Consider the following 72,089-nt stretch of genomic DNA (forward strand, 5'->3'; position numbering starts at 1 on the left):
CACATGTAATAACTAATCACTCATTCTCGGATAGCTTAATGAATCTGTAATATTAATAATGGGTTGATAATCAAGAATTGAGTAAATCATTAATTAATGATAATTTGGATCTCGTTTGTTTTCACAGCTCATCTCATCATATTTAATCATTATAATTTTTTCAAATCCTCACACATGATAATAAACAATTCAATTTTTTTAAATCTTAAAATAAAAAATAATATTAAAAAAATATATTTTAATAATATTTTATTCAACTTTTAATTTTAATCTCAACTCATCTAATCTCATCTGTAAAAATAAATTAGGCCATCTTTTTTCTTAAAAAAATTCAATTATATTCGGAGAAAAAGGATGGGTGGGAGTGAGTGAGGGGAAAATAGCATATATCCAAGCCCCACTTATCCATTATATTGGCTTGAAAATTGACACCACTTTGAGGAGTTGGCCATACCATATCATCATATTTAAAAAGAAAGAACAGGAAATTAAGTGCGGGACAAAAGAAAGAAAAAAGAAAAACAATGAATGATCAACACCAATGAAAACTCTCAAGACAACTACAGGATCACACATGATAAGACTTTTTCGTGATAATACATATGAAGATGTACTTGATTTTGTCTGTTAAGATAAAGATAAATGATTATATATATATATATATTTTATTAATTTAAAATTTTAAAATTAAGTGATAGTTTCACATTATCATTTATTAATCCCTACATTACATTGCTTATGCGAAAAGATGTAGTGAAAAGGCAGCCTGCCTTGCTCCACGATCTCTTACTAGACAGCAAGCAATTATCAAATTAATGATCTTTCAGTATCTGAAACAAAACATTATACAAACGAATAACATTTGCTTGGCTATTAATTATCAGCTCATCATCATTATTATAATATTCCAATTTATATATATATATATATATATATATGGAATGTATTAAGATAATCATAACATTTATGGGGCATTCCAAAGTATCTTCATTTATTTATAAAGTAATTAGTTTCTTCTCACGTCCTGACAGTGACAGAGTTTCCTCTCCTACTTTCGCTAAGGTAGAGTCTCTTCTACCACTTTTTTTAACCGTTAAAAGAAAAGTTAAGGGAGCTTATATGGAAATGATTTTATCTTATATTTTTATTATAATTATTTAAAATTTTTATATAAAATATAATAAATAATTTAATTTTTTTAAATTTTAAAATAATAATATTAAAAAATAATATATTTTTTTTAAATTTTAATTTTTATCTCATCTCATCTCACCTCAATATCTAAACCAGTCTTAATTTAATTTAATTTATTACACAGTAGTAGAAGGAGGGCGCTGGTAAAAAAAAAGAGTGGTGCTATTCTACCGTCCGAGTAGCACCGTTAGGTGTACCGCTAGTTGTAAAATTAGTTTTTTTTTTCATTTTTCTATTTATATTTTTTTAATATATTTAAATATTTTTAAAAAATAAAAAAATACGTCAATATATTTAAAATCACTTTCTTTATCATTCGGTAAAAAAAAAAAAATACCAAACAGTCAAATCGAACGGTATACTTTAGGCAGCATAGCAGAGTTTTTCAAAAAACAAACTCCAGTCCTATAAAACTCTGAAAAATGAGTATTCGCGTTACGCATTTTTTTTTAAGTTAATAGATATGAAATTTATATAAAAAATTAAATTTTTAATGATTAACCTTTCCTTTTTAAAAGAAATGGGTCTCACTTGCAAAGCCAATATTTTACTTAGCATTATTCAAAACTCTCTTTTCCAAAACTCTCAACAGCAATAGAGAGTAGATAAAAAAATTTATATTCATTATTCTTATATCACATATATTTTTTATTTTATTAAATATAAAATATATAGATGATAAGTAAAATAATTCTTTTTAGTGTAATAAGAATAAAATAAAATAAAAATCTGTTGTGTAGAATAAGGATGAGTAGAAGTACTCGGTAGATTATAATGCATGTCGAGAGAGAGCGAGAGAGAGAGAGAGAGTGCATGTCTGTGAGTGACCTGGCGAAGAAGAAGCGCCATGCGCTTGTCTGCTTCACTTTTAGCTTTTGTGTGTGACAACCCGCTCACATCATGAACTAACATGCGCTTTCCTCTCTCTCTCTCTCTCTCTCTCTCTGTGGGTCGCATAGACTAAATGCTTTATTATATTAGCGAAGACGAAGAACTGGAGCACTCAAACAAAAACCAAAAGATTATAAGAGAGAGAGAGAGAGACTCATGAGCGTACTCAATTTTTTTCTTTTCTTCTAAGTATCTGATCTGCTTGTCTCTATCCCTCTCGCGCGCACTTTCCTTTGCTCATCTTTTTTGTTTACGTCCAGACTATGTAGATTGTTTTATATAATCTTTTGAAACTATCTTGGTTTCAGTTGGAATATTAGTTTAACACAAGTCGGTTCTTGTCCATCTGTGACGTTTTCTTGGATGACGCTTCAACCTCGAAACGTTGTCGTTTTTTTCTCCTTCCTCTGAGAGCTAGCTTTTGTTTGTTTTCTTTCGCTCTGTTCGAGATTTAAAAGAAACCCAAAAATATGCACCTGCCATTTCTGTTTCTTGGTTTCACTGCCTCAAAGTTTCCCGCTCTCTCTAAAATGTATGAAATTATCTCTCCCTCTCTGTTGGGATTCTATATTATTGCTTCTTAAATATTTTATTATTATTTTTTTTAGATTTTATGATAATTAGTCGTTACCTATTTATCTTTTTTCAGGGTGTATTAATTGTGCTGCACTGTTCTTTCGTTTTCTGGAAAAAAAAGTAAAAGAAGATGAATACCAGAGTGCGGACCGCTCTTCAGGCAATGAAAGCTCCTTTGAACCTTGATAAAGTAAGTGACTTTCTCTTTTGGTTTTTGTTGATACCTTTTTTTTCCTCAAAGTGAAAGGTCTTATCAGTTACAATTTCGAGATGGGTCCGTCACTTTCTCAAGAAAATGCCTTCCGCCTGGAGTTCGGAGCTTGATAGTTGAAAGCTAGCGGAAATCCTGAAATAGTGATTATATCTAATGTGTTATTTGGAATGCCTTCATTTCAAACCTACTTCAGTCTCAGTCTCAGTCACAGTTTACTTAATTTTTTAAATTCCCCGTTAGATAGACCTTCTAGTGATATACTCTCCTTCTGAAGTGAAAAAAGTAAACGCTTTTGATCCAACAAATCTGAATTGGGTTATGCACTTCTCCCAAGAAACGAATAGTTTCTTCCTTTACTCTTCTCTCTCTCTCTCTCTCAAGAGCTTGGTTTGATTAATGCCATTTGATGCTGAATTACAAAGGAGAAGATGGAGACTCAAGGGCGCAAAGTAAGGGGTGCTGAGAAACCTGTGACTAATCGACGGAGATCAAATAGAGAGAGAAAAATGGCATTGCTTCAAGATGTATTTTTCTCTGCAAAACTATTCCATTTTGATCCTTACTCCAATGTTGTCCTAACTTGTTTTTTTTTTTCCTCTTTCTTTGCTTGATCTGATTAATGAATTTTAAAGCATGCAGGTTGATAAGCTAAAGAAGAAGCTCAGGCATGAAGAGAATGTTCACAGAGCATTGGAGAGGGCTTTTACGAGACCTTTAGGAGCTCTACCTCGTCTTCCTCCTTATCTTCCCCCATATGTTAGTATAATTCCTCTCTCTCTCTCTCTCTCTCTCTCTCTCTCTCTCTCTCTCTCTCTCTCTCTGTGAACATCTATGAAAATTCAACATTCTTCGAGTGGAGAAGGGTTGACAACGCGATAAAAGTGCTGTGGGAAGAAATAAATGGAGCCCATGTGAATACGACATTCCGATCACCTTATATGATCCCTAATACTGGAAATTTCGTTTGTTATATATTTTCTTATAAATTTTAATGGATTCGGGATAATGTGGGGTGCGATTTTTGTTTGTAGACATTAGAGCTTCTCGCCGAAGTAGCTGTTCTAGAAGAGGAGGTTGTTCGTCTAGAAGAGCAAGTTGTGAATTTTAGACAAGGTCTCTATCAGGAAGCTGTATACATATCCTCCAAGAAGAATGTCGAGAATTCGAGTGATGCAATCGACCGTAACTCAGTTAAAAGCTCCAGCACCAAACATCAGCGATCGAAGTCTTTGCCCCAAAATGAGCTCAATTCAGCAACATCTACGGCCCGGCCTCAACCTTGTCTTGCCAGAAGCACAAGTAGAAAGCTATCATCCCCAGATACCTTCCCTGATCGAGCTGCTAATTGTTCCAGTGTGCCAGTGATGGAGAAACAAACTCTTAAGAAAAGCAACTCCCCTCCATCTTATCCAGAAGATCGACAAGGAAAAGAGAATTTGTTGTGTTCTAATTCTGTGAAGGACAAGCAATCTCCAGAAAAGAAATACACAAAAGTTGTAGCCTCTGTGAAGAGAGCTCCAATCAAGCATGAATCAATGGAGAAGTGTGCGGATCCTTTTCGGTCAAAGGTATACAAATTAGCACAATCCCATAAGACTGATCTGTACCTAGTTATAGTCATATTAATTGTGTACGTTCATTGTCCAGCTAGAGAGCAGATTGGTAGAGGAGAGAGCAGAGGAGAGTTCCTCGGGTTCTTCAGGGGATAGAGTATTGGAAGCTGATAGCACTCCGAACAAACTATCTGAGGATATAGTAAAGTGCTTGTCTGGCATTTTCGCAAGGATGAGCACTTTGAAAGACAAAGTAGCAGAATTAGGGGCTTTTCAATCAGTTGCTTCTCATGCAAGCAACAGAGAAACAGAGTTTAGAGATCCTTATGATATCTGTCCAGAATACAGAAACAGAGATATTGGTCCTTATAAGCATCTCTGTTCAATTGAAGCAAGTTCAATTGATCTCAATCGGACAACAAATGCTTTGTTTCTGATCCATAGACTAAAGTAAGTTCTTAGCTTTTTTGTACTGAAGTTTTAATGCTGCTGGAATTTGAACTTAGTATTTCCTCTAATGGAATCTATTCAGGTTGCTATTTGGAAAGCTTGCCACTGTGAACTTGGAGGGTCTTACTCAACAGCAGAAGCTTGCATTCTGGATTAATAGTTACAACTCCTGTATGATGAATGTAAGATATCTCCTCTTACCTATGGGCCCAGGATTATTCAAAATGCAAAATGATGGATAAATATTTTCTTAGAACACTGAATGGCTCAGGAAAAAGTGCTTTACCAACACTAGATACTTAAAAAGTCAACGTCAATTTTGTAGGCATTTTTAGAGCAGGGGATACCCAATACCCCAGAAATGGTAGTAGCACTGATGCAGAAGGTAAAGTTTATCCATCGTTCTTGTAATTCACTGCCCAATAATACTCTAGTCTTCCTTTTTTCCTTTTCCGCCTATTAATCTAGTTCTCAAATGGACAGATATCAGTTGTTCGAATTGTCTCGTGGCTTTAGTGACTTAGTCGAGACGATAAATTGTCTTCATTTTTAGAGATTCCTCATTAAGCTTGTTTACCTTACAATACATTAAGAACAAGGGTTTTCCGAGAGTAATTGACTAAACTCAGCAGTGCTTGCCTCAGGCGACAATAGTTGTGGGGGGACACTTGCTGAATGCAATAACAATTGAACACTTCATCTTGAGACTGCCTTATCACTTGAAATTTGTGAGTCATTGTCTCAACTTTCTTAAATTCCTGCCCCCACCAATCCACAATAAAGTAACTTTTAATGTGTGATTGAAATTCCTTCTTTTCCATTGTTCAACAGACATGTGCAAAAACTGCAAAAAACGATGAGATGAAAGCACGAAGCGTATTTGGATTAAAATGGTCTGAACCCTTGGTTACATTTGCACTCTCCTGTGGAAGCTGGTCCTCCCCTGCTGTAAGTTTGTATCCAATTGTGGTGATATTCTTAGGCCTTGTTTGTTTTCGCAAATGAGATGAAATGAATTGAGATAAAAGTTGATAGTTGAATAAAATATTGTTATAATATATTTTTTTAATATTATTTTTGTTTTGGGATTTGAAATAGTTGAATTATTTATTTTATTTTGTGTGAAAATTTGAAAAAGTTGTAATGATTAGATGAGATGAAAAGTTTTGTGAAAGTGAACGAGGACTTAGTTTTCTAGGGAAGTCCCCAAATGTTTTAGGAAAATAGTTTTCTAGGGAAGTCCCCAAATGTTTTAGGAAAAATTGAAGTATGACAATATGATTTCATGGGTTTTAACTATTCACAAGGTTGACTTCAATGGGAGAAGTTCCCCACAAGGATACAAGTAAAATATCTTAGTTCTCTGTTCTTAATTAATTCAATGCTTGACATTCAGAACTGATTGTTACAAGCATTATGTTGTTCGTGGTAGCTTCCATACAGTGCCATGGTATTAGGAATATGGACCATTTTTTTTTCATGAGTATGCTGCTACTGAAACGTATTGTTTTTTTTTTTTTCCTCAATGAAGGTGAGGGTGTACACAGCATCTCAAGTTGAAGAAGAGTTGGAGGTAGCAAAGAGGGACTACTTGCAGGCAGCAGTTGGCTTTACCAAGACAAGCAAATTGATTATCCCCAAGCTACTAGATTGGTATCAACTTGACTTTGCTAAGGACTTGGAATCATTGCTAGATTGGGTCTGTTTGCAATTACCTGATGAACTTCGCAGTGAAGCAGTTAAATGCCTTGAAAGAAGGGGAAGAGAACCCGTCTCACAATTAGTGCAAGTAAAGCCATATGATTTCAGTTTCAGGTTACTTCTACACCGATAAGTTTTTTTTTTTTTTTTTTTTTTTTTTTTTTTTTTTTTTTTTTGAGAATGCTTGGTTTACAAAGACATCTCACAAAAATAAAGTTCACAAACTGATGTGACAACATGTTACCACATTAGGTTGTGAGCTTTACTCTTATGAGATCTCTTTGTAAAACTTTCCTGGAGTCTGTTTGGTTTCACTAATTTTGGACGTGGTGGGGTTGTGTATTGATAGACAAGTGAAAGTACATATATATGGCCTAGCATTTGTAAGTGTGGGCAAAATACCATTACCATGAACAAATGGGTTTAGGGTGAGGTGATTGATTCATTATTTTGGGGAAGAGTACATGAATATGGTGAATTCTTTACTTCATTATATGCTTTTTGTTTCGCATTTTTCTTTTTAAAGATTTTCATCCTGATCAACTTTCAAAATTCTTGACATAATTTTGACCACTTCGCGGTGGGATTGGTCACCTTATATGATTTGATGGATTTGAAGTAAAAAGGATTTGAAGTTTAATCTATTGAGAAAGGATGGCTCTACAGCCACCGCTCCCAACTTCTGCTAGGAGCCACCGCTAGTCTTAGGATTGTTTTTTTATTTTTTTTTTATTTTTCATATATATATATTTTGACATTTTTAAATATTTTTTTAAAAAATAAAAACTACAATATTATTAAAAAATACATCCTTAATCATTAAGTAAAAAATAAAAAATAAATAAAAAATTAGGAGCGGGAGCTACCGCAGCGGGACATCTATCATTTCCCATTGAGAAATGTTCAGCTCCAAGTAGCATGGGGTATAAAAATATGGAGTACTTTTGATCACTGTGTTTCTAAAGGTAATTAGATCAAAGTTTTGAATACCGTTTTAGTTAAGTCATTGGAACGAAATATTTTGGTACTAGTATCGTTTCGAGATAGTTTATATATAAATAAATTAATTATATATGTATAAATTATATTTCAAAATAACATCAAAGTCTTAAAAAGTTAAAATATATATTTATAAAATTCAATAATACTTCTAAGTTTTCAATTCAACTATTAAAAAAAATAATCACTCATCTTCATCATGAAAATGGGAGTAGGGATTTGATTTTCAGTCCTCGAGAAAATGAGATTAAAAAAAATTAAGAAAATAGTTTTCAGACGTGAGAATTGGAGTGAAAATTACGAAAATATATTGAAAATACAAAAATTCATTAATTTTGGTCGGTACATCGAAAATTAGCCAGTATTAATTGAAATGTACCGGTACGATATTTGAGCCGGTACAAAAAACATATATTCCCTGTACCGGTCACTACCCGGCACAATAAATATCGGCCGTACCATCATGGTATTTAAAACTCTGAATTAGATTGATAACTGAAATGACCTAAAAACTATGTTTTACACTAAATTGTATATATTATAAATATGAAATGGAAAGAATCATTGTCGTATGATGTGGCTAGCAAAGTAGTCCATAACAGTCAAGTAGTCAACTCATGGATTGCAAATCGACATGTTTACGCTCAAATCCATGAATGCTTTGGAAGAACAATAAAGGATAGAAAAGAAGGCAAAAGAAACAAGATAATTGTGTCAACATCGTTTGAATAACACAACCATACAAACACAAGAAGAGTGCTTAAATCGATATTAGTTAATACTGTTGGAGAATCGATATTAGTTAATGCTTTGTAAAGAACAGTAAAGTAACCAGCATACATCCATTTCAAATAACACAGAAAATCCAAAATTCATGTTGCCTCCCTCAAGACAATAAATAGCATATCAACGACCCATCTTACCAAGCACGCTTTTGAAACAGAAAGGTGAATGTCAAGAACGATAGGGATCCAGATCAGCACACCCTCGAATAGAGACCCCTTGATCCAAGACTGAAGATTGTATGTTTTTGTCCTTACTAGATTGCTTTATTTTCTATTTTTTACCAGGTGAAACATTTTAGAATCAAAAGTCTGTCAGTTAACAAGAAAACGAACAAATTTACAGTATTTAAACAAGTTGGAGCCATATGGCCTTCACAAATAAAATAAAACCTCCCATCAAAATAAAATAAAACCTCTATGATCTACTGGGTAAAACGTACAACTAAAAAAAGCCTTTGATACCGGTCGAAACAGACAGCCCATCTACAAATAGCTTTTTTCTATTTATTTACTCTGCATTTGCCCCCACATTATTTACTTTACCTGTTTTTATGGTAACAGTGTTTTTTTAATATAAAAATCAAAATTATTATCATTTTTTCTAAAAAAATAAATAAAATAAATAAAAATACAGTAGGTCCATCTAAATGCAATTATTGTTTCATCAGGGAATACGTGCTGTTTTGCAAACTTTCATATATAATGGGAAAGATAGAATGAGTGAAAGTCTTGCAAGACGACACCAATAACTCACTTTGATGCCTATGCAAGGTTTATCACAAAACAGGGTGTATAGTGTGATATCTCTACAAAACTGGAAACCAGCAATGTCAATGATTTGCCATGACGACCTCATATAGAGGGATAATACAACAATAAACAATGTGTATGAAGGCAACTAAAAAAAAAAAAGAATAGACAAAGCTCAAATGCAGACATGTCAATGATACATTATGTACGTACTGTACCTACTCTCTTTCAATAAGCAACCTGGAAACTCGCTGAAGGGGGGGGGGGGGGGGGGGGGGCACCCAGTAGCAGGATCCTTGAGCTGGAACGTTATGGTCTTAAATCCCAAAGTTGTCCATAGTTTAGAGCAGCAAATTACGGGTGTGAGGACCTCAGCCAAATGGTGAAGGAACAGGCCCTGCAAGTGCATCTGATCTCTTAATGCTTCCCATACCACAGATAATGCATCCAGGTGCTGAGAGAGCTGAAAATTTTGCTCCACAGAGATCACAAACATCATATCCAATAGTTGAAAGCCGGCTGAGTGTGGCAGCACAGAACTGGGAGGGATCCTCCAATGGATCAATGGACTTATTGGACAAACCCCTTAGGATACACATGTCAATCAGGCTCCTCAATTCATCCTGCTTACTTGGAGGTGCCTTAGACAAAAGAAGTTCTAGCATCTGCTTCGCATAAGCATAATTCTGCACCTCAATGTTTCGTTTAATGGCAGTTCGGATACAATTTATGCGGTGTTTTGCCAGAAGAGGCAATGAACCTAAATGACGTGACAGTCTCGCCATCTCATCCTTAGCACTGATTGCACTTGGGCCTTGGACCCTCGATAACCGCCCAATTTCCTGCAGCAGAAGGCAAATGAAATGCAATCATGAAGCAGGACATATGTCCACATTAAAATAAACGACCTGAAAGCAAAAAGTCAGGTAAAATTTTAGAAAGCACAACGTCTATTCCAATTACATCTCTAATAAAATGGCAACAGTACAGAACGGTTTTCTGGAGTCGAAGCAAAACTCCTTTAAAATTTATTTACAGAAATGGCATTACAAGGTCGCAATAACAGAACTACATTAACCATCACAATTTTTGAGCTGGTTCAGGTAGTTTGAGTGGACTTAAGTTTGAATTTGTTAGTTTTTCCAGGCTAGGGAAGAAATGGAAACAGATGCTGTATATTCTGTACAATGCCTCTTTTGTAATACTTACATCAAAACATGAAATAATAAGATGTAGCATAAGCACCAACTATCAACACCAGCCCAAATATGCTAATTTAACTAGGAAACCAGGGAGCTAAATAACAATGCAACCAATAATGGTTAATAATAATAATCTTCATCTATGAACCCCTAGTGGTTGGCTCAAGTGATAAGAACCTTGGTCTTGTTGGTACACTCTCTCCAGGTCTAAGGTTCGAACTCTTAAGTGCAAATAATTCGGGGGAATTTTCCTTTAAATTACCCGAGGTACACTTGCGGGAAATTCCTTACTGAGGACTTGTGCACCCCCGAGATTACGGGACTTTTTTTGGATACCCAATGCCAATAAAAAGAAGACTTCGTCTATCTTCTCAACAATGTTGTACTTAACAAATAGAAATGTTTAATTTCTTTATGATTGTAATCAACTGAGTAACAAACTAAGAACATTAGCCAAGACACATCAATCCCTCTTTGCTATTCAGCACTACCAAAGGCCTGAGGTACATATTTCCAAACCTTCTCCATAATTTGTAACCAAAAAACTCAAGTAAACATGTAGTTGCAACAAATCAACAAAGCCTCTCAAAGTGTTGGCTATATTGGCATTTAATAAAAGGTCAATTCAGATAGATGCCTTGTGTTTTCTTATTTAGACATTAAAAACCAAATTTTAAATTTGATGATGTTGTAATATGTGTACATTTAAATCCAAGATCTACGCCAACAATTATGGACATCTTCAGTCATGCTTTTTTGTATTCTTCATTTTACACTTAGAAGACATGCTAGCTCAAGCAGGGTCTACATCAACAATTTTTGTCAGTAATTTGATGGGAAGTCAAATGGAATAGGTTCAGTTTTGTATACTTGGCTTTGCCTTGTTACTTGTCTCAATAAAATTTTTATTCATAAAAAAAATAAAAAGTCAAATGGAAGTCTCACATTGAAATTGACTCAATTCAGTTTTTGATATTATCAAACTAAAAGCTGAGGTTTTAATGTCAAAATGAGAAAAAGCACAGCCAGCTTCTACAAGAATTTCCGCCTATAATATTAATGAATAATTGTTAAATAAAAATTTTTCCACCAAGTTGGCTTCTGTCACTTGAGCATGACAAGTAGCCACAAAAAAGGAAAAAAAAAAAAAAGATCATGTCCACATCGACCCAACAAGAAAATTCTAAAACCTCACCCCTATATATATATATATATTTTTTTTGTTTTTTTTATTGGCACCAGGTGTCCAGGAACAACATCCCAACTAATCTCGGGGGTGCACAAGCCCTTGGTAAGGAGTTTCCCGCAAGTGCACCTCAGGTAATTCAAGGGAAAAATCTCCCAGTCTGATGGCCCTAGAGATTGTTTACACCCAAGGGGATTTGAATATTAAACTTGGAGGGAGCGTACCCCCAAGCCCAAGGCCTTTACCACTTGAGCCGATCCCTATATTTCAAACCACAAACTTTGAATGCAGGTGCAGGTTTGGGGCACAAGACAAAACACAAAATTCTCATCTCATCTCATCTCATCATTACACCTTTTTCAAATTCCCATACAAAATATAATAAACAATTCAACTTTTTCAAATCCCAAAACACCTTTTTCAAATCCCAAAACAATAATAATATTAAAACATAATATTTTAAACTTCAAAACAAAACATAAAATTCTCATCTCACCAAACCTGCCTAAATGGCCACAACTCTGAATGAGGAATGTTTTACCCCTTATTAATACTTCCCTTCTACTTAATAAAGATAGGCCACCGAGATGGTATCTATAACAGGAGCCAAAGAAACCCAATGGTTCATGTTCTTGCCAGTTCAATCATCTGACCATGTCCAAATTTGGATTTAAAGGTTACTGCACCCAATCTTTTTCTGATGATGAGAGAGAGAGAGAGAGAGAGAGAGAGAGAGAGAGAGAGAGCCTAAGACCCAAATATGCACGGTGCAATAGTCCTCTATATCAAGATAGGATGACAAATTGGCATCAGTAAGGCATTATAAAACAATACGGAAGATGAAAACTGTTTCAAACAACAGAAAAAGCCAATCCTATGGTTCTACAGTCCTTTGGCCTCAAGAAACACAAGCTTATTGTATTTGATCTATGAAAACTGAATACACATTATAATACCTGGAGAAGAGTAACTGCTATCTTGTACTGAGCACATATGGTTGCTTGAGCTTTAATATCAGCTCCACGAGATTGATCCTTAGCCAGTGCAAGAAAAGCTTCATCGAAACAAGATAATGCATCTGAAAGTTGATTCTGCTCAAGATGTGCAAGTCCAGTCTTGAAACAAACAGAAGCAGCTGCCCCACGAGGAACCTGTAATGAGAAAGTCACGAAACTAGAAAGAATAAGGCAAACTAGATAAAAACACGTCCACCAGGCATACATGATATGCCAAGGGCAACCAATGGGCTATAAAAAAAAATTCCACTCTTTACATGTACAACTCATGTTTGAAGAAAAAAAAATGAAAATTGAAAAGAATTTAGAAAGAGGATGTACCAAGAAAAAAAAAACAAGAACTTAGATGATGATTGACTGAGGGATGTAGTTTACATTTTACAGGTTACTGCATGACTTAGGCCCCGTTTGGACAGTGAAAGAGTTTCATCTCATCTCATCTCATATACAACTTTTTCAATTTTCCACACAAAATATAATAAACAATTCAACCTTTTCAATTCCCAAAACAATAATAATATTAAAAAATAATATTCTAACAATATTTTATACAACTTTCAACTTTCATCTCAACTCACTATCCAAACGGCACCTTAATTAGCATAGGAAACTTATAATTGGCAAGTGTTTTACCCTAACTGTTTATAAAGAATCATAACGAGGCAAAGTGGCGAGTAGGAATCCTCCCTCTTAAACTTCATTTTCTATAAAGACAATGCATGCATGGATTGTGTCTATATTTACCTGTCCAGGACGTACAGAATATGGGGGCGAGGCAGAAGGGACAGGAGGTTTTTCTGAATCTGCAGAGCTTGGAACTCCAAGGACACTAAGATCAAGAGGTTGTGTAGAAAGTGGGACCTGAGTGGCCACAGCTGCTTGACCCAAGGGTTGTGGGGGTACACCACCATCAGGAAGTCCAATGGACTCAAATGGAACGATAGGTTGTTGGGTGGATTGAGGAGGAACACCACCATCAGGAAAACTAATATCAGCTTCAGATGCATTAATCCGGTTAGGTGTTACCTTGTTTTCGATACCTTGAGAAGCTTGATCCAATTTAGAAAGATAAGTTCCAGGAGGAGGCAGTGAGGCTGCAACCTGGAAGGAAGGTATTGTATTCTGGAAAAAGTCCTCTGGAATAGGTCCAGCTGTAACCCCCATACCCACAGCTAAAGAAGCTGGCTGAGATACTGTTGCAGACTGCGTCAATGAGTCGGTGCCAAAAGGGTCACCAGGGGCAGATGAAGCAGTTGCAGTCGAATTTCCACCAGTAGGAGGAGGTTGGAATAAAAGCTGGCCAAGGTCTTGAGATCCACCACTTAATGACTTGGTCCTACTTATGGGCGGACCCAACCCTTCGGCAAGTTTTAACTGTTTTGTGGCTTCTTTAATTTTATTCACATCCACGGTAGTAGCGGCAATTGGCTTGTCACGTATTCTGATATGTATCTTTTTAGTTTTTGATGCCCCCTCCTCATCACTGCTGCTGCCATCAGCAGCAGCACCATACATTGACTTTTTAAATTCTTCTGCTGCTTTAGCCTGTTCGTCTGCAATAGTAGGACTTGCAAATTGTTTGCCGAGGGATCCCAGACCTAGCAAGGAATCAGCCTTGGAGTTACCATCAGGCACTCCATTGGACTTACGAGAATTAACTGAAGGCATTTGAAGACCATTTGGCTTGTCACTACCTACAGGTGTAAAAGCTTTGACCAAGCTGTCGTCCCTTACTTCTACTATGTTGCCTCTTCCTTTAATTGAACCGACATAAACACCAATATGATCTGTAATAACAGATGGGATAGGACCATCGTCAGTCTTCATGTATGGCATCACTTTCTCAGCCAACTCCCACTGAGGTATACTCTTCAAGTTAGTAGGGGTTTTGATTTCCCAATTCCCACCACCCCATTCAGGGCCTTTGGGAACCATACTTTCAGCTGCAAAGTTGGCAAAAATGCCTTGTGTCCATCCAGTAGAGCGGACTCTCAGAATCCTTTCACAGTATCTCCTCAATTCTGAATCAGTGCCATCCTCTTCCAACTTTTGAGCAAGACGCCGCATAGCACTAGGGTTAAGGTGGCATATAAACAAATCAAGCATGCTTTCGCAGTCTGCTATAACCTCAAAAGTTTCTTTTGCACTGTCAAACTGACCAAATCTGCATCTCCCCGTAATTAAGAAATCAAAATCCGCTCCAAATTTATAAATAAGGAAAAAGGGATCACTTCAAGAGCTCAATATTTGAGTCTTTGGTTGCTGGATGTAAAAGAAGCAAGCATATTTTATACCTAGAATATCAAACGCACTCATACAATGTGCTATTATTGATATTTACATTACAGTACACAGGGCCACAATTTTTTTTTTTTTTTTTTTTTTTAACAAGTGAAATAAAGTTTTATTGAATCAAGCAAATAGGCATACTCCGAGTTACAGGCACAAATTACTTACACAGTACAAAGAAATATTAACAATATAAGAATATGATATTGAGAATGAACAAAGCAAATGTCCAACTATGGAAGGTTTACTAACATTAGTTAGAGTCAGAGTACGTTGCTTGTTTAGCAGTTGTACAAGAGGCTGCTTGGTTGACGGGATTTTTTCAATGCCTAGAGGTTACAACTCTTGCAAATAAAGCCGTTAAGAAATAGAGTAATGATATACACCACACTCTCATCCTACTTTAATCCCACTATGTAAGATGTGACACATTTATCACCATTGGATGATCCTTTATTATGGTAGTGTGGTGTATAAAATTTTCCTAAGAAATATAATGATAGTATGGAAGCTTTGGCATATGCCAAGGATCCCAAATACCATGGCAGAACCAAACACAAATATTCAATTTCACTACATTCGAGATATTGTTGCGTGAGGTGAGGTGATCCAACAACATATCTCTACTAGCAAGATGGTAGCCAATCTTCTTATGAAGGCTACTAGTAGAAATGTTCTTCAAACCCATGTTAGAAGTTTTTCAAACTCCACTTGAGCTCTTGATCTTGAAGTGTGGAATTATGCTCCCTTTATATTTATTTATTTTAATCACTAGCACTACTTGCCCATGGTGAGTGGGTGATACTTCTCCCTAATTACACAAAAACATAGAAAGTATTACCGACGAAAGAAGGAACAAACAAGTATGACAACAACCAATAATTTTCATCAAACATATCCCATATTCTAGACTTCCCCCCCTAAGGACAGTCTAGCATGCCCATTAAAGAACAGATCCCCTAAATTTGATTTCTCCAAAATTTCAGATATTCTGAACTTACTAGCTAGAGCGCACATAATTCTCCATGGTTATCATAACACCCACCATTTAGTTTTTAATAAAATGATAGTCAACTTACACATGGTCATCTCATCAAGAAAACAGATGTTTTGCAGAACAAGCAATGAGAAAATCAAGCACCTACCCCAGCATATAAGCCAAACATTCTTAAGTCCCACTTAAGGAAAAGCCAAGAATTTATATACCAGCTCAAGATTGATTATGAAAAAATTATATATATATACATATATAATACAATAATTGCTACAGACATGCAACAGAACTACATCCGGAAAAAGGAATTTGGCAGGGACAATCAGAATAGAAAATATTCACATGAAATTCCAGAGTATATTAGAATTACATGAAAGAATTTTGGCACCTCTTATTCCATATACCTGCTTATAATGAGATTCAAAAGGAATAAAAAATTAAAATAATTACTAGTAGAGACGTCATGAGACACCGCTCAGGAAAAATAATGACAGCAACTAATAGCAGAATAATATATATCTAGGAAAGATAACAAAAGGATTATAACACAAATTATTACTAGTAGGCAAGTCACGAGACGCTACATACTTGATACAAGCATAGCCCAACTGCCTGAACCGGTGGAACAAATGAGAGGTTGGAGGACATCTTGGATAATCTCTAGAACGTAAGAACTCATCTTTCAAAACAGATAAAGCAGTAGAAAAGCGGAGAGCTTTGATAGCATAGACACCACGCAACACCTAAGTTCAATTGGCAACATTTTCAGAAATTAAAATAGAAAATATGCAAAAACATTTTTTTTGATAAATAATAAACTTAATTATAAAGCACAATCCAAGTATAGGAGTGCAAAACAACATATTAGCAATAGCTCACCTGAGTGAACTGTGGGCCAGCTTGGGACAGTGACACAGCAAGATCTCCACAAACAGGAGAACCTCTAGCAAGAATATCAAGAGACCTTGGTGTAATACGCAAGCTATCAAACCTTCATCACATAAAAATTGACAACTCAGGATGTTAGAAGTCATGAGCCTCGGGCAGGTAAACCAAAGATAGATGAACATTTAACAACCATAACTATATACAGCATTTAGCTGTAAAAACTCAATAGACGCTGGAGTTACATCCCAGAAAGACAGCATGTGTATAGGCAGAGGAAAAAAATACCTTGATGTTATTTGGTACAATATTTCTGACAGGTCAAGCTTCTGCTCAAAACTTTCTTGCATGGTGGAAAATCCAACGAGAAGAGGTTCAAGAAGCCCAACAAGGCAGCTCTTAATCTCAATACCCTTCTTCTGTCTGGGATTTATTTCTGTTGGGTTAGCCAGCAACAATCGATCATTCAAAGCACCAACTAGAACTGCAAACAAGAAGTTTGTATTGATAGGTCAGAAGGATAATACTTAGCTGTAGAAATGCAATTGGAAACATTTATGCCACATAAATAAAAAATTGACACTAGCAATAGAAGCATAAAAAATGCATACCGGCATAAGGCATACTGATGGAGAGAATGGTTCTCGCTTTTCCATCCCAGCCAAGCACACTAATTGCAGTGGCAGTAGAAAAAAGAAGTGCAGGCCCAACCCATAAAAGGGATCTAAAGTGCACATAGGTTAAGTATTCAAACAAGCATTTTGAAACTTCAATCATACAATTAAATTTACATAAAAAAAAGGTATAACTTCACTCCATTTTAAGCTGAGGATATTGAAGGAAGTCCTTTGTCGAATTTTGATGAAGTGCTTGCAAGTATCTCAAGATCTGCCGAAACTATAAGCACCCTTTTTGTAGTTAAAACTCCAGCAACATAGCCTCTAAGAGTTTCTTGCCAGTGGACCTATCAGAGTTGGGAAAAAATATTTTCACTAAGTACTTCTCAAATTTTTGTACACATTATTGAATAAGATTACAATAGTTGTCATCGTGAAGAATTAGGTTTGAGAAGATAAACTTGCATGCAATTCAAAGGCTACATGCTAGATGCATCAGCATCAAACAACAGCGTAAATACAAGATGTAATAATACTAACAAAAACAATATAGATAAAATCATTATAGCAAGAGGCATGACAAGCAAAATCTTGAGATTGTACGTTTTATTTTAGATAGAAAAATAAACTTTCCACTCTCCAACTAATATGCATTTTACATTTTTCACCCCAAACTACCAACGCTAATGTATTGCACCCTCATCCTACAAGAAAGTTGCAATAGTCACCCTCATCCAATTAGCCAATAAGATAAATGAAAATTTGTGAAAGTATGTGATGTACACAATCTTGACAAGGATGTCATTTGTCAATTTTTGCAGTTAGAGGGTGCAGTGTGTCAATGTTGGTATTTTGGGGGTGAAGAGTGTAAACCAATTATTAACTGGAGGGTGGGAAGTGTATTTTTCTCTTATTTTACTTACCCACGATTTTTTTAAGTGAAGCATCATAGGATTACTTGATCATTAATAGCAGCATTATATTTCAAAGATTATATGCATTAAGGTAAAGGTTGTAGTGTCTGAAAACCTAGGCCAATAAAATATGTTGGATTGACTAATTGGGCACAATTGTACAATTGTAGAGCTTGGCATAGAAAATCCCAAAAAGAAGTTTTGAGTGAATGTTGAGAACATTTTGCTCATGTAAATATTGTCATTCATTGAAGATCTGATTGAAACAGTAATGAGGATTCAATCAGGGATTTTTTATTTATTTATTTATTTATTTTTTTAAGAATAAGAAATATTTATTGAAACAAGTAACAAGGCTTGAATCAAGGATTTAAATTAAGAGTGCACAAAAAGACCAAAGAAAGTGGACCAGACCACCAGAACCGAATGGATCCAGTCGGTTCTTGACTGATTCAATTCAGTCCTTGGTAGGCGTGAAACCACAAAATTTAGCTTGGGGGAGAACTATATAAAAAAATGGGGGAGGATGTAATTAATTTTTACAAAATCTACCTTGTCCAAACCTTAAAATTAAATTTCTAGGATGAATAATTCTACATACAACCACGAAGTGCGTAAACGCCACATAATCACTTTGAAAAAGAGTGTGGTCTACTATTAAACAATTAATTTTTTTCATGTGGATCCTATGTTTTATTCACTTTTTTCAAAGCGATTACACGGCGGTTGCACAATTCACGGTTGCAAATATCTTTTCTCTTCTAGGATTCTTAAAAAGTTTGGGGTCCCCCTCCTAGGCTGGGAGTGGTACTGCCCCAAGCCCATGGCATTCTTTTCTTCAGTTCTCGATTTTGAAGGTTTCTAGTTGACCAACAAGTATACCCTTTTTTCTTTTTCTTTTTTATGACGGGACCCCTCCCATGGCAAAGCCCTTAGGACTCACCCATGGAACCTAAACCCCCAAAGAGACTAGCAGAACAACCCACTGCCATGGCCTCCCACTAAATCACAGCTGATCCCAGGGGGAATCGAACCTGTGACATTGGGCTCAAGAGCACAAGTTCGCCCTTACAAGTCCTAGAATTTTGAAAATTTACCTGAAGTACAATCTCATTTACTTTCAACTTGATTGACTTTTTCCCTTCAGTTTTTGTAGATATATAATGACCATCAGTAGTTGAAAGGCGGTATCCTTGAACCAACTTTGCCAAGCCAATCTGATTCCCATGCGAAGCAAACATCAAAGTAGACTCTACAGTTACAGAAGAATGTGATCAGCATATAGATTATATATGACATTATATTAAACATGACATATTCATTCCCAAGCACCTAATGGAGTAGAAAAGATGTGATCAACTGCATCATCAAACATAAACTGCATTGGGCCCCGAATAGAACCACTACTAGTATCAGCAGGTTTGCTCTCTTCAATTGCAACATTCTTTTCATTAGCTTCTTGTGAAACCGATCCCGGTAGAATATACAAAGCCAGCCCAGTCTTGTCATCATCAAGAATTGCAAACTGATTGTCATTGGGGCCAATAAATGCAGCATCTCGACCTTGAAAATGCAGGGATATGTATTGTGAATTTATTATATTGCATAGATGAAAATTAAGATGGTTTTGTGATACAGTAGAGGATAAAATAAGTTCCAAACACGAACAAACCTTTGACTGTGCTAGATTTGCTGTTTGCTGCTGGGGAATCGGTATTCTCCCAATATAGCACAACTTCATTTGTTGCACCACTGAATTCATAAACAACAAGAAATAGATGCTGCTTTTTACTGTAAAGCATACGCTTTGGATGGTACTCCACATTTCCAGGAACCTGGGAATAAAGAGAGTAAATTCAGTGGCAATGCAGACATGTAACACAACCAGATAGAAAAACCTTTGCACAAAAGTTAAATTAAAGATACAAATCATAATATTACACACAACTCTCTAAATTACCGTATAAAGTTTCTTGTAGATACTATCTGTTTCAGAAGATAGATTATATGCCATAAGCTGTATGCCATCCACATAAAATGCCCTGACAGGATAATGGAGAACTCGGTTCTCTTTATTGAAGAAATTTAGCTCCAAATGAAATGGCTGCCAGTGATGGTTTCACACACAAGTTAAACAAAGTCCACGTAAATATTACACGAAAAATCAATGAAAATTACCAATGAATTTACCTGGCAAACTGGAATGTCTTTCAGATGATGATTGGCGTCCAAAACAGTGATGAGTGGCAGCCGAGATATGGGAGCATTTTTTGCATGACCTTCCATGAAATGCTATAAGAATCATGTACAAACGAGTTATCAACAGTAACATTGAAGCTTTGTGAAAATAAGGACTTCAGTTTAGATAAGTAAGAGCACTAGCATTGGATTCGTCATCTCATTAGGCTAATTTTGCCTAATATCACACTTTTTACCTTTTACCTATCCCACTCAAAACTTAATCCCACATTGGATTATCCCACATGTTATAATTTATAACATGCATTTTCCGATGGTTTTATAATTAATAACATAACAGTAATATCGTTCATTCTAATTAAATTATTATTTTTTGCATATATTTCCAAAACAAACTAAAAGTCTGAGCATGTATTTTACCCCTATTTGGATTGGAGGAGAGATGGAGAAAAATGGAAGATAGTGTAGATGTCTGAATCAAATTTGCACAAGGAATGAGAAAAATAATATGACTGTTCAGGAAGAGAGAAAATAAGCTTGAAAAGTGGATGACTAAGTTACTGTTCATCTACATATACGTTGAGCTACTGTAGTACAAAGCTTGGATTGCTATTGGATACCTAATCCAATGCAGATCACTTTTGGGCTTAATTAGCCAAAATTTAACCTTTTAGAGCAAATGGCTACACCAAAGTCAATGCTCAAAGGAGGGAGGTGTCCAAGGCATTTATGTAACAACCCAGAAAACCATTAGCTATATGTGTGTTATAACCAGTCAATTTGGAATTTCCCAAGAATCACTTATAAATTATGCAATGATCCAAGAAAAGAATTAGCCATATATGTGATATAACCCAAAAATACTTGTCAATTTGAAGCTTCCTTAGAATCACTTGTAAAGTCCAATATCACCTTCAACAGCTTGGGATTCCGGTTGTTTCTAAATGCCATTGCTGTATGGATAATAAGATTTGAGACAGTAGATCATGTGCTTTGTGATGGGGAGGGACCGAGGAAGGTCTAAGATTTTTTTGCTGTTGTTTTTGGCATCCGAATACGTCAGACTCGAGTATGGACAGAAGTTTTGAACATATGGTAGTGTCGGGCTTCTCTAGTCTCGCAAGTTCGTTAGTTTCGTGGTACTATTCCTATATTGATTTCTTGGGCTCTTTGGAAAGCCCGATGTATGGCACGGATGTAAAATACGAAATTCGAATCAAAAGTCATTATTCGGATGGTAAAAGGGCTGCTTGCAGATATTTCGGGGTCCATGAAAACGTTTAAAGTGGTGAGGGAGCATGACTTGGGAGTGTTGAGGGAACTCAACTGTCCCGTGGTGCCGCCTATAGTTAAAAATCTGAAGTTGATTGCTTGGGCCCTGCCGACAGGGTCTTCTCTAAGCTCAATGTAGATGGTGGCTCCCTTGGGAATCCTGGGATGGCCGGTGGGGGAGGTGTTGTTCGGGATGTGAATGGGCGGGTTCTTGGGGGTTTTGCTCGTTCGTATGGTCAGGCTACTAATAATATTGCTGAGTGTACTTGTAAATATTGGTATTTGTGGGATTTTTGAGATGAAGCGACTTCTCTTTTGTCTTCTATGGATGTCCAATTTAAGCTCATGTTTAGAGAAGCTAACATGGTAGCGGATTTCTTAGCTAAATATGGGGCAAGTGGCGGAAATTGGGATTTTTTTGGGGAGGACCTTGTTTTGGGTAGACTAAAGGGGCTTTTTCGTACAGACAAGATGGGTATACCTTATCTTAGATACTAGTGGTTGGTTTGTTTATGGTTTTTTGTTAACACGGTATTCCTCCGCCACAAGTGAGGGCTCTTTTATAATATTTGGGAGGGGGTCACTCTTGGACAGGTGACCTTCGACTCTTTTAAAAAAAAAATAAAAAGTCCAATATCAACAATTTATCATATTATATATGGTAAATTATAAAGTCCAATATCATCTTCATCAATAAAATTCTTATTTACTGATTAAAAAAAAGTACAATATCACCAAGTAGCCAATTTGGGACTTGGCACTCATGGCTACATTTATAGTTTATCCACTCTATGTGAGCTATTCATTTTCTTAATGTAACACCAGTGTGCTACAGTTAAAAAAAAAGATCGGGCAAAGTTGGACCTAGTAATTCGATGACCCAAGTTACTCCAAGCCATAACAATTTTTCCTGACCCAAATTTTCTTAGATAGATACTTAATTGATAAGTTAGATATACTGATTATAGCAAGTATATTGACCAAAATTTGTTACGTGGATAAATATTAATTAAAAAGCAAGCAGCATACACTGTAGAGAAAAGCCTTCCGAGCGATGTCTGTCATTGTAAGCTGACTATGGCTGCCATAAGGGAGACAATTGTCAATGATTAGTAGATGATCATTGCAAAACTTAAATTTATAACCTGACAGAAAATTCTCAGAAAAGAAAGATGTTATTCACCGTCAATAGTTTTAAAGAAATTGTTACTTCATCAATCTTCATGCTCTAGATATTGCTAAATTTATAGGAAATGAGGTCCGCTAGAATGACACCTTTTACCACAAAAATGAGGTAGAAGGTGTCGTCACTGGTTCAATACCCACAATGTGGGATTGAAACTTCCAAATAAAAAGGAAAAAAAAGATATTCACAACTTTCATCCTGGCTTAGCCTGAAATAAAAAATTTTGAGAGTACAACTCTAAGACTAGAATTGAGGAAATTAAGTAAGAAGCTTATTGGCAAGAAAAGGTCTCAACTGCGACAAACCAATATGAGTAGGTTATTACTAAAATGAAAACCAATCACCCGGTGTGTATAATGTCAAAGCAGGGTCTTGCCTGAGCAGTTCTAGATACACTTCTGACTTTCAGCCTCGTTTATGAAGTACTACTTTCAAGATTTGAGCTCACACATGCACTTGACAGCCCAAGACTTAATCAAACTAAACAGTAGCAAATTATCCAAAAAACAATGGTAACAAAAATCAATTACACATCTAATCATTATCTATTACACATACAATCATTTGAACAGATAATTATCAGGATATGTTAAATATCTCATTAATATATATCTTCAACATCCTTGCCAAGGGCTTGTGCACCCCCGGGATTAGTTGGGACGTTGTTCCTGAACATCCGGTGCCAATAAAAAAAAACATATATCTTCAACAAAATTCCCACTTGTCATAAGGATTGAGCAACTTTTTAAACAACAAAGGTTATGTCCCGACTTCAACCAGACCAAAAAGATATATCTTATGGTTAGTTAGAAGTTTCAAAAATAGAGTTTGTTTTCAGGTGCCAGAACTTGTGCACCAGGTTGGAAATTTTTTTTTATTATGTCCCTGCAAGAATATTCCTTTGATTTTTTATAGTGAAAGGTTCTTCAACAAGCTCCATCTTGCACGAATATCACCATGGCATAACTTTTTTTGATAAGTAATCACCATGGCATGACTAAAACCATGCATGTCGCATACCAGTCTAGACTATGTGAGTTGCATGTCCAACAACTTAACTCCATGTCATTAAGTGGCATTAGTACCTGATGTTAAATTCAGCCAGCATGTGGGTGTAATCACGTATAAAATTTTCCAAGAAGTTTAAAATTTTTCTTGGCAGTATCCTATTAGCATCCAAGATCAAGAGCACCCCAAAATAAAATACCTAAACCTATTAAAATGCTATTATTACATTATTGGATGCGAAATCCAACCTATACTTCCCCTAATCATGATCTAAACATATTTATCCTGGTTTACAATAATTCTGAGCTCACCCTTTGAGATAATGTTCTTGCAGTTGTGCTTGAAGTTGATGATCAGCTAATATTCCAGATGCACCCAAAGATGAAAGCTTTTCCTTCAAAACAGAAGCTGCATAGTACCCCAAACATTAGCATATCCAGTCAAATAGCAAGATAGTGACGTAAAGGATGTTTTTAAAGATTATATACAGAATATTTAGAGCCTAACAGAACATGCCGATCACTCCCATATTTTAAATCAATCATGGCCCTCCACAAAGATTCGCAATCCTGATGATACCTCCATAACCACTTCCCAAGTAATGCTTTATTAAAGATACTCAGCACCATCAACCGCAATACACTCAATAGCATTGTTTCTCCAATGAGAGTTTGCCACCCTATGGAAAAACTTTGTACATTTATCCCCTTCTTTTAACCAAAGAGCCCTTTATTTTTGTCTCCACGAAATCTCCTCCATCAAGATCACTTACTGAAGTTCAGCCCCAACAACTCTTTTTCTCAAAACCTCACCCTCCGAAAGAATACTACCCTCAGCCTGACTCTCCAACCCCTGCAATTCCTCAATAAGAGACTCCTTACGTCTATCAACATTCCCAAAAACTTGCTCATTCCATTCCTTCAAATCCTTTTTTGAAGCCTTTAACTTTCCAGCCATTATGAAACTAAGGGTACCAAACAATTGATAGGAAGACCACCATTGTTTTACCATATCTTTGAAACTGTCAGCCTTATGCCACATGTTTTCAAATTTTAAATATCGATGGCTCCCATGAATATCACCACAATCCAAGAGAATAGGAAAATGATCCGAGCCAATACAAGACAAGTGCTTCTAGTACACCTCTAGAAAGTGAGATTCCAAAGAAAGAGAAACCAAAAACCTATCCAAATGGGACCAGGTCCTATTATTGGACCATGTAAAAGCACCACCTAAAAGAGGTAATTCGACAAGCTCAGCCTAAAAAATGAACTCAGAGAACTCCCTCATTGCCGGGGTAAAGCTAGAATCCGTCGACTTCTCACTCGGAAACTGAACGACATTAAAATCCCCACCAACACACCAAGGCACGTCCCACCAACTAATTAAAACAGCAAGCTGTACCCACAACAAACTTCTACTGCTGTCCACAAACTTCCACCTCCACCTCCACCTCCTTGTTTACATTTTCGAAAACTTCCCCTTGCTCAAGGTTTTCTTCCGACAATACCACTACCCCAGCTCCCGACCTCCGTCCTTGCTCTCAAATAGCAATAAACCATCATTGTCAACCCTTGGTTGTAGTTGCTTTACTATAGTAGCACCAATAGGTGATCGATCACCACTGATGGACCCAGAAACTACCGGCGAGAGAGTTTGTGGAGGCGCTGTCACCTGAACAGGGACAAACGACTCCACATAAGCCATAGACAGCAGCGGCTCCAACATCCCTGCACAACTAGTCTTCCTAGCGTTAATCACCATCGCCGGCAATGAGTTCTATGGCAGATCCGCCGCAAGGGGAGGAGCAGAAGATACCAATGATGAGTTATGTGGCAGATCTGTTGCGGGGGGAGGAGCAAACAATGATTTCTGGAGAATCTTCGAAGATGAAGCTCCATGGCCCATCAAACCCATTACGGGCTTAGCCCGCCATTGCAAAGCTCGTTGGGCCGATTTCATAACAGACCCAACTTTATCCTTACCTTTATACAAAAGCCTAATCACCTTGTCATTAGAACCAACCAACCGAGAAGGCCCAGGGGCCTCAGAAGCACAGCCCTTCATTAATGCTTGACCGACATCCTTAAAATGAGATTGGGCTTTCTCCTTAAAACCCACCACCTCACAGCCCACCTCCTTCTCCAAGCCCAAGTTTTTATCAAGCTTCAACAATACACCATTAATCCTCTCCCTTATCTCCACCAGTTCCATCCTCAAAAACTCCAATGACCCTTCGTCTTCTCTACCAAACGTGCCACCAAGTGTGCCACCCCCAGTAACAAGCTCTCCACTAGTAGTCTCGTTAGACTAGCTATTAACAACGAACACATCGGCCCTCCCCTCAACATCCACCCCCAACAACTTTCATCCCAGCCACCCCTTGATAGTCGACGAAGGATTGAGTAGCTGGAAAACAAGCCGGACGCACCAAAACATCCTTGAAAGATTTTGAACCCCTCACCGTAGCATCACTCCAAAAAAACCTCTTCGAAGACTCTCTCTCTATCGACCCAGGGAGTTGCCGTTCAGCCCTTCCTCTGTTTTCCAACCTTATAACAGAGGTACTTGACAAATTGACTTCACGCAGAGAACCAGAAAAATCCCCTCCATCCATTACCATGCATACCCTCTGGAATGATAATAAAACCCATTCTATCACCACCCCCGTATTCCACCACTACCACAAAACGGCCATAGTATTTCGAACATCTTTGTACCAAAAACAGCTCATGAACTATCTCGGATTGTTTTATAGAACTCTTTACTTTTCCAAACCTATATACAAGACTCGATCGAAGCAACCACCCACTCCACCACGACCTCACCCAAAGAAATAAACTAACTTTCCTACTACTCTCTGAGATTTTGATGGAACTATCCTTCATCTATAGAGAACATAAAAACTTATTGACCAACAATCTCTTCGCAAAAACCACTTTTCACTCCCACCTCAAGTCCACATTCCCTCCTTTGAAGACAATCTCTTTGTTACTAGTTTTTTTTCCTCCCCTTCTCATTCTAGTTGAATGTAATGTATTAACAACTCATTGAAAGCATCAATGTCCCAATCTTGAGCTGCTCTGATGAAGTTGACACTCCGTTGAATAGCATTACTCAACATCTCCAGATTATCCACCACTAAAGCATCCTTAAGACGAGTAACACTATACACAATTGGGAAAACTTCCTTGAGAACCTTATCTCCACACTATAACTCATGCCACAATCATATCCAGGATCCATCCCCCACTTAAAATCTAATATGATTTGAAAAACTCCCCCAACCTTCTGTAATATTCTCCCATAGGCCTACCCCATGAAGCCCATGAACCTCATTTGTAATCCATCCACCCCCACATGTCCCCATATTTAGGCTCTATCACGTTTCTCCACAGAGCGTCTCTCATTTTGATAACACCAAAGCCTCATTCCCAATAATGCATGGATGAATTAAAGCAAGTTACAAACACTCAACCCCCCAGAAGCTGGAGAACAAATCTGATCTCAACTAACCAGGTGATATTTCAACTCTTCCCCTGAACCGCCCCAAAGGAGATCTTGTTGCATCTTCCCAATGCACATTACAACATAGTAAGGGAGCGGAAAGAGTGACATGAAATATGTGGGTAGGTTAAAAAGTGCGCTCTTGAATCAAAGTTGACCTACTCACTTTGGACAAATGTATCCTCTTCCATCTGGCTAAACAATGCTCAATTTTCTCTATAAATCTCATCACAAATTGCCTTTACCTTATAAGTGACCCCACATGCACATTCAACACTATTCAACCACCAAAACGTGTTTCTTCGTCAAGTTTTCCAGTGAGGATCTCCCCCAATGCCGTCGTCCAAACAAGGAGCACCGCTTTTGATGGAGCCTGATTCCCCCATATGTTCCCATGGGAAGGAGATATTGTCATTTGGAATTAGCATGTCATAGAATGATTTAAAATCAACCACCCCACACTGGGACATTGTCCACTGTAGTTTGTCTGCACCACCGTATTTTATTGCACCATTTTGTCCTTATTTTAACACGTACAACCTAGCATAAAAGGAGGTAAATGATCTGCCTCAAGATTGTGCCGTGTATAAACTCCACTTCCCATTGAGGCGAGCCATTTAAGAGCTGTAAGTTGTCTTCCATTGATGCTTCCTTCACCCCAGAAAGGTTAAATAGGTTGGGGCAAGCTTCTTTGAGGGGCTGATCTTTGCACCATACATTAAAACTAGCCCCATTAAGAATAGTAGCCAAATCCCTTGTGAAAACATTTACACAACACATGATCCCAGGAAATGAATAGACTCTTTCCATAGAGAATCCTAGGTATCCATATAGTGAGTATGGCCATACAATACATAAATAAACAATCACCTGACGATCCCCTTGCACTTTGTAAAACTGCAAAGAGTTGTTTCCTTCCTTCTCTTGTGTATGCAGCCCTATTTTTCAAATTGTTTCCGCCTGTCAAATTCTGTAAAAATAAAATAAAATACATAGTTCAGATAACCACTAACAAGACTGTGTGAACCATTTAAATGGTTGGACTTAACTGCAAACAGCAATGCTGCTAAATTAAGTTTTGGGTGAACTTCTAATGTTTTGATGTGCGGTAAGGGATAAACTGCTTCTCCACCCTGCTGAGAAAGGATGAGAGGAATATCGATTGCTTTGATCGCTGCAGCAAAAATTTTGAGGAATCTCAGTTAGTGCAGTATACTCATGGTATATGACAAGAAGCAAGATAAATTGCCAACAAAAAGTAGTTTTCATATTTATGCAGATGGCCTTATTGTTAGCTGAAGTGTAAATGCAAGCACTGCATGGCATAGGCGACAGTGAAAAAAAGAATTGCATCTCTGTCCTAGAATTTTCAACAGCCTTGAATATGCTTTTACTGAGTAATGATAGGAGTAACGGAGCAGAAGTCATGATAACAATACAATGACAGAACAGAGAAATATTACATCCGGGTCAGTACAGTTATGGGGAAAACAGCATGTAGCAGCAACTGACTTATATTGCTTTGCAAAATGTGAGAACAACAATAGGAGTGCAAAACAGCATTTTTCATCATATCAGAGTTATTGTCCTTTCCATGGTAAAGACAGAAAAAGTTCAAATGAATATGAAGCTAACCAGCAGGCTCAAAAAAATTTGCTTGCATTGGAGGTCTATTAGGATTAAGTGTAACTCGTGTTTTCCACACTTGAAGAGTTCCATCCTTGGAAAGAGTCACAAGTAACCGCAATATTGGGAGCCAAGCAACTGCTGTTATTGGTTGGGAACCCACTTGTGTACTGAAATTGCAATAAGACTTAATCGTTAGGTTAAGAGGAACAAGTGATAATATCATATAGGTAATCATAAGTACACCTGCAACCACATTCAAAATCTTAGAACAATCTAAAGCACTCGACCAAGAAACCAATCTCCTTATGAAGTTCTGACCATCAATCCTCTAAGGCCCTGTTTGGTTTCACAAATGGTCTCAACTCATCTAGTCTCAACATCTAGATACCATTCAATCACAAACACTTTTCAATTTCAAATATTCAACTTTTTCATATAATCATTACCTAATCATTATAACTTGCAAGTTTGAGAGTTTGGGAAAGTTGTAATGATTAGATGAAAAAGTTGAATATTTGAAATTAAAAAAGTGTTTGTATTTGAGTGATATTTGGGAAGAATATTATGAGAAATTTTGAGATGAGATGAGTTTCCCAAACAACCCCTATAAGTATGCAAATGAAGTGGATTCACCTAAAAGAAATTCAATAATTCTAGCAGGGAATACACAAACTCATCCTTTATAGCTTACGAGTTTTTTGTTGTTTTTCTTCATCTTCAGCTTGAGAGAGAGGGGGAGAGAGAGAACTATTTTACCAACAAGGAAAAAAAGCAACCACAAAAAACTTACATTCCAATCATACTAGGTCTCTCAATTGACACGTCCCATGCCAAAAGTGTGCCCCGTCGATCACCAACAAAAACCCATTCCAATGTTGGATGAAAAGCAAACGCACCAGCACCAATGAGTTTTATAGTGTTGTCAACTGCAGCCATAATAAAGGGTTCAACAAATATATAAGCCATTTTAGTGTAGATAATACACAAAATCCTCTACATGAAGATTCAGCATAGCTTCCATCTCACGTTGTAGTGTGTAATGAACAGCATAGGTATGGATGTTGTATGCCCGAATCAAACCATCGGCGTAAGCCACATACTGAAGAGGAAAAGGAAAAAAAAAAAAAAAGTAGTTTATAATATCACAAGACAAAAAGATCAAGTAGACTGGACATATAATCTAGCAAAATACCTTTCCAAAAACCAACAAAGAAAATAGAACATTCAAATCAGAAAACATATGTACGATACCAGAACAGGGAGGCGAGGATGGCAGGCAAGATTGACAATAGGTTTCTTTAAGTCTGTCTTAATTTTTGTTGGCGCCCTTCCTCCTTCAATAGTTCCCACAACTTCACACATGCAAAAGGTTAAAAATTAAAAACTAGCGTAAAAATGCCACATCACATATGTAGCAGAGTTGGATGTATCCAAAGTTCACAAGTCCACCGCGAATAAAGCCTCGTTTGTTTTTACAGATGAGATGAGATAAAAGTTGAAAGTTGAATAAAATATTATTAGAATACGATTTTTTAATATTATTTTTGTTTTGAGATTTGAAAAAGTTGAATTGTTTATTTTATTTTGTGTAGGAATTTGGGAAAGTTATAATGATTAGATAAGATGAGATGAGATGAGAATGGTTGTGAAAACAAATGAGGCCATAATAAATGATTTATTTATGATAAAAGAAACCAACCAACCTACCCGTCACACTCATCCTTTTGTGAAATCCAAAAAACACAACAGGTTGGAGAGGTGTCAAAGCAAGATGGACTTCGGTATCAGGAGAAATCTGTTCCATCTTCTTTTCAGGAGAATGCAACACGCAAGTTTGCTCAGCATCAAAATCACAAGAACGAATTGTACAATCCTACAAAAAAGTGGAATCATATATGGTACATAAACATTAGAAAGTTTCATACACATGAAAACATAAATTGCAACTCAGGAACATGAATTGGAAATCTCATAAAAAAACTATGTTCTAAAATAGAACTTAATGCTAAAAAGTGTAAAACAAAATAATGGGAAATGACTTGAAATAATAGCAGCAACAAAAATTCAAGAGTAAATTAAATGAAACTCAAAACATTTATACCTATTGATACACCAATCAATCGTGCATAAAAATTCCTTCACAACCACAAAATAAACTCTTCGAGATAAGTATGAAATTAGAAGAAAATTCATTGGTTTCCACAAACCTTAAATCTCTGAAGTTAATAGCCATTTTTCCAAGTAATAGCCACCTTCAATTCTCATTTCTTATAAAGAGATTTGTAAAAAAGAATGGAATATTCTTACCAGGATAGTACTACAAGACAACTATCCTAGCAGTTTTTTTCTACTTTTTTTGCCAAGAGTTTGAAAACTTTCCTATTGCATGATGCAAACTCTGTCAAAAGGGCATGACTAATTCCAGCTTGACGAATTGTTTCTTCTTTCTTTCTGACTTTTTTTTCACTGGGGGGGGGGGGGGGGGGGGGGGGGGGGGGGGGGGCGGGGGGGGAGCCTGATTGAGTAAATGTGCAAGGACCGAGCAGGCCAAGTTGCAGGTCTACCAACAAGCATGATCACAAACTTTTTTTTTTATATAAGTAAATGGTAGTATTAATAAAGATAGGCATAGCCCAAGTAGACAAGAAGTTATACAAGAGATAAGACCTATCTAGGTTGTTATAGAAGAAAGAAAATCATGCACATTTACGCCATTAAAATCTATAGCTATGGCCCAAAGAAATAAGTTGCGGAAAAAATTAAACACGAAGCTCCTCTAGTGTCCGCTCCTTGTCTTCGAATGTCCGCTTCTTTTGCCATATTCACCCAATTGGCCAATAACTCAACCACTGCGGCAGGCATCACCCAATTTAACCCTATTCGACTGAACACTTCGCTCCACAAGGCACTCGCTGTCTCACAATGTAGCAAGAGATGATTCACTGTCTCGCCAGTTTTCTTGCATATACAACACCAATCTGAGATAATTATCTGGACTTTCACAGATTATCGATAGTTAGAATCTTACCCAGGGCCGTTGTCCAAGAGAAGAAGAGTGTTTTGGGAGGCACCTTATTCCTCCACAATCTTCTCCATGGGAAATGAGTATTTGGTAGAAGTGTAAGGGACTTGTAGAAGGATCGAACTGAGAAAGTACCCTTACCTACAGGTGTCCACCATAGTTTATTGTCCCGCAATCCATTCAGCTTCATAGAATACACTAGGCTGAAAAAAGGCTCAAAACTGTCTATTTTCCAATCTTGGGCTGCTCTACTAAAGGTGACATTCCATTGGACTTGGTCTCCTGAAGGAACCATGAGGTCTGCTACCGAAGCTTCTTAATCACATGCCACTGAGAAAACAAAAGGAAAAGAGTCCTTTAGAGCCTCCTCTCCACACCAAATGTACCTCTAAAATTTTATACTACCCTCCCCCACCATAAATTTAGTAGGCGAGTAAACACCCCCCACCTTGCTTCCAAACCCCCACACCATAGGACCCATTCCCTTCTCTAGTACACCAACTCCCCCCCAACATAAACTGCCATGTTTGCTATCTACCACTAATTTCCAGAGGGCTTCCGGTTTCATATTGTATCTCCAAAGCCATTTCCCAAGAAATGCCCGATTAAATGTTCTCAAGTTCTTTATCCCCAACCCACCTAACGGAATTGGTCTGCATATCCTAGCTGACTAGGTAAAATTTGAAATCATCCCACATCCCACTCCATAAGAAATCGCAATAGAGTTTTTCAATCTGTGCCACCACACTAGCTGTAATTGAAAATACAAACAGAAAGTAAGTTGGTAAGTTGGAGAGTGGACTTTTGATAAGAGTCATCCAGCCTCCTTTCGACAAATACAATCTCTTCTACCCTACCAATCTTCGTTCTATTTTCTCAATAACTATATCCCAAATAGATAAGGCCTGTGATGCAGCCACCAACGGTAATCCCAAATATGTCATAGGAAGAGAAGCGACCTTACACTCGAGAGTGCTAGCCAATTGCCGAGCAATACTGATGTTCCCAACTAGCACTAATTCTGATTTATCAAAGTTCACTCTCAAACTTGATGCTGCTTCGAAGCATAGGAGAAGCGCCTTTACTGCCCTAAGTTGTTCTTGCTCTGCCTTGCAGAAAATAAGTGTCATCTGGAAATAAAAAGTGAGAAACCGAGATAAAGCCCCCTATTTAGATCACCCACTGAAAATCCAACCATAAAACCATTGCTAACCACAACAGATAACATCCTACTCAGTGCCTCCATAATGACAACAAAAAGAAGAGGCGACAAGGGATCTCCCAATCTTAGGCCTCGAGTGATGTTAAAGAAACCCTTTGGGCTGCCATTAATTAGAACTGAGAATCTTGCTGTTGAAATGCACCATATGATCCACATACACCATTTCTTCCTAAAGCCACATCTCTTTAATAAAATTAAAGGAAGGAAGTCCCAGTTTACATGATCATACGCCTTTTTCCATATCTAGCTTACAAATAATCCTTGCAATACCAGACTTAATCTACTATCCAGACATTTATTGGCCATTAGGACTGAATCCAGGATTTGGCGACCCCTTACAAAAGCATTTTGTGGTTTTGAGATTATCTTACCTATGACCACCCCTAGCCTGTTTGCAAGCACCTTGGAAATGATTTTGAACCCCGTTTATAAGGCTAATAGGCCTAAAGTCATTCACTTCCGATGCTCCGGTCTTCTTCGGGATCAAAGCAATAAAAGTAACATATTGACTTTTCTTGAACTTCCCAGCCAAGAATAACTCCTGGAACACATTCATAATGTCCTCTTTCACTACCTCCCAACATGTTTGAAAAAAACACATCGAAAAGCTGCCTGGACCTGGTGCTTTATCTTTCTCCATTTTTCTGACCACATCATATACCTCATCTTTTTCAAAAGATCTCTCCAACCAAGACGCTGATAGTGGCTCAATAGAATCAAAACCGAGTCCATCTGCTTTTGGTCACCAACCCTCTCCTTTTGTAAATAAATGTTCAAAAAAACTCACCACATGTTCCCGAATCATAGGAGCATCTCTACCATTGATTTTCAACATCTCAATGGTTTTATTTCTTCTGTGAGAATTAGCCACTCTATGGAAGAATTTTGTGCTTCAATCTCCTTCTTTCAACCAAAGTGCTCTTGACTTCTGTCGCCAAGAAATCTCCTCTAGAGATAAAACTCTTTCCAACTCTGAGGCCAGCTTTGCCTTACGGGAGAATTCCTCTAAGGTGAGGACTCTTCAGTAATCCACTCAAGATTCTGTAATTCCTCCATTATGGTTTTCTTTTGCTTCCCTATGTCACCAAAAGTTTGAGAATTCCAAAGATTTAAATCATTCCTTAAAGCTTTTAGTCTACCTGCTAGAATATGAGAGAAGGTACCATGAAACTGATAAGATGACCACCAAAGCCTTACCCTATCCACGAAGCCTTTGCTTTTAAGCCACGTGTTTTCGAACTTAAAGTAACCTCCTAAAATACTGCCTCCATCTAACAATATGGGAAAGTGATCCAAGCAGAGGTGCGGCAGCAATCTCTTCTGACATACCTCTGGATAATAACTTTCCCAATCTGGCGATATTAAGAATCTGTCCAGCCGAGAAAACATATGACTATTAGACCAAGGGACCACCTATTAATGGGAGATCCACCAAATTCAAGTAAAAAATACACTCTGAAAAATGTCATTGCTGGGCGTAGACGACTGTCTCTAGATCTTTCACTAAGGAACCTTATTACATTAAAACCACAACCTATGCACCAAGTGAGATCCCACCGGTTATATATTCCGACAAGTTCTTCCCACAAATGACTTCTGATGTTGTCAACATTCGGTCCATATATACCTACAAAAGCCCATAAGAAATTATCATCCACTATCTTAAAAGAACAAGCCACTGTGTATTCCCCTATAAACTCCTCCATTTTCTCCATCACCTTTTTATCCCACATCACAAGAATACCACCTGATGCCCCATTCGAAGCCAAATAAACCCAATCTGTATACGGGCAGCTCCACAATTCTCACTAGTTTTTTGGTCACCCATTTCAACTTAGTTTCTTGTAAATAAACAATGTCCGTCTTCCATTCCCGAAACAAGTTTTTTATGCAAAGACGCTTATTACCCTCATTCAGCCAGCGCATGTTCCAAGACACAATTTTCGACTTCATAAAGAAATAGCAGTACCCTTCTCTTTGGACCTATTACGGGTTGAGCTACCCTCATTCAAAGACCAATTACGCCTCTTTAGCTCCCTCTATTTCTTGGATCCAGCTTTCTTGGACTGAGAATGACCCACCTCAATGGCCATGAGAAGGGCCATAAACTGCTCTTCGTAACCCACACATACCATACCCACCACATGTTGGATGTCCTTTACCTTTTTGAGAACCCAGTCAGAGATCTCAAAGTCATTTGGTAGTAGACAATTCAGTGGGAATGGATCCCTGCCACTAGCATCTCCCTCCCCCCCTCCCCCCCATCCCAAACAGGTTACGTCCTTCCCATTCAACCACAAAATCCACGTTTATCTCCACGTTATCAGAGGGAAGGGTAATCTCATGGGTGTCGGGAACCACACATAAATCATCACTAACCTCTATGAGCCTCTGATGTAGACCCACGATGCTATCCTCCACGAAATCCAAACTCCACGAAATCCCCACCTTCTGATAATACCTCAAGATGTTTGACAAAAGCAAGTGAAGCCTCCATTTGGGAAGATATGGTTTCCACGTTGAGAATTGGCACTTTTTGTGTGCAGTACTCAGGGAAAAAGATTGACGTTGGCAGTATAGCATCCTTTTCCTCTACGCACAACGGTAAAATCTGCTCCACCACCACTGAACACAGTGTTTCCAATGCTTCCTTCAGCACGGTTGTGGAGTTACTGTGGGCAATGGGCGGGTCTCCTTCCTTACGAATTCTCCAAATGGAGGGCTAGGGCCTTAAGGATGCAGAGTGAGCCTTGTGACTGATGGGCTCATTGCAGCCCATAATTTTTGGCTTAAACCCCACCATCCAGTTATTACTTGAGTTCCCCTTAGACTAAGGTCTAATAGTTGTTGGCCCATGCCCATCTGCCTAAGGCCTAAGCCTAAGCCTAAGTTGCTCTGCATCCACCTCCAGGCCCACGCAAGGCCCTTTACTAACCAAGCCCATCTCCTTCCTTATTAACCAGTCAATTTTGCTTTGCATATCTATCAGTTGCACCTTAGTTTCAAGCAAAGGTTTCAAAGTCTCCCCCGCTGCCACGCCACCTACTTGTCTACTACCACCACCCTGCCACTATACAAGCCGCACCTCTCTGTGTTAGCATGCCTCTCAGTCTTAGCATGCCATCATTCCCATTTCGAGACACAAGGGACTGCTCCAACATCAATGCCTCCCTGAAAGAATGGTGATGTGCCTGAACCGCGGCCACCTTCCACTTGTGTTACCGTCATTGTGGGTGTTTCTTCTGTTGAAGAATAAGTCCCGCAGCACCTCCCCCATTCTATTCCAACCACTACCTTCTTCCTCAAGAACGAAGATAAAATTCCTCCTCCCTCCACCACCGCCATATAATAGCCTCAATTATTCGCACAATGTTGTACTATAAAGCTACGGCTGCCTTCCTGGACTGTGGTGTAAAAATCCTTTTTTTCCTCCTTTGAACACGTTTCCATGGCCTTGGCCAGCCACTGCACCGATGAAGGACCACTTCTATTGAAAACTCATGATCACAAACTTTACCCATCGCATAAAGACTTTGACTCATGTCTCCATGTATCCCTCAAAAGGGTGGGATTATGTAGATTTTATCTCCAAAAAAAATTATATCAGATGCCACTAAAAGCAAATCACAAATATATCTCCACGTCTTGTGTAGTAAAAGTAGATATTTTTTTAATAGGTATGTTCATCTTTATTGGTAATCAAAAAGGACATTATCCAGGCAGACAGAGGGTATACAGGATATACACCAAATCAAAAAATAAAATCAAAGTAGATTATCTAGCTACAACTCAAATTCAACAAATGCGACAACAAGCCATTGAAAATTCATGGATGTCAAGAAAACCCTTCAGTGCTTCCTTTATAACAATAATCCAATAAAAAATTCCAACCATTAGTCACTTTAACACTTGAGTTAGCACTTCAAAATTCCCAAAAAATTATTCCTGCATTAGGAAATGCTTGAATATTTAACCCAATTCAAAAATCCTAAACAGGAGGATATAATTGGGACCAACCTCAAGGATGGCAATCACAGCATGCCCACTTGTAGGACTGTAAGACATACGTACAACAGGTGCACCAATGTCAATAGAAGAGATCTTACTTCCCGTCAACGCATCAAATTCTGCGCATACAAAAATTGATCATCATAAAAACTAGTAAGTAGCACTCAAATGGAAGAGAAAGCACCATAAAAAGAAGGACCATATTTGTTTAAGAAGAGCATGCTCAGCATAGGAATATTTCAAGTTAAGTTTGCCTTTCATCAAATCATCACACATATGGCTTCACAGACTCAAATAATATCAATGCACCTATGGGTGAGCATAATGTTGATGAAAATGCCATCTAGAGGCTAAACGCAAGGTACAATGATTGATGTAAGCATACATTTTTAAAGATAGTGCATAATAACAGAAAATCCACAAAATATAATAAAAGAATGTTTAAAAATCAAAATGGTAATATATTTAACCTATTTGTTAGAGTACTATGCAACATGTGAATTTTTTTTATAGGTCTCACACGCTCATGTTTTATATAACGTGACCAGAGTATTGTGTCATGAAACATCGATGAGTTTCAAGGATCTTCCTCCGGTAAAGTTCATTTGGGCTCCAAGTGCCATGCAACATTAGAATTAAGTAATCAACAAATCACATAAGATTTTTATATAATTCTCTTGTGCTTTACTAAATACATACATCTATGATATTTGATAGCCATAGTCAAACTCAAGTACATGATTTAATCAAAATGTACAAAGAAGGCCATGACCAAAAAAGCTCAAGAACTATCAGACTTGACTTCTATGCTAACATCAACAATCAAAGATCAATCCATCTAGAAAGCTAATTTGGACTATTATATTGGGTTCAAAGCATATACATCACATGTAATGACATGTGGCGCCATGATACGTAAATGATCTTCAATATCAAATAAATACATAGGAAAATGTGTTTACTCATTTTCTAGGTCACTAATATTTTATAATTTAAAAAAAAATATAAAGAGCCCTTTTGAAGCTTTAAGTTCGCATAATTAGCACACTTATTTAAATGCGCTTCACTTATTGGTACCCGAAGCATTTCGGCCTTGGCACTTTGCTCTTAAGCACGCTTTTACTAACACTGGTTAACTATCGTTCTGCATTCTTCTAAGTTATCTGAGTCAAACTCCAATACGCCAATAGGAGCCCCTGGCACAGGGTTTAAGGATTAAAAAGTAAGGATTGCTGCAATTTGTTGGTGTAACTACCATTAAATACACCAATTACGCAGAAGTTACAGATCAGACCATATAAAATCATGAGTGTTAGTTACTTAAGCATCAATCCACATTGACATCTACTAACAATCAAATACGTGTTTGGTTGTTTCACTCCTTTCGGTTTTAAAAGCGTCACCAGATACATCCATGTGGATGTCCTCATAGAAGAATGAGAAGCACAAGATCCCCTTAGAAAAAGATGCAAAAATCATCAAGCTTAAGACTTAGTGATCCCCATCAATATAATTTTTTTTCTTACTTTTTTACAATTGCGAAAACTATCCAGAGCCACAAAATCAACGAGTAACACATAAAACAAAAAGGCGACCAGGAGCTTCATCTTACCGATGATGAAGTTTCCAATGGCGACGGCAACGAGTGCTTGATGGGGATGAAAAGACGCCGCGTGGGGCTGCAGGGGCTTCAGGCCACGTCCCACGTGGCGCAGATCCAGATGATGCACCGTCGTCCACTCCATGGATCTCGCCCTCGATTTCACCTACCACTCCAACATTGCCCCTCCAAATCAGAAAACCTATACGTAAACCTAATCTTATATATATATATATATATATATATATATAAATCGAGGAAAAGACTTGGGGATAAGATCTCTGTAAAGAATCCTGAGAAGTAATAGGAAATCATTGGTATTACCTGTTGAGAACTATGAAGAATGGGAGAACATTTGAAGATGATTTCGGTTTTGATCGTGGCGAAAGAGAGAGATCACGGAGCAAGACCGAGAAAACTTAGAACAAATAAAAAAAGAAAAAAAGGGAGAGACGGGGACACTTGAGTAATGAAGAACGGAGAAGCTCTGAGGCTGCCACAGTCTTGCGGGCTGAGATTCGTAATAAGTTCTTAACTTTATAAAACACAAGTATTCAGGCCCATATTGCAGTTTGATATTATCAGGTCCAGTTTCGGGCCTTGGAAATCGGCCCACGAATAAAAATTCTAACATTTTCTACATTTGATCAGCATCCTTTATTCATTTATTTATTTTTAAAAAGTTTACATGTGGTGTGATATTAAAATGAGATGGCCTCATAGAATTAGTTAAATCTGAAAAATAATATTAAATATAGTTTTAAAATATGTAAATTCTGCATATTCTCTTTAAAAAATGATGTGATTTATTATTAAAAAATTAATTTTTTTATGTAGGTACCATATTTAATCATTTTTTTAAAAAAATTAGTGTAGGGATTTTGCACACCTTAAGATTTAAAATATCATTTTATCAAATATAAATCATATGATTCTAATTTAATGAATATCTCAGCATTTTTTTAATCTACTTTTTATCATATTAATAAATATTGCTTGTACAGTGGAATTCCAATCATTGGATTTAAAACAAATTATTAGAATGTAATGAATCTTTTTATTCCATGGTGAAAGATTTGATTCACCTTGAAAGAATCTCTCTTTGTAATATTTCTTGTTAAGAAAATATATTTCTTGTAAAATCACTTATTAGAATGTAATGGATCGCTAGATTCTCTTTCATTGATTCTATCTTCATCCTTACAAGATAGGATAAATTTTTTTACTTACCTTTTTAGTAAAAGAGAAACGTTACTTATCATCTTCACACTATACATTAATATATGATTTGTCATTTTATTTAACTATATATATTTACACAGTAATATATATATGTTTAAATAGAATGGTAAAAATGATAAATCACATGTTGATGTATGGTGTAGGAGATGATAAATATAATTTTTCTATATCATATTTGTCGTTCTATCTTAATACTTAAATATATGTGTTTAAATAATAACAAAAATAATAAATCACATATTAATTAAATAGATGTATGCAGTGTAAAACTTTATTGTAGTATTTTTCATACCCACATTTGTTGTAGAGAAATTTGAAAGTAATGCTAGCTCATGCCACTACATAAAATTAATTAGCCGTTGGTATATATAATGGGGCAAGATAATAAGAAATCATTTTTATTTTAAGAGAAATGTTACATACACAAAAAGATTTCTTAAAAATAAATTTATAAATTAATATAATTTCATATAATATATTAGATCTATTTAACAATAAAAATAATTCTATAATATAATGTATCATTTCAAGTTATATCAATCTATAAATTTATTTTTATAGAATCTTTTGATGAAATGTATTAATTTCTCTTTTAACAAAGGGCTGATATATTGGAAGACGTTACAAGCCGGCATATAATATTATTACCGTAGATTTGATGAAGTGAGAGAAATCTGGAAAGGAAAATAGTAGTTTGTCTCTTTGGTTTGATCTCTCGTGCATTTTAATTTCTAATTTTTTTAATATTTAAGAAAGTTATTATAAATAAATTTATATATTTTTACAAAATTAAAAATAAATAAAATTCTACTGGAGGCATGCATAATAGCTGGGCGGCAGTCTATAAAAGTTGAGCAGTGCTATTCTGCTGAGTAAGGTGTTATCGTTAGTTATAAAAATAATTTTTTTATTTATATTTTTTTAATATTTTTAAAAAATAAAAAAATATATCAATATATTTAAAATTATTTTCTTCATCATTCAATAAAATATATATATATATATATATCGATCAAATCGAGCAGATACTTAGAATGGCATAATAGACTTTCTCGTAAAAGTTTGGTAAGCTTCCATCTAATTATGATTTGACGGGGCTGCTATGGATCATGTAGTCCTGAAAAATCTTCAGTCAATTGTGTAAGGTAGTATTACTGACGAGTGTCATAAAAGATTCTCTCAAATTTTATTTGTAAAATGATTATTTTAAATTTTATTCTTATCTCGTAACTTAGTGTTTATATTGTATAATTTGATTTATAAGATAAATTTTAAAATTTATAAATTAAATCTTATTTAAACTAATGATGTAGATTTTGTGACTTACACACCAACTTTAGAACAGAATAACTCTTTAAATTTTGGAAGAGAAATATATATAAAGTGAAAAATATTATCATTTTAACCCTTTACTTATTGTTATACTCTTATTTATTCATTATAAGAAAAACACTTAAGGCTTGTCTGGAGAGTGAGGTGAGATAAAATGAGATAAGATAATTTTAAATGAGTTGAATAAAATATTATTATTATTTTAAAATTTAAAAAAATTAAATTGTTTATTATATTTTATATGTAAATTTAGAAAAGTTATAATGATGAGATAAGATGAGATCATTTTTCTATCCAAATAAGCTCTTATATATAACCAGTTATTTACAACAAAAATAGATAAACAGTTATTTACAACGAAAGTTGTCATTTTTTATTAAATATGGTTTTCTTGTAATGATAGTTTTTATTGATCGTTACGAATAATCGTTTTTCTTATAATGATAAGATATATGTTACTTTATATGATTCACATCTCATTAAAATATTGCTATTCTAAATTTTGGAGGAAAAACCAAAATTTTGAATATTAGTCTCAATTAGTTCATGATCATCTTTCATCAAATACAGGGTGCAATATATGTCGGAGGATGAACAAGAGATATATGGACAATAAGTACTTCAAGTATGGGTAATTTTAGGGTAGAATTCTTCAAATCTTAGTAATTGTTAATAATTAGATGCATGATTTTAGATTTTACTATAACTAATCAATATATAACTCAGAACATATAATGCATTAAAAACCAATAAATTTTGTAGGGATAACTGTAAAGACCTGAACTATTAATTATTCGATCAGAAATATTGGTAGTTTATTAAACTACATATATAATCCCAAGAAGCGAACCTAATAAAAGTGGTCTGGCAAGTGAAGTGGCTAAGACAAGACTGTTTGCAGGTCATGTATAACTGTGGGCATGCATGCTCATGCAGGTCTTCGAATTGCCCATCGATTTCAGCAGAACCATTACGAGAAACCACCATCTTCATTACCATCTATTATCGATGGATAATATATAAGAAAATATTCCTAATTAGTTGATGGTTAAAACTTTGGAGTCTCAAATAAAAAAGAGATATATATATATATATATATATATATATATATATAAAACAAATTAAGGGATGTTCTAGTATTTATTTTATTCTTGCTAGAAATACTAGATCAGAATACGTAGTAGAAACGATATTACCTCGTTGACAAATCGTAAATCTAGTGCGGTTGTTCCACATATTTTCTGTCGTCATTGTTCATCCGAAATCATTCTGTATCGATGGTGGAGCGTGTTATGTGATAAGACCAAAGTAATACTCACATATTTCACAGTCTAAATGTCAGGACTAGAGAAGATTTTTTTAGAAATAGATTTTCACTTGTACCAATCATCCATATTTTTCATAAGGGGGAGAGGTTATATATGTAACCCTTCCATTTTGTAACACACGGCTGGGCTTAAATGCCTAGCCATAATGCACATATAATGTGTCAAGCATAACTGCTAGGCATATGGATAGCAAGCAGTGCCCATTATGGGTGCCCTTGTATTACATTTTTCACATGCATATAGAGGGCAAGACTCTAGGTTTATATCTTTTAATATGTTCTCAATCTTGTTTATACTGACAAAAAGAAATATTATGTATCAATCACTATTCACTCTCATACCCCAATCCTATAGCTTTTTCATAGGGTGTGGGGTGATGAATAGTAGCTGATGAGAATAATTTTTCACTGACAAATAGGTTGTGGGACCATCGAGCACGCTTGTTAAAGAAAAATAGGAGTACTATACCAAATCTCTCTAAGAGAAGACCAGCATAACAACATTCTTAAAAGTGTCTCGTTATGCCCCGACTCATTTGGTTACATTAGACTAAGCATCCCTAATCCCTCGAGTCTGAATGACTTAGAGCAATACTCAATCTCCATAAAACATAATGTACTCACAACTATGTCTCAACTCCAAAAAAGCAACATAACTTGCCAGTAGTGAGTACACACCATTATCGATGTGTTACCAAATAGTCTTCCATTCGCCCTCATGTCATTCAATTTCAGTCCAGTCGTTTTCTCAACAATGTCTCTTTAGACCGCATCATTTATGGTCATAGATAACATGCCAAAGTAGTAGACACTAAAATATTAACATCGTGACATAGTCAAATGTCTCCTAATGACATAAATAAATTAGGATCATCAATTATAATCTACAAGACTCACACAGTGAGGAAGCAGGGATCTATTCACTCACCTCTACTGCGGTCTTAAAAGCATGTCTAGTATAAGATACATGTTGCGATTGAGTTCTCTTTTCAAAAATAAAGAGCGTATATCTAATCTCAATATACCATACAGATCTTAGTCTAGTCATTATCTCAGTGTCTAACTCAAGTCCCTCTATTTGCTCGCTATCTGAAGTTCCAAAGAAGACACATTGTCTCATATTTGATCGCTACCCCTTTGTAGCGCTAAAGACGATCGCTCGTGTCAGTGATTCAATCTATGCCTGTCGACATACATTTTTCATCATAACTCCCAAATTTATGGTGACTGTGTGTGCTTACCAAAAACTGCTTCCAGCCACGTCACATAATTATAGAACACATCAGTGTCATATGCACGACAAGCAATAGCATGACGGAGAGAAATCACATGGTCAACTAAAAATAATTAAACCACAACTCTCAAGTGATGTTTTAGGACCATTTCTCGCTATGCGCATTCTCATGTGTAACAACTTTTCAAAGTCTTACACATGACCATTTCTCGCTATGCTATGCTCCTATCAAGAGACTCTACTTTTATATTTAAAAGTCTTTTGTATAACCATGAAGTCAACGACAACTCATCACGAATCTCTTTTAAGGTCAAATTCACAATATAAAACTTAGATTCTAGTCAGCAAGTAAAGCTTAGATTCTAGTAAGCAAATCCTACTGCGACTTTTAAAAATCTACAAGGTGACCACAAATTTTGTCATTCAGCAAACTTAATGCGTGTCTTCAGGGTTTCATATGAATCTCTTATATTCAACAAAAGCATGTGAGATGACCATTATTCATTTTTCATTAAGGGTAAAGTGATTATGGCCTTTGCCCCAAAAGACAATTACAATAGTCTAGTCATTACTTTTAAAAACTTGTCAAATCCCATCACAACTCACGTAATCAAGTAAACTATATTTTCCCTCTAACAAAATCTCAACATCTAACTCTCATGAGCAAACTATAATGGAAACACTAAATAGTATAGACAAAACTAGATTCTTTGGTATTTTTCATCTCATTAAATGTCTATGAATTTTGAACAAGAGCTCCTAGAAATTGTTTTTCATGTAAACAGTTTCACAAGACATAAAGTTTGATTTACTTTTCATAAACCCACGTTCACTATCTCGTAATATGAAAAACTACTCATTAGCCGACAATTAATTATCTAAGACAATCAGATCATCATCTCTTTCAGAAGGATATTTTTCTAAAATTGTCAACAGCGTTAAAAAAACCTCATTTGATTCAATAGGTCGTTAATAAAATAGATTAGGTATATTGGATATCTTTGAATAGATAGTTCGTTTAGGCCGCATGTTAACAATACCAGCAGTATTCATTTACTTTTTGTACCAAACAGTATAAGCAATAATCATGCGCTCACAATACTTTGCGCCTAAGCATCATAAAAACCTAACCATCTAATTTTCCTGCAAGAATCAAATATTTGACTCTTTCAATAAAAGTTCCAATCAATGTTTATCTATAAGCAACTCAACTAATAACAATAGATGGATTTATATCTCTATCAACTTCACTTTTTCTTTATCAATCAGATCAACAATCCCATGTTGAATCATATAAGTGAAGTGAGTATAAGATTTTATGTTCAAATTCCTACTATGTGAATTCAGTACCTTTAGCATAATTATATTACAAATATTTTCTTCTAGTCTCTAAACGATGAGAGATTACTGATATATACCTATCACGCTATTTATTAGGATCTTTATATTCTATAAATTATTGGGAGTCACAATCACTAGTGGTATATCATCACTCAAAGGTATACTCACACTAGTTATTAAATTACTCTCACTATTTTCGATAACCTTTGATAAAAGAATTTGAAAATATTAATATTAAGGTAATGTGAAATGAAACATTCTTTCCAAAAAACAAGTGTTACAAAAATTCAAAATACCCAACTATGGCAAAATACCCAACCATCACCGAAAATACCAGTAATTTTCTTAACTCAACAGAGGATGATCAAGCTTAGATCATCTAGATTTTTAATAAAATTCATGTTTGCACAAAATAATGACTCGGCTTTTCTTAATGGCAAATGAACTTGAACTAAAGTCAACAAGTCTGAATTAAGGCCACAACCTCATATTACATCAACACAAGTGTGATGTAACAACTGTTTTGCACCATACTTCATTTATAACTCCATTCTCAGCAAGTCATTAAATTGCAAGATAATTGCTCTCATCATATAATTTAAATCATATAATTTAAATGATTGCTATTTAAAAAAAAAATTAACTGAAAAAAATATTTTATTTAAAAAAAATAAGAATTGAATTTATATGATGAAATAATATTTTTATTATTCCATGTCCTTAGTGTACATGTATAGGAACTTTCACATAGAAAATGCTTATATTGCATTTTCTAGTTGACTCTACTAAATATTGCATTTTCTTGAGAAAACATTCAATTCTCAAGCTTCACACCCATCATCATATGCCTCCACGACACATTTTAGCGTATTATCTCTCTACTCGAGAAATAATATTACTATGTCAATAAGTGACCAACTTCTAAATCTCTAGGAATTCTGACTAACACCACTATGTTCAACGAGTTTTAAATCAAATTAGGTCTAGACTTCTCTAATGTCTCATTAAAAGCGCTAAAAAAAATTGTTTTGTGCAAAAAATACAATATGTGACGTTTTAGTAGCTAACTAGGGATATGTCCATATTTCTCGTTTACTCAATATTTTTCATATTCTCCAATCTATTATATGAGAGACCTAAAAACCTTGCGAGAAATTATGTTAGCCTAAAACCTATCTTTCATCAATGCAACCACAAATAAGATTTTTAGGTTTAATTGGATCAAACCTAATTATTCAAACTTTTTCCACAGTTACCATGCAAACTTCCGAGGTGCTTAGTATTACATTTCTCTAAAGGTGTGCTCTTAAGTTTATATATCTGCAAGAACCTATTTGTTCTCGCTAGAGATAATGAAAACTTGAGCAAGATTACCAGTGCTGATACCACAGAGAGGTGCACTGATAAAAATTTTAAAATGAATGTGCCAATCAAGAATGTTCTCAACACTCTTGCTGTAATGCCTAAAAGAAGGCTCAAACTACATGATCTATACTCCAAAAGGACTAGTTAAGATACAGTTGGAGCCCCATTAGAATCTTATAAAGAGCAAAAACTTTTCATTTCCAAACAATGTGGAATCTCATTCACGGCCTACCCTTATCCTTATCATATAGAGTATCATACTTGCACACTCAAATTTTAATGTTCTTACTTACCAGACATACCAGCAAGTTTTAAAAAGTACGCTAAGCTTCTTGATCATCTCTTACGCCACATTGCCTAATTATTAATTTCTACTTTTAATTTTTGCATAGATTTCTATTGTATAGGAGATTAATTCCAAATTAATCTCAACCAAACTCCTACTAGGATAAACAATCTACCGAGTCAGTCACATGCAAGAAACAATTTCTTCTTATATTAAAGAAATTCGTTTTGGGCCAATCATAAGCATAAGTAATACAAACTTGGGCTACTTAATCCTATATTTTATCACATTCTAAAAAAAAAATTAAAGACTAATTTCGAAAATTAGCCTAACAAATACAAGTGATAAAATAAGCTCACATAATTATATGTAATCACAATACATGCACAAAAATAATCACATTTCATCCAAATATTGATTATTCACAAAAAATAATAATATAAGTAATAAAATGCCTAACAAATACGATAAAATGATCTCATAATATCATGACATGCATGTATTCAATAACCATAATCACATGCAAAAAGTATTTTCAAATAAATATTCTATGCCACAATTACATGCCGATTTAAATAAATAAAATCAGCATATACACTAACAATAAGCTCTAGACCAATGGTTGAGATCAATGTTCTTGTGTATGAGGCCATGGGATCAAAACACCACAAAGCCCTTTAGCTAAATAAAACTTCCTCCAGCCCCACTAGGCCTAGTTAGATTCAGCGCCGCACCCTCTTGAGTGCCCAAATGTAGAGCAGACAGCTATGGGCTGGATTAAAACAAAACTGATTAAAAATAATCCTATACTAGTTTTGAGCCCTAACCTGTCTTATCACAAAAAAAAAAAAAAAACTTAACTGTTCATCTTCTACCTCCGTAACCTTCCTACGGTTACAGCTTAACAGAAGAAAACTTATGGCCTCCATTAGTTGCAGTACGGCGGATATTAATGTCAACGTCAAAGTTTATAGTAGTAGCATAGAGACATGGCGACGCTTCCACAAGCAGTACAATTTGTAGTTGTACACAGGTGCTGCCCATGCATACCACCATTGGCAATGCACTGCACCCAGCTGGTGCTGCGTAGAGCCTTGTGCGGCGTTGAATCTAACTGGTGTTGTCCTGCTCCACACGTGGCATTGGACACTGGTGAGGGCAAAGCCATGAGCAATGCAACACGCTGTTGCTAGTAGCTCTAGCCTCTACCTCTCAGTTGCGTTGTAGAGCAGCCATTCATGGCAGCTCTGCTGCTTCCCAGTGTTGTTCCACCATGGTGAGCCTCACTGTCATGGTGCGTTGTGCTCTTCTACGGTACAAGTTGTAGAACACGAGATCTCATACACAGCACTTCGTGCGGCAGTGCTAGTTGCTACACCACCATACGCAGCACTGCATGTGGTAGTGCTAGTTGTTGCACCATCCTCGTAGGAGAGAAGTGGCCAAGACTAGAGCAACACCTACTAGTACGAGCTTATACCTGACATGCAGCACCATGGTGTTGTAGCGCTGCTTGTCGCGTAGCAATGCTTTGGGCGTGCAAGGCACTGCTCTTAGCAGTTGCAGTGCCTATTATATCCATGTGGGCACACAGTGCCATTGGGTGCTCGATGCTGCGTAGACAGCATCCCATGGGTGCTCTTGCGTTGGTTTTGCATCGCTGCACTCCGTTGTGGACAAAACAGAGCTTGCTACGTTGAGCGCAACCCTCTGTCACAAACAACATAGCCATAATGCACCTCTTGCATCTCTGCTTATTATTGCACCTCTTGCAGTGTCCATGTAACACCTTGCATGCTTTGCCAATTTATGTACTAAGGGGTTGCTGCCGCTTGCGATGTGCCGACTTGCACAACACTTTAAAATGGTGCAAACCTCCTCTAGTTGTGGTGACTCTCAAGCAGTCATGTTTCCAAGATAGGAAAAATTTTCTCATAACACAAAAATGATTTCCTTAAAGAAAATCACAAACACGTCAAAACTTAAATCGGGAACAACCGATTTTGCTCTGATACTAATGTTTGAAAAACTATATTAGAATACGCAGTAGAAACAATATTACCTTGTTAGAAAATCATAGATCTATTGCAGTTGTTCCACATATTTTATGTCTTCATTTTTGTTCATCCAAAATCCTCCTGGAGATGGTGGAGCATGCTACATGGTAAGACCAGAACAACACCCATATATTCCACAGTCTAAGTACCGAGACTAGAGAGGATTCTTTGAGAGAGAGATTTTCATTTGTATCAATCATCCATATTTTTCACTAAGGGGTGAGGGGTTATATATATAACCTTTCCATTTTGTAACCCACGGTTGGACTTAAATGTTTAAGCCCAACCATAATGCGCATATAATGTGTCAAGCATAACTGGTAGACATATGAATAGCAAGGGGTGCTTACTATGAGTGTCCCTTTATTACAATTCTATTACCATTCATACATTCAAGAGAATGTTAAATTAATCCACTAGCTTTTTTCTTCAGAGCTTTTTCTCTCTACCCAGTACTGTCGACATCCTTCTCTGCCCAGCTTTGTCCAGAGGGAGTTTGGAGCTTTGGCTCCTCCCTCCCTCCTCCTGTCCGGCCAATGCCGGAGTTGTCTATAGTGTTTTTTTCTGTTTATTTCAGTGTTTCCCTTCCATAGCACCAAGAAGCACCGATCTACTGCCTACCGACCTCTTACGACCACCACGCGCCACTCCAGCAGACTCTCTAGCTGCCGATCTGTCAGACGATTGAAGAAAACTGCTAACAAAAGTAGCAATCCTCATCTGTTGGCACCACACGCGACACCACTGAGATCAATGGCTTCGGATCTCTCAGATTTGACCACTGCTTTTTTTCCTAGAGTGGCACGTGATCCACACATGCCACCACAGTCAGTGTTGGTCCTATGCTGGTGTATCGACGCGTCCTCCTGTTGCTATGTTGCTATGTTCTTGCTTTCCCTAACTAATGATCAAGATAAAGTGGTCGTGGAAGACTCCTACAGCCAATCTAGACAAACAAGTTGCAGCACACATCGTCTCACTGCGACTTTTAGTCGTAGTTTAATAGTCTATTTCTCAGACTATTCAAAAACCGCTTCAAGCGGCTTCCCCTTAGTGGAAAATGGGTGGCAGCCAAATTTTGGCTCTAAATCCCTCTTTTTTATTTTCACTGGTGTTGCATTTGTTTGCTTTGGGATGATTATTGAGGACTCCCACCCATTGAATCTTGTATCATGTAACCCTTAGTTTATCTATAAAATTGGTTGCTTAGGGAAAAAAAAAAGAATATTAAATTAATAGTAAGTATTATAGAGAATATCGCTCAATGCATATATCAATATCTATTCTACTTGGAAATTTTAAATTTGAGCAACAATTTCATGAGGGTCTGTATATCTAAGTACTGGATGGATGGATAAGAATTGAAGGTAGGAAAATGCCAAGCTTGCATGTGAGCTCATTAAGGGAGTAGACTCCTAGCTAATTTATTGATCTGGCCAGCTCCCTTCTAAACTTAGCCACAAAGTTCTTCATGGCTATTGAGGCATATATGCAACTTGAACAGTACTAGTTATTAAAGCACTACTTGTCCGTATCTTCCTGCTTCTGTCACTTGCGTGCAGCTGAAGATTGAGGAATGTGACCATTTTAAAGGGAGTACTGAGATGTTTGTATTCACAACCCGTCTCAACTCATTTCAACTTATCTCAACTCATCTCACTACTATTCATCAACTTTAACTCACAAAGCTCACTAATATTCATAACCCATCTCACTACTATTCACAACCCATCTCAACTCATCTTCGAATCCAAACGACTGAAAAAGACAATAAATTAATTATTATCTCTTTGCTTCCTCCCATTAATTCTTAGATTTTTATGAGTAAAAAAATCTGTTTAGGGTTCTGTTGTATAATATTCTGCTGATCTATTCTTCGCTGAGGGAAATGTAGCAATCTTACGAAGGTAGTTGCAAGGTTAAGGGGAGAGAGTAGAGAGAGAGATAGTTTAGAAAAATTCATTCATACCAAGTAGTACTGCTGAGGAGCCATAGAAATAATATATATATATATATATATATATATATATATATATATAAGAAGATAATTGTTAGGTAGTAAGTAAGTAGCTTCTCTGGAACTCTCTCAAGGCTGAAAAAAGAAATGTATCATCGATCTTATATTCCTTTTGTTTACTTTCGTAGAAGAGGGATCCGTTGCATCCATGGTATTCTCCCGCTATAAATAAGGATTATCAATAAAATTGAGGTAGTACTGTGAAAGAAAAAAGAAGGGATATCTAGAAGCAGCCATGCATCGTTGTTTTCTAGCCCCCACTTAATTAATTTCCTTCGTTCTTTACCATAATTCTCTTCTTTAATTCTTTTTTCTGTTTTCTCATTTTCCTTTGTTTTTCTCCTTTTATATATATATTGTGGGATGTTGGAACTTGGAAGTCAAATTATATATCATTGCTTAACATGTGCCCACAATCAGATTCTTTGCCAGTCAAATATATCCTTAATTAGGAGCATGCGAGTCTCGCGTGTCGTCCTCCTCAGTGACCTGAGGGTTTGATGATTATCTCATGAACCCCAGTATATATGTATAATTACAACAAATCATGCCTTAAAGCATTCAATTCACTAGATTGATACAATAACCTTCTTGGTGGTAACTCTTTAAATTTGCTTGATCCTAGCCTTCAGCTCAGATCAATCATTGGGACTAGACTAACTTCTTGGTTTTATTTCCCAATTTGGTTTTGATCATTTCGATCTATATTAAAATGATGATTGATTTGCATGATTGTTGGACCCCAAATTCCCCTTTTGTTTAATTCTGTTTTTGTTAGTTTAATGCAATTTTGATATTGAATGAAAAACAACAAGCAAAAAGACAGACCATTCATGACTACTCCACCGGTCAAGCTCCTATAACAAGGTGATCTAAAAGGTTGCAATCGGACTATATATATATATATATCTTCTGGTCCCCCAACTGGTTGATGATTGAATATAGTTGGGGAATCTTCTTTTCCTTTTTATCACTTATTCAAAACACACAGTTGTGCGTAATACTCCTTATATTAATCTACCATATCACGAGTATATTGCACAACTTTGGCAGAAACTTAGTTTGACAAGCACCCATCTGGGGACGTATATTGAACAAGCCAAAGAAACTAATAATAAAGGAAAGAGTATATAATATGCATGTAGCTGAACCTGAGCTTTAGATCCGATCGATATTAAGCCTTTCAACCTCACCAACATGATTTATATATGGTTTTTATCATTTTATAAGTAGAATTACCCAAATATATACTTTCAAAATGAAGTGAAAACATATGTGCAAAGCAGATCATGATCACAGGCGGGCGGAGCCAAGACTATGGTTGTAAACTGCTGATCATTAAAGGAACTAGCTACCTTTTTTTTGGGGGGTGGCCAATATATGACGAGTGCCCTACCCGTCTCCAAGTTAAATTTGGAGGCAGCATATGCCTTATTTGGAAAGAAAAGTGCAAGCTATGGTGGAGAAACATCTGCCAGCTTTGAAGCTTGCAAAAGCCTCCATCTTTGAGAATTCTAACTCATATTAAAGTTGTCTGCAAGTTGCCTTATCCTCACTACAAGAGATTGTGTTTTTTGAGACAAAAAATTGTCTCAAAAAATACAATTTTCGTTCCAAATTATATTTGGAGATGAAAAAATTTCATCTCAAATTTGTCTCGAAAAGACCATCTCAAAAATTTTTTAGAGACGAAAATCAAAATTCGTCTCAAAAAATCATTTTTAGAGACGAAATTGGGTGGATCCAGTCGAAACCGTTCGAACGGATATTTTTTTTTTTTAAGATTAACCGATTTCGTCTCAATATAATGTTCGAATGAAATATTTCTCCGTCCGAACCGAGATGTCCATTCAAACAATATGAAATATTCATTCGAACTAATGTTCATATTTGATCATGTTTGAACGAACGGAGTGTTCAAACAGATTTTATGCGTTCGAATTAATAAATTTTTCGAACGACTTGTATTCAAACAAAAATTACGTCTGTTCGAAAAGAAATTTTATTTTCAAAAATTATATCCGTTCGAACGGGGTTTTGCATATAACTGTTGTTCGAACAAATAATTTATTGTTCGAACATCCGTATTTCTCTTTTGTCGTTCAAATGGAATAGTTTTCGTTCAAATGAGTTTGTTTTGGTTAGAATGAAATTACAAATGGTAATTTACCATTCGAACTGGTTATTTACCGTTCGAACTGTATTAATCATACAGATAAGAATTTAATTAAAAATATCATATTAATATTACACAGTTTGTAATTCAAACATCAATTGTTCAAATGTTTTGGAACATCATAATAGCAGTTAAAGAAAAAATAAATTTGAAGACAATGGTGGTGGCATAGAGTTTTGGGACATCATTGATTGAAATTGTTCAAATTTTTTTGGTTATTCAAATGCATCTTCTTTTCTAATCTCTGCTTGATCTAATCAGGCCAGCAGCTCTTTTTCCTTAGACCTCAATTGTTCTATCTCAAGTGCTGCTTCCTCCAATTCATTAGTCTTGTCGTCATTCGATTTGGCTCGAGAATAGGATGATGATGATGATGAGGATGGTTTTACGCAACGTCCTAAACCTCTCAAATATCTAAAACGTGATCCAAGAACTTGAGAAATGATCTGAGCATCGTTGACAAATGATGCATCAGATGGATCCACAACAGTTTCCTTAAGATATATTATCTTGTCCTCCAAAAATAAAAACATTAAAGTTAGTATAAGTAACAAAAATATTATGTGACAATGAAATTGAAAAAACTTAAACTTACATAATTTGTCTCTGCTTCGGGACTGGCCCAAACACCATCACGATTTTTATGTGTTTTAGCATACAATTGGGTCAAATCATAGTTAGCGGGACTTTCTTCTTTCTGTAAAAGGAAAATCTATATTAGAACTTAAATCAGAAAATGTGTATTATATGTTAATATTTAATGGGTACTAAAATAACTTACCATTTTGTTAGACAAACGATGAAAAGATCGAGAACCTGCATGATGGCTTATCTTTAAATTTGATATATTTGCTTTGTTCACAGTACTCTGTTTCTAAAAGAAAAAAATATTAGTCTATATGTTTAATAAATCTGTGATATATTATTAAAAAAAGACAATAGCGATATTACCTGATAAGTAGGGTCTTCAAACATATCACAAACTTTCTCTCATTCGTTTGGTGGAATATTTTGAAATGGATTTTGGCGCACCTCTATTGTAGTACTGAACTTCTTATAATGTGCATGGCATCGACCTTTGTACCTCCGAAATGCATTCGACATCAGTTCCTCAACCGTTAATCGATCCTCTCTTCGGCCAAAATTAAGCTCAAACTCATCCTTTTGAAAATTATAAACAATTACTATAAATACAAAATAACTTGAAAGTAACATGTTATATACTTAGTTGCTTGAGATCTAGGTTATTACCAAACAACGATTTTTTATGTGGTCTTTCACATCTTGGGGAACTTTAGACCAAGAGGATGTAGCAATCGGTGCATACGTGCAAGTAAGTATACCAACATAAGAAGCAAGCCACGCTGCCAAATCTCCGGAGCCACCAGTGTGATCATCAGAAATGTCAACTTTGATTTTACCAACTTTCCTTACTTTCTCTATGCAGACACCCCTCGTAGTGCCTCTACCTCGACGCTTGTTTACAACAGCTATATATACAGCAATTAAAACATAATTTTTTAATTAAATTAATTTATTTTATAGATATATTACTTAAATTAAGCATAAAATATGATATCTAATTTGATAAAATACCTTGTTCTGGGCCGGTGATGTTAGCTCACTATTGATGACAGGTGAACCACACGGGGAGTCAATAATGGACGGGGATGGCACACGTGTTGCTTTGCGTTTGGGAGGCATATCTATTTGAAATTGTAACAAATTATTATTCAAACAATCGTTAAAGATATTTACATGTTAATATTACTTACAGAAATTCATGTTTGAAATTCATTCACTATCTGTTTTGCTGGACCAGTCGCCCTCATCCTCACTAGACACTTCGGTTGATTCATCTTCTTCCGATATTTCACCCTCAATTACTTCGGGTTGAACATCTTCTCTACGCAATGGAACCATGTCATATTGGATTAAATCAACAAATAGATTGATGCCTACTTCACTTTCTTGATATGCTTCTTCATTTGCTGGACTATCAACTTCTTCATGTGGTTCGTCTACCTCTGGAATGTAATCATATACATTTCTTGGTGCAAACTTCTCCACTACCCCCCATGGGTTTCCATACTCCGGATCATCTAAATAAAAAACTTGATTCGCTTGGCAAGTGAGAACGAAATGATCATCCTCATACAATGTGCGAGATGTATTGACACTCACAAAATAATCATCGTTATGCACTCCTAACCTAGGATTTGAGACATCTCACCAATTACATTTAAATAACTAGACCATATATCCCCCCACATACTTTAACGCTATGATATTTTTCACAATTTTGTAGAAGTCAATGTTATCATCCCCATGACTTCCTTCGACTACGACCCCACAATTTTGAGTTTTCCTATATCTTTCTCTATCAGTTGTGTGAAATCTATATCCACGCACCAAACATCTTGAGTACTGGAAAGCTTGTCTGGACGGACCACATGCTAGAGCATATAGTTCTAGTGAGATTTCTGATGAATTCTCATCATATTTCAATGCAACCTATATCAATAAATATTATTATATACCAAAAAAGTAGAGTTTAGTGGTATGAAATTCGTATTATAAAATGAGGCTTAATAGTAATACCGTATGTTCAAACCACGAGGCAAATTCCTCTTCATACGTCTTTTCTATGTCAGTTACACTATTCGAGCAAAGTAGTTGTATATGTTCGCTGTGCATGTTCATGTTCATGTTTAATTTGTATGAAGTTATACTATATTATTATACATAAACTTAAAGATAATAGTAATTTAGAGAATCATCACTAACCTTAAGTACTGATCAATCTCTGCATAGTTATTCAAGATATACCATCGAGCTCTTTCAAACTCTTGTCAACATAGATCGTAGCCCCCTTGTGCGCCTATGAGACGCACGGTCTGGGAAAATACAGTAAATGTCGATGAGACTCTCATCTCTCGCCCACCTTCATAATTTCGGTCTGGTCTTGTAAATCTAGTATCAGCCCCACGAAAATATATTGAACAAAATGTATGCCACTCATTATCAATATATGACTCTGCAATCGAACCTTCTGGACGAACTTTATTCCCCACAGATCGCTTAAGTTTTTCCAAAAACCGTTCAATAGGATACATCCATCTATACTGAACCGGGCCAGCGAGTAAAGCCTCACGAGGTAGGTGCACAGCCAAATGAACCATTACATCAAAGAATGAAGGCGGGTACAAACTCTCCAATTTGCACAATATTACTGCAATATCAGCTTCCATTTTTAACAATGCATCAACTTTCAACGTTCTACTACAAATGTATCTGAAAAATCTCCCTAATTCTGTAAGAGCTGTACGAACATCTCGAGTAAGCTTTTCACGCACACCAACAGGCAACAGACGCTGCATAAATACATGACAGTCGTGACTTTTAAGACAAGTTATCTTCCAATCATATGTTCGAACACATCTTGTCATGTTTGAAGCATAGCCATCAGATAATTTGATTTTCATAAACCAATCATAAAATTTCTTTCTCTCATAATTTGAAAGTGTATACCATCCGATGGGCATATAAGTTGATGATCCATTATTTTGCAAATGCAACTCCGGTCTGATTCCCATCTCCTTTAAGTCTTTACGTTAGCTGTATCTTTTGTCTTCCCTTCTATTGACATCAGAGTGCCCAATATATTCTCACATATATTTTTCTCGATGTGCATAACATCTAAATTGTGGCGTAGTGTCAAGGTAGACCAGTATGACAATTCAAAGAAAATACTTTTTTTTGTCCAATTCAACTCCACTGCTTGTCGTTTTCTCTTTCGAACCATTGAATATTTTCCAAATCTGTTTTCTGAAACATCCCAACTGGGCGATAATATCATTCCTAGTCAACTCTGGCGGTGATGCCCTGCGATCAACCCTTCCATCAAATATCGCTCTATTTGTACGTCATCTATGATCATGTGGTAAATAACGACGATGTCCCATACAACATAATTTCCTACCATAACTCAACCATTGAGACTGTGTATCTTTATTGCAAACTGGACAAGCCATTTTACCTTTTGAACTCCCCCGACGAGGCTGCATCATATGTACTGACATCCTGACCCCATAACTCTTTCAACTATGCAATCAGTGGTTGCAGATATACATCTAATTCATTCACTGGTGACCTTGGCCCTGGTATCAGTAAAGTCATCATAAAATATGGATCATTCATACACTTCCAAGGTGGCAAGTTATAGGGCATTAATATGACATGCCAAATACTATGAGAAGTGCTCATGTTGCCAAATGGATTAAAACCATCCGTTGCTAAACCAAGAAGTACATTGCGAGGTTCTTCAGCAAACCATAGATACTCGACGTCAAATTTCTTCCATTGTAAGGAATATGTAGGATACAAGAGAAAGTTTTCATTTTGGACTCTTTTTGTTTGTTGCCAAGACATATCTTTGGCAGTCAACCGCGACGTAAACAATCTTTGAAGTCGAGGAATCGATGGAAAATGTCTTAACACTTTATAGAGTACATTACGTTTATCGGATGTCCATCTTGACTCATGACACACAAGGCATGAGTCTAATTCTGCATATTGCTGCTAGTAGAGAACACAATCATTTTTACAAGCGTGGATGATATTATAATCAAATCCTAGCCCTCGCTTCAATTGCTTCGCTTCATAAAAATTACGGGGTACTACGTTATCCTGAGGAAGAGCCTTTTTAAATAATTCTAGCAACATGTCGATGGCCTTGGTAGAAATACGAAAAATAGACTTAATATGAAGCAACCTTACCGTAAAAGACAACTTGCTATGACGAGTGCACCCCTCGTACAACTCTCTTTGTGCATCCTCCCACAATCTTGCAAAATTATCATTACTCTCAAATGATTGTGCAGATGTTTCTTCTCCATCTCTCATCCCAAATATTCCTGCCTCCAGATCGCCTAACATCTCAGTCATATCCTTTCCATTATCATCATTGTCATCACGATCATTCACATTAATGTCGTTTATGTCGATGTCGTTACCCTTCTCCATTTGATTGGTCTGACTGCTAAATCTAACTCCTTTGAAAAATGGTTCACCATGTAAGACCCAATGTGAGTATTTATGATCAATTTCATTTACAAATAAATGATCCTCCACTACCACCAAGTTATAAGAACTAAGATTCTTGCACTTCTTGCACGGACATCTTATAAATCCTCGACTGTCAACCCTTATGCGAGCAAACTCTATAAAAAACTTCACCCCTTGTGCAAACTCCTTATAGTCTCACCCAAGTCTATCTCCCAGTAGCATCCAACTTTTATCCATTGTATTTCTGTTATTTGTCGGATGTCTATCAAAAAACACAAAATTTATGGGATAAACACTATAAAAAAAAATCTAACTTTTATAAGGTAGTTGATCATATCCTATTCGAGAGACTATTATCTATATTGTATATATACTCAGTCCTAAACTCTAATGTTAGTACAAATTTCGGCATCATTTCCCTACTATTCTCCAAGTATGCTAGTCATGATAAGTCGTCAACCCTATTAATGGGCCGAGAAACTTACAGACCACATACCCGAAGAATGTAAAGAATCGCTGAACCAAAATTTTAATTGACTAACACAAGAGTTTAAACTGAATATATCTACCGTATAGATAATAGAATCCTAAACTGTCCACTTTGGACAATTCAAGAGTTGTACCCAAACATTTTTTATGAGAAAATTTGGCCACAACTCTCGAACGGGTCTAAGGTTTAAGTACATATAAAAATAACCCTAAAATTCAAAACTATCTAACTCATAATACAATTATACAATGAAATCACAAATACACAAATACAATTATACAATGAAATCACAAATACATTGCAACATTACATTCCTAATTAATCACCAATTGCTACATTCTAATTTAATTTTAGTGCATAATATGTTGTAATTAAACTATATTATTTTTTAATTAAATTTGTTATAAGTTTTATACATTAATTTAACTATTAACAATTGCTATGTTATATCTATATTTTAAATTTCTAATTTAATTTTAGCGCATAATATTTTTTAATTATACTATAATATTTTTTAATTACATTTTTTATAAGCTTTATACATTAATTTAACTATTAACAATTGCTATGTTATATCTATATTTTAAGTTTCTAATTTAATTTTAGTGCATAATATGTTGTAATTATACTATATTATTTTTTAATTAAATTTGTTATAAGTTTTATACATTAATTTAACTATTAACAATTACTATGTTATATCTATATTTTAAGTTTCTAATTTAATTTTAGTGCATAATATTTTGTAATTATACTAAATTATTTTTTAATTACATTTTTTATAAGCTTTATACATTAATTTAACTATTAACAATTGCTATGTTATATCTATATTTTAAGTTTCTAATTTAATTTTATATAAACTATGTTGTAATTATATTATATTAGTCTATATTTTTATATTTTATTCATTTATAATTTTTGTTATATTTGGATTCTGCTCGAACAATATTATACTCTCACAGGATTCCGTTCGAACTAACGTTATAGCGTTCGAACAGGACAAACCCAGATTCCAGACACGAAACAAAGAAAACATTTGCCACAAAACACAATTTTCACAATCACAATCTCATAAGATGTATATTGCCAGAATGTCCATTTTAAATGAGATTACACAAACACAAATATACAGCATGCATCTTAACATAATTAATTCAAAACTATAAATTATCAAAAATCTAAAAATTATAAATATTACCTTAAATTTAAGTAATCCAAACAAAAGTATCAATCCACAATACCTACATAAGCAGAAAACACATTATGAGAAAACCTAAATCATGTGCAATAAACTAACATTAATGAAACTCGAAATACAAAAAAAATAGAAAAAAGAAACATACATTTTGTTCGAACCTCTCCTCTCTCTCTCAAGAATCCCTTCTCTCACTAAGTTTGTGAGTATCTCTCTTTCCACAACACTCTCACACACACAAAATCACAAAGTCGTGCTCTGCCTCCTATTGAACATTCATCAACTGTGAAAATGAACGGGAGGTTCAGGTATATGAATCTGTGAAGTCCTGTTCGAACTGAAAATTTACTCATTCGAACACGAAAATTTCGAATAGACACCAATTCTGCTGCTATTTATTTCACGTTCGAACGTGTCATTTTGTTGTTCAAACTAACAAATCAGAATATTCATTGGCATATTATTCAAATGTAGACCACCTCAAAGGGTATTTTTGTAACATTGTTCGACCAGAGCATTTGAATGACGAATTTTGACGTTCGAATAAACTAACATTCAGAGTATTTGGTGCGAAGTTTCCCTCCAAACACATTCCACAAGATAATACCGTTCGAACGGGACGTTTTTGGGTTCAAACCAATCACAAAATATTTTAATATTATATACTATATAATAGCTATATATTTTACCAACTATTTTATATTATAATTGATAATATATAATGTACTACAAGTCTAATAGTTAATAGAATACTTATACTATATACTAACTATTAATATATAGTACTTATTAATATATATATATATATATATATATACTTTTGGTCTTCTAATTTTGCACTATATATTATATAACTTACTATCTTGTGATATAATCTATAATAAGTATAGTTATAGTAACTTATAATAGTAACTAGTTATTATTAGTTATGATAACTTGTATAGTTATCATAACTTATAATACTTGCACTGAAGTAGCTATAGTAACCATTTTAACTATAATACTTATGATAACTTGTATAGTTATCAAAACTTATAATACTTACATTGTAGTAGTTATATAACTAATAACTACTATATATATTAATTATTTTAACTTGTATAGTTATTATAACTTATAATACTTACACTGTAGTAGCTATATAACTAATAGCTACTATATATATATAGTAACTATATAATATTTACATTGTAGTGGCTATATAGCTAATATCCACTATATCTATATTTATATTAATTATATTAACTTGTATAGTTATCATAACTTATAATAGCTATAGCTATTTAGTAACTATATATAATACTTACACTGTAGTAGTTATATAACGTATAACTACTATAGCTATATAGTAACTATATATAATACTTACACTGCAGTTATATAACTAGTAACTATAGTTAGTGTTATAATATTATATAAACTATAGGAGTATAGTTATCATAACTTATATATAGTACCTATATAATTCAGTCATTGTAATTATACTAAGTACTTAGAGCATTGGCATTGGACTCATCAAATGAGTTCAATCTTCAAAATTTGATGAATTCATGTTTAAAATTACTGCATTAGATTCACCAAACATTAAAATCTGAAACTTTGACGAATTGTGCATTCCAATTCATCTTCAAATTTGAAGAGTCACTATTCACACTCTATAACTATTATTTTATTTACTTAAATTATTGTTTCCCAATTTTGAGCCACAATATATTTAAGTTGGGAGACAATAATTTAAGTATCAAATTAAATTATTAATTAACATATAGTTAGTATAATTGTAAAATATGAAAAAAATAAATTAAAAATATTATTATTAAAAAAACTATATTATATTATTATTTTGATAAATCCAATGGCTAATTCAATGTGGGGTTATGGATAGAGAGGTTTTGAGTTTATGAAAAATATGTACTTTTCATCAAATTTTGAAGATGAAAATGATGAATCCAATGTTAATGCTCTTAGTATGTACTTAGTATAATAGAAACAATATATTTAAAAATAATATACTAAATATATTAACTAAAAGTATTATAATACTATTATTAGTTTCATTTTTATACTTTTGTACTTTGTAATATTATTATTATTATATATTACTATTAGTGATATAATTATAAATATATTAATATAATAACCGTTCGAACGGATATTTATCCAATTCGAACGAGACGCCACGGTCAATATAGACTCAGTTCGAATACAATGAAACAAAACTCTCTCATTCGAACCAGCAACCACCGAGAGCCTCCGAGTTCACCCCTTAACTCCACCGCGAAAACCGCCGTAGGAACCCCACATTTGAACTTCTAAGAGGTATGGATTAACTCTCCACCTCTATTGTTTAGTTTTTTGCACGAATGAGATGTGTTTGGGGGTATGGATTTCGAATCCGAAATCCACCCATTTTGGTATATTCCATGGAAATAACATCAAAATAATCGGTAGAAATGATTGAACTTCACTCCTTAATCATTTCTACTGATTAAAACAAATGATAACATCTAGATAGGAAGTTTTTCAGTTCGGGGCTGAGTCGACTCAGCCATGGTTGTTTGGCTTCTTCCGTTCGAACAAACTCTAGTCCGTTCGAACGCTTAGTTTCCAAACAACATTATCTTTGTTCGAACAAAATAAATTCGTTCAAATGAACAAAGAAACTCTATTCGAATTAACAGAACAGTCCATTCAAATAGAGTTTTCTAGTTCGAACAGACTATGTTATGTTCGAACGAATTATTTCAATTCAGTTCAATATATTATAATTCTTCAATAATATAATTTAAATATTATGGTTAATTATATTCTTACTTTCATTATGGTTAAACAGTACATCAATGGCATCCAGCGGAAGAAAACGTGCGAGAGATCAGCCCAGCCAAAGTAGTGGATCAGCAGCTAATGCTCCGGAGACGAGACCTACACTTGTCGAGCGTCCAGTCATTTTGTCTGACTTCTCCGATCTTTCATGGGAGGGACGGAGCATACTAGGGGTGGGCAGCGGGGCCCCGCCCCGGCCCCGCTTCCGCCCCGCCTCCGTTAGGCGGGGCGGATCACCCCGCCCGTCAGACCCCACCCGCCCGCATCTGGGGCAACATCCAGGGGCGGGGGCGGGCTGGGGTGACCCCCGCCCCGCCCTGGATATATATATATATATAATTATAATTATATATAATTATATTATATACGTTATTTACATATATATTAAAAAAAAAAAAAACCTAGGCATGAAACGACGTCGTTTCATGCCTGGGTTTAAAATTCCCAGACTTAAAGTTAAAACTGAAACCCAGCCCCCCCTTTCTCGCCTCTTAGTCTCGAAAATTCCCGATTTCTTCTTCTCCCTCGCAGCCTCGCTCACTCTCAGTCGCTCTCGCCTCTCTCTCTCTCTGAGTTACTTCTCGCAGCTGCCGCCCGGTCCGTCTAACTGCATCGCCATCCCCGTCGCACGACTCGGACTCGCACCCGGTTCCTCTCTCTTCATCTCCGAAGGTAAGAAACCCAAATTCGACACTTTAATTTTTTTGTGATTTACATATTTAATGGAGATTAGAAGAAGGATGGGGTTTATCGGAGATGGAGGATGGGATTTTGTGAATTGTGTGCTGTGGAGTTTAGATTGTGCATGTGGTTTGAACTTTGAAATTTTGAATGACTCCCGTGACCCGTGAATTGTGTGCTGTGAATTATTTTTTTTTTGTTTGCATTATATAATGTGTGTAAATCACTGAATTTCAATATTATTGTGTCTAATTAATTCGGATTGGAGCCCTAAATTAATTTAGGGCTCCAATCCGAAACCCTAAATTAATTTAGGGGTTTAATCTTTAAAATTGCTATGTACTATTAAAAAATTAATTTAGGGGTTTAAAAACAGAATTTTATGTTCCCTACCAAATTGAACAAAAAAAAAAAAAAAGAATGCACTAGGGTATTTCGAAATTCAATATAATGAATTAAGATGATATATATATATATATATATATATGAAATTATGAATGTCAAGTGGTACTTTTTTTTATTCTACTTTTTTTTTTTATGTTCATTATAATTTATATAGTTGGTATGCTTATAGTCTTTCAAGTTATAAATATATATATATTATGAATGTCAAATTCATTTGAACACAAAAGAGAATTTGCATAAACATGTCGTTTTAGTAAAAAGAAAGCATTTAGGGTGACAAGACAAAGTCATCAACAAATTTGGAACATTCATACTAACACAATAATTATGGTGCATGCCCATTATCGATATGGACATCCATCCTTTTGTAAAGCGACCATAATCATTATTATCCATTCATATCAACATCTCATCCCTTATTTTGAGTTGATTTCTAGACGTTTCATTTTTATTGTATTGTATTTAATTTCTTTATTTAATTTAATATGCTCGGATGTGATCATTTTTCTTAATATGTTGGTTCAAATTTGTCTGTTTTGAGTTCGGGGAAATAATTAAAATAGTACAATAAAAAATAACTAAAACCACTACAAGTCTTTTTATAACTTGAATAATTCATGTGTCTTTTTAATGCCTAAAATTTATGACTTTAAATTTTTTACAATTGTTTGATGAATTATATGGTCTAATTTTTTATTCTACTTTTTTTTTTATGTTCATTATATATTTGCTATGTTTTCTATAATTTTAGATTTGTTGTTTGCTTGAGTTCATGGATATGCCAGTAGATTCTAGTGCGAGCTCTCCTTTCCAAGCCGAGGGCACCCCTAGCCCTAGCCCTAAGCCTACACCTACACCTACCCCTCCTACTCAAACCCCTACCCCTAGCCCTACGGCACCTTGCCCCGCCCCCAAGCCCAGCAAGAAACCTGTTTCAATAGTTTGGAGTCATTTCACCAAACTAGAGGGTGGTGACTCAAGTAACCCCCAAGCCAAGTGTAACTATTGTGGAAAAATTTATGGATGTCACTACAGGAAACATGGCACCTCACAATTAAAGGTGCACTTAGAAGATCAATGCAAAAAAAGTCCAATATTAAGATCATTACAAGACAAAAGCCAATCTAGGCTAGAAATTGGACTTCAAAAAATGGCGGATGGGACTAGTGGGGGTGCAACTTTGAGGGGGTATACTAAGTATGATCCCGATGAGTGTAGAAGACGCTTAGCTCGTATGATCATAATGGACGAGCTACCTTTTCAAATTGTTGATGGGAAAAGGGTTCCAAGCGTATTCTCGCTACTTGGAACCAAGGTTTAATATTCCTTCTCGCCACATGGTGGCAAAGGATGTAAAAAAATATTATTACATTGAAAATGAGAAGTTGAGGGGTCAATTGGCATATCAATTTGTTTGTCTCACCACTGACACTTGGACATCGATCCAAAATTTTAATTATATGTCTTTGACTGTGCATTTTATTGATTGTCATTGGACATTGCAAAAGAAAATTATAAAATTTTGTAAAATCACCGATCATAAGGGTGAGACAATTGGAAAGGCCTTGGAGGCCGCAATAAAGGAGTGGGGGTTGACCCGAGTGGTTACAGTCACAGTCAATAATGCCTCGTCTAACGATATTGTATTGGGACATCTAAAGACCTATCTTAGAGAGGCAAATAAGACACTCATGGGTGGTGAGTGTCTGCATGTGAGATGTGCGGCACATATTCTGAATCTGATTGTCACTGATGGTTTGAGGGATTTTCATAACTTGATTGCTCGGGTTAGGACTACTGTGAGATGGGTGAGATCTTCTCCTTCGAGGTTGGACAAATTCAAGGTTGCTGCGAGATCTGCGGGCCTAACATCTAAGAGGGGCCTTTGTACTGATATGCCTACACGATGGAACTCAACATTTCTGATGTTGGAGGCGGCTCAAGAATATAAGTTGGCATTTACATTATTGGGTGACGAAGACATCCAATATGTTAAATATTTTGATGATCACGGGGGATTGGGGAAACCCGTAGAGGATGATTGGGAAATTGTAACTAATTTTGTAGAGTTTTTTAGGCTTTTTTACGATGTCACCACGAGGCTATCTGGAACTTTGTACCCTACATCCAATGTTGTATGTCAGCAAATATGTAGGGTAAAAGAAGAATTAGATGACATGGTCGAGGGTGGTCACATTAGGATGCAGGAGATGACATTGATTATGAGGACAAAGTACGACAAGTATTGGGGAGATTTAACGAAGGCTAATATTTTGTTATATGTAGCTGTCGTCTTTGACCCGAGGTATAAGTTGGATGGCATGATATTTGGATTGGGCCTTGCGTACGGGTAAGTATGGGTAGAGCTTATTGCAGTAAGGGTTCGAGAAACCCTTACTAGATTATTTGATGAGTTTTCCACCCTGCGGGGTGGTAATATTGCGGCACCTACACCTACCCCCTCAGCCTCAGGCTCACAGTTTCCTGAAGTCGAGGTTGGAAAAAGACGTAGATTGGAGTGGGGTGAGAGGTATGAGCAGATCCCCTTCCTTCGGAGTAATGTAGAGGCTCAGCCAGAGATAGACAGATACTTAGCAGCAGAGATTCTACCATTTTCACGAGATTTCGATATATTAAGTTGGTGGAAGGTGAATGCCGTGAAGTATCCCATCCTTGGAGAGATAGCCCGCACACTTTTGGCCATCCCTGTTAGCACAGTAGCCTCAGAGTCGACCTTTAGCACGGGAGGACGTGTATTAGATTCATTTCAGAGTTCATTAGCTCCTGCCACTGTGGAGGCTTTGATTTGCACGCAGAATTGGATCAAGCGAACTCCAATTCATGTTCCGGATGTTCTTGAGTATGAGAAGGCCGACGTCGAGGAGGATAGTGATGATCAGTCTGGATCTGGTATTTATTTTAATTTCATTTTCTAATTTCTTATTTTAATTTATTTATTTTCATTTAATTGGTATTCATTAATTTGATTTCAAATTTAATACTTATAGTGATACATGAGACGACGTCTGCGGCTACCTTCGATGCAGTATGACTTTGTATTGGACCCACCATTGTCATGGTTTGCACAATTTCTTCTATAATTGTTTTTTGCATTTAAAATTTTGTTTCATCTTTATAACTTTTTAATTCTAATTTGTTTTATTTTTAACTTATTAATATTTCAGGTTTTATAACTTATTGACTTTTATGATCTTGATTTTCAGTCTCACAGCAATCGACATAACTCACCACTCAGTGAACTCACCGCTACGGCTCCACCCCAAAATCAAATTGATCAAATTGAAAAATTATGATTTTGTTAATTTATAATTAATTGTAATGTTGCTACAATAGTTAATTGTACAATTTGTAATATTTATTTCTTTTAGAGGAGTTTGTAATAGTGTAATAGTTTATTAGTTCTCTTAATTTGTATAATTGTAAACAAAATATTTTAGCATAGTGCCTTACTGCCTTAGTGATGATTACTACTTAATTAGTTAATAACTTAATAGTTCAATCTATGATTCTATATATATATATATATTTTTTTTCCTGTTTTTAAATGTATATACTTTTTAATCTAAATAATGGGCTCAAATGGCCCAAAAACGAATTCTGGGCCCAAAGTGGCCCAAAAACCGATTCTGGGCCCAGAAAAATGTACTGGGCCAAAGGCCCAGTATGGGGTGCGGACGGGTGGGGGTCCACCCCCGCACCCTGGCCCAGCGGACGGGGGACCCCGCCCCGCCATGCGGGGGCGGGGTCCAGGGAGAAATTCCCCCGGGGGCGGGGGGCGGGGGAGGGGTGACCCCGCCCCGTAGGGGGCGGGTATCACCCCTAGAGCATACAGTCCATCTTCACCTAGCGGGGATGGATACCAATCTGTGAGCAGCGGGGGACTGCATATCCATCGATGGTCGGTGAGTTTTATCGTGCCATGGGAGAACTTAGCGCTGATGCTCTGTTCTACACCATATCAGTCCGGGGAGTGAGTATTAATTTCTCTCCCCGCATTATTGCTGAATTCCTTGACATTCCCCGTATAGCCGACGCATATCCTGCAACGGCTACACGGGGACCAGCGGTTACACCATCTGATTCTAACACACCGACCGCATCATCCACGCTAGCCCCGAATGTAGATTCCGATGCTACTTTGGATGATAGTGAGGATGAGGATCTACCTGATGAAGGTCTCACAGACGATCAGGTGCGTCAACTAGTGCGAGACCCATCAGCTCCTCCATATGATGGGAGCAAGGTGATCAGACAGGCCGATTGTATAGGATTTTTTCAGAATGCTTAATTTGATTGTTGGCTATAACATTGATTCGAAAAAACACAAGACTGATTTTGGGATTGATCGAGCTAGATTTTTGCTGCGGATAGCACGGGGGGATCCCATTGATCTAGCATTGTATTTATTCCTTCGCATTCGATCGGAGTCACACTTTTCCAGTGGAAGTAGTCTACCATTTGCACTGCTGATATCTAACCTCCTACTCCGATCGGGGGTTACAGTGTCGGCCATTGAGCGGAGGTTGTCACAGATGGGGCCCCTTAACAAGATCACATTCAGCAAGAGCAGTGGGCACTTGCGGAAGACTGCACCAGAACAGCCTAGTGATCCTCCCACAAATCCAGCTTCTAGTAGTGCTGCCGCTGTTGAGAGACAGCCTCCTGGGGCTACTTTGGATCAGGTACGAGCTCTGTTTGTAGAGTTCGTTGAGCCCATCATAGACAAGCTTAGGGATCTGGAAGGATCTATTAAAATGTTGCAAGAGGATGTTGAGATACTAAGGACCCAATGATCGTTTTAGTTATTATTTTACTTTTTTATGCTGTATTGAACATTATATATTTGAGATGTAATTAATGTATGGTTTTTATTTTTCATGTTTACTACTTTGTTTATTTTTTTCATTTTACTTGCCGTTCATGATAATATAAAAAATGATACTATCTTTAAGTTATATTTATATAAATTTAACATAAAATAAATCACTATTGAAGTTAATTACATAAAATATATTTATGAATTTATAAATATTTTAACTCACCGCAATTCATAATATATAATATATACACATTTTTATATTTTGAAAATGATAACAAATTAATAGAAAAAATATTTATTACTTTAATAAAAAAAATATATGCACAAATCCATACTAATAAAAAAAATTAATTGAAAAAATGTTCGTTCGAATAAGGAAGTTTAAGTTCGAATGGTTATTAACTTTCCTAGAGAAAAATAAATTAATTTTCCGCCAATATTATTATTCGAACAGATTATATACTATTCGAATGGGCATTAATTTCCTGTTCGAATCTATTTTTTCCGTTCGAACGGTTTTCCTTTTTCGAGACGATCTTGTTCATCACAAAAATCTTGTTCGAATGGATATTTTTCCGTTCGAACGAACTTAGTAGCTCAGGCATTTTTGATTTCGTCTCCAAAAATGACTTTTAGGGACAAAATTTAATTCGTCCCTAACAAATTTCGTCCCTAAAAGACAAATTTCTTGTAGTGCCTATATATGCTTCTTGATCTGTTGTTATGGAACACACAAATTAGATGGGTCCTGCTCCAATAGTCAAGCAGTTCTCCATGGAATCTAGGCCCTCGAATCTGTGAAAGAAAGGAAAAAAAAAAAAACAATGCTTCGAGTGGGGTATCGATCAAGCTGAGTTTGGAAGCTTATGAGCAATGAGATTTTGTAATCATATTACTGTACGTACATAGGCTGCCCTTGGTGGAGGACGTTGCACCAGTACCTCCTTAACTCAAGATCTAATGACTCCAAATCTGAGTACTCATGTTTAGCTGAATCATGAAGTGGTCCAAAGTCTAACCGAAAGCCTAACCTCAGTTACTGATCTGTAGTCTTCTCTTTACTATTGCGGGAAAAAAGAGAGAAGAATATTGTCATTCTTCTTCCATCAGAATTGCATGTACTTGTGGATCAGGTTCCATCGAATTGTTGAATCCTGTTATGATCCTACATCGACTAAGAATGAGATTGGTTGGTGGATTATAAGCCCTTAGGCACCCAGCTTCCATTGCAAGCTGGTTTTTAAGGGTGAGTTCTACCTAATGAGTTCATAACAAATAGTATCAGAGCCAAGTTACGTCTAAGGTCACGTGGCGACGGTTGCAATTGTGCAGCATGGGGGTGATGTCGGCATGGCAATGTTCGTCCGGAGCTAGGAAAGATCTAGTGCACAGCTAGCTTGTGTGACCGCCGAAACCGCCGTGGATGTTGGCTGCGAAGTGTGGTGATTGTTACAATCCCACATCAACTAAATATGATATTGATTGATGGATTATAAGCCCTTAGGCACCCTTTTCTTACAAGCCAGTTTTCAAAAGTGAGTTTCACCTAGTAGGTTCCTAACAAATCCATAAAATATGTAACCTAGAAAAGGGTCATATTCACATGCAATGTCAAGTTTCATCAATATTCATAATGCGTAACATCCTTCTATTCCCTCTTGAGTTCCCTTCAACAATTTTTTTTCCCAACCTAAAGGGGGAAGGAGGTGAGAAAGATCAGAAAAGGGAGATAAAGAGGAGTTCTACACATATATATAGCTAGGCACAAAAAGGGAGGGGACTTTTGAGCTTTGGAAAGAGAGGGAGAGAGAAAGAGTCACTCTACGTAGGGGGGGCGGCCCTGCATTCGGCTCTCCTAACCCACGCATCCATCTCTTGCCTGTGGTGGGCGGATGCTCGCTTTCAAGACAGCTTGGGATACAAGTGCTTGGCTAGGCTTGGACCCGCCCAAAATTTCACCCGTTTGTCCGATCCTAGATATATATTAAAAATTATTATTTTTAAAATAAAATGACATTTTGTTTTAGGTTACGTTTTAAAATAAAATGACGTCCTAGATCCTAGACTCGGTCTCTCAAACTCTCTTCATCTTGCCATCATCTCTAGTCTCAATTATCTCTCTCACCATATGATACATGGTGGGCGGTGGACAGACGATCTTGGAGGCCAATTCAACTCCTGACATCTGGACAGGGCACCCTGCCCACAGGAGTGGGGCTGGGGGCTGCTGGCTGGAAGTTGCAGGTAGCACCTCTAAGTCTATAGCAGAAAAAATGGTGTGGGATGGTCTGGTATTATTATGCCAATTCATGAAGGTATTTATTTAATAATCAAATGTTCAAGGATGCCGTTTTTGCATTAAATTTGCAGGCAAGTACCAAAAAAATAAGCCAAAAAGTTGAGAGACTGATATATAAGAGTGTGATACCTTGACCTAGACCAAGTTAATTGGTAGTTGCCTTGCCACACCACAGACGGCATATATAGTAGTAGTCCCACAGTTTTACAAGAGTGAGACATCTGGACCGTTGATCCTAAATAATAATATGAAACGTACAACGGCGCCCTTTCGGTCGTCTCTATTCCGCCCCCATCCCTACTTTTTCTTCCGCTCAATGATTAAAGAAACTGATGAAAGAGAGAGAGGTGCCAAGCATATATATATATATATATATATATGTGTGTGTGTGTGTGTGTTTATATAAAGATGGAGGCAAAGCACAGAACAAAAAGAAATTAAGTAGCGCTTGTTGCAAGCTGGGAGCTAGGCAACAGGCCAGCCAGTACTCTGACAGACGGTGGAGAGTTTAAGCTCTGCCACCATCTTCGACCTTCCCCTCAAGCTTAAAAAGAAACACAATTAATTAAGGACTACGTATGATTGCGTATGTAAATCGAACTAGCTAGCTGCGAGCCGGTTTGTGTTATTTGTTTGTCTCGCATCCTAGCTAGCTAGCTGCTCTCGATCGTTTCGACGACTCCTCATTAAGCTAGCTAGGTGTATAATACAAACAAAGATGCGCAATATGGCGAGCTCCGGCGCCTCCGCCCGAGGCATCGCCGCCGTTGTCGGTGTGGGACCGAAGCTCGGCCGCTCCATCGCTCGTAAGTTCGCTCACGAGGGCTACACCGTCGCCATCCTTGCTCGTGACTTAGGTGATAATCAGATATCGAAATTCCCTCTTCTTCTTGTATATAACAAACTATAAACGATACAGAACATGAGATTTTTTATTTTTTTATAAAAGCATCAAACAGTTGTTTTCCAGCTTTCAGCGTTTTTAATTTCCATGTCTTATTTATTGCTGATAATCGACTGTGCAAATAAAATGTTATATA

The 72,089-nt window shown here is 36.1% G+C and overlaps 3 protein-coding genes across 8 annotated transcripts in view; 2 read left to right on the top strand and 1 right to left on the bottom strand.

The window, feature by feature from the left end:
* The first annotated feature begins 2,008 nt into the window (after positions 1-2,008).
* LOC121249407 lies at positions 2,009-7,069 on the top strand. 4 transcript variants are annotated; one of them, XM_041148127.1, is made up of 11 exons: positions 2,009-2,617; positions 2,735-2,851; positions 3,298-3,399; positions 3,515-3,631; positions 3,907-4,443; positions 4,523-4,878; positions 4,961-5,060; positions 5,204-5,263; positions 5,523-5,606; positions 5,710-5,860; positions 6,106-6,381. In XM_041148127.1, exons 2-11 carry the CDS (start codon positions 2,792-2,794, stop codon positions 6,111-6,113), a joined length of 1,575 nt encoding a protein of 524 aa, XP_041004061.1. In that variant the 5' UTR covers positions 2,009-2,617; positions 2,735-2,791; the 3' UTR covers positions 6,114-6,381. The 4 variants fall into 4 exon arrangements, with proteins under 4 accessions (XP_041004061.1, XP_041004065.1, XP_041004053.1 ...); XM_041148131.1 differs by lacking the exon at positions 6,106-6,381 and adding an exon at positions 6,069-6,102; XM_041148119.1 differs by lacking the exon at positions 6,106-6,381 and adding an exon at positions 6,410-7,069 and having other exon boundaries at positions 2,012-2,617; positions 5,710-5,826.
* A 2,011-nt stretch (positions 7,070-9,080) lies between these two features.
* Positions 9,081-39,388, bottom strand: LOC121249223. 2 transcript variants are annotated; one of them, XM_041147944.1, is made up of 25 exons: positions 39,194-39,388; positions 38,882-39,035; positions 37,279-37,388; positions 30,725-30,890; positions 30,269-30,369; positions 30,044-30,116; positions 29,808-29,943; positions 29,024-29,184; positions 28,438-28,562; positions 28,259-28,358; positions 24,193-24,289; positions 22,717-22,768; positions 20,407-20,508; positions 20,177-20,320; positions 19,889-20,051; positions 19,549-19,779; positions 19,314-19,468; positions 17,521-17,649; positions 17,297-17,414; positions 16,974-17,169; positions 16,680-16,791; positions 16,389-16,543; positions 13,262-14,681; positions 12,458-12,652; positions 9,081-9,955 (listed from the first exon to the last, which is right to left on the bottom strand). In XM_041147944.1, exons 2-25 carry the CDS (start codon positions 39,012-39,014, stop codon positions 9,485-9,487), a joined length of 4,845 nt encoding a protein of 1,614 aa, XP_041003878.1. In that variant the 5' UTR covers positions 39,015-39,035; positions 39,194-39,388; the 3' UTR covers positions 9,081-9,484. The 2 variants fall into 2 exon arrangements, with proteins under 2 accessions (XP_041003878.1, XP_041003882.1); XM_041147948.1 differs by having other exon boundaries at positions 38,882-39,071.
* A 32,052-nt stretch (positions 39,389-71,440) lies between these two features.
* LOC121249861 (ribitol 2-dehydrogenase) overlaps positions 71,441-72,089 on the top strand; it is a 2,366-nt gene continuing 1,717 nt past the window's right edge. The window contains exon 1 of one of the 2 annotated variants that reach the window (XM_041148700.1): positions 71,441-71,906. In XM_041148700.1, coding sequence (XP_041004634.1) covers positions 71,768-71,906 — 139 coding nt within the window. In that variant the 5' untranslated portion in view covers positions 71,441-71,767. The remainder of the gene's footprint in view (positions 71,907-72,089) is intronic. The other variant, XM_041148691.1, reaches the window with a different exon arrangement.

This window comes from Juglans microcarpa x Juglans regia, chromosome 1D, assembly GCF_004785595.1.
Source record: "Juglans microcarpa x Juglans regia isolate MS1-56 chromosome 1D, Jm3101_v1.0, whole genome shotgun sequence".
Taxonomy (NCBI): Eukaryota; Viridiplantae; Streptophyta; class Magnoliopsida; order Fagales; family Juglandaceae; genus Juglans; species Juglans microcarpa x Juglans regia.

Bases quoted from the DNA above. Each gene is read 5' to 3' on its own strand.
- LOC121249407 (XM_041148119.1), top strand. From the start codon at position 2,792: ATGAATACCAGAGTGCGGACCGCTCTTCAGGCAATGAAAGCTCCTTTG. The intron at 4,879-4,960 runs GTAAGTTCTTAG...GAATCTATTCAG, and splicing joins TTTCTGATCCATAGACTAAA to GTTGCTATTTGGAAAGCTTG. The intron at 5,607-5,709 runs GTGAGTCATTGT...ATTGTTCAACAG, and splicing joins TGCCTTATCACTTGAAATTT to ACATGTGCAAAAACTGCAAA.
- LOC121249223 (XM_041147944.1), bottom strand. From the start codon at position 39,014: ATGGAGTGGACGACGGTGCATCATCTGGATCTGCGCCACGTGGGACGT. The intron at 28,359-28,437 runs GTTAAGTCCAAC...TTATTTTTACAG, and splicing joins TAGCAGCATTGCTGTTTGCA to AATTTGACAGGCGGAAACAA. The intron at 22,769-24,192 runs GTGAGCTCAGAA...CCCTTATGGCAG, and splicing joins CAAGAACATTATCTCAAAGG to CCATAGTCAGCTTACAATGA.